The 60,948-nt window shown below is 47.3% G+C and overlaps 2 protein-coding genes across 9 annotated transcripts; one reads left to right on the forward strand and one right to left on the reverse strand.

Moving 5' to 3' along the window:
- Nucleotides 1-27,066: 27,066 nt before the first annotated feature.
- Nucleotides 27,067-46,708, reverse strand: TBCCD1 (TBCC domain containing 1). 8 transcript variants are annotated; one of them, XM_062582626.1, is made up of 7 exons: nt 46,301-46,708; nt 46,068-46,217; nt 43,906-44,272; nt 42,775-42,961; nt 42,132-42,629; nt 37,927-38,090; nt 36,810-37,347 (listed from the first exon to the last, which is right to left on the reverse strand). In XM_062582626.1, exons 1-6 carry the CDS (start codon nt 46,637-46,639, stop codon nt 37,961-37,963), a joined length of 1,671 nt encoding a protein of 556 aa, XP_062438610.1. In that variant the 5' UTR covers nt 46,640-46,708; the 3' UTR covers nt 36,810-37,347; nt 37,927-37,960. The 8 variants fall into 8 exon arrangements, with proteins under 8 accessions (XP_062438615.1, XP_062438616.1, XP_062438618.1 ...); XM_062582629.1 differs by lacking the exons at nt 36,810-37,347; nt 37,927-38,090 and adding an exon at nt 29,127-29,187 and having other exon boundaries at nt 42,100-42,629; XM_062582628.1 differs by lacking the exon at nt 36,810-37,347 and having other exon boundaries at nt 37,998-38,090; nt 42,100-42,629.
- A 408-nt stretch (nt 46,709-47,116) lies between these two features.
- Nucleotides 47,117-59,696, forward strand: DNAJB11 (DnaJ heat shock protein family (Hsp40) member B11). Its single transcript, XM_062582614.1, has 10 exons — nt 47,117-47,255; nt 47,461-47,617; nt 48,927-49,024; nt 50,044-50,176; nt 51,182-51,324; nt 51,887-51,969; nt 52,572-52,629; nt 53,238-53,349; nt 53,760-53,919; nt 58,754-59,696. Exons 1-10 carry the CDS (start codon nt 47,188-47,190, stop codon nt 58,816-58,818), a joined length of 1,077 nt encoding a protein of 358 aa, XP_062438598.1. The 5' UTR covers nt 47,117-47,187; the 3' UTR covers nt 58,819-59,696.
- The last annotated feature ends 1,252 nt before the right edge of the window (nt 59,697-60,948 follow it).

A 60,948-nucleotide genomic window follows, 5' to 3' on the forward strand; every position in this document is an offset into this window, starting at 1 on the left:
TTCAGAACATGCAGGATTATAAAGTATGCCTATTTTTGCCTGCCATCTTTTTTTACATTTCCAAGCATGCTTAATTATATAGCGTTTAAAAGTCAGCCAAGTCTTGAAGTTACATTGTATAGCAAAAATCAGGACTTGAGCGAATGAATGCGCATACTGTCCTTTGGACTCCATTGCAAAGAATTGCTTTGGTTTTAACACTGCTGGTGTCAGCTGAGATCCTGTCATTTGCTACTGTGTCCTTTAGCCACCTATAAAGTAGTTTGTGCAATAAACCCGGGTATTTCGGTGGTAATTAAAACTGAAAAGCAATTAGCCTTTTGTTTATTTTACTTGGGAATCCGACTAAAACCTAAATGGGAGTACCAAAAAAGAAAAAAAAAAAAAAAAAAAAGAAGAAGAAAAGAAAAAAGAAAAGAAAAAAGAAAGAAAAAGAAAAATCTCCAGCTTCAGCCTAGGCCCAGATGTCTGAATGATGTCCTAATTAAGCCATACTACAGCACCACAACATAAGCCGCCCACATATACATGTATATGTGTGTGTGTGCGTGTGTGCACTTTATTATGTGGTGTACAGTCCTGACAGCCTCAGCAGCTCATTTGCAAGATCTGAGCAAGTGGTGGTGAAGGACAGAAGAACTGGTCTGGGGAAAAAAAAAGGAGGGGGAAGTGGGCAAGAAAAAAGCCCAACCTAAAGCATAAAACTTTGCTGCAAGTGAGATGGGAACAAGCGTCTCCATCCATGAGGATCCCAAAGGTCTGGCATCTACATAAACGCAAGGTCCTTACAAGATCACTGCACAGGGGTGTTTAGGGCTGTGGGAACTCCCCTAGGCCATATTCAGATTTTCTTCTTCTACACAATCTAAATTCAAGCCAGCAAGGAATCAGGCCTGATTCCCTACCATCCAGTGCAGTGAGTCTGGCTTTCCACCTTCCCCCTGGAAAGAGGTTAGGTCTCCACTTAAAAGCATCTAACTTAGGCTTTGCACCTATTTTCTCCAGTGGCTGGTCTGGGCACTGGATCGTTTGAATCACTCAGCGCCCTCTCTAGATTAGATGCCTCTGAGTGCATCTCCTTGACTCCATCTCTGCTGCCTTTGGTGGCTGTGACAGCACTTGAGCTGTCACAGATTCAAGTAGCTAAAGCCAACTCTTTCCGCAGTGTGTGTAGAGGAAGAGTGATGGCCACTCTCCTCTGGGGCTGAACATCCTTTCCAGGGCAGCCAGGTGGACATCAAAGCATTGGGACTCCAGTTCCAGCCCCTACGCTACTGGAGCGGAACAGGAACTGTCTCAATAACAAAAAGCAAGAGGTTGGGTGGAGTGTTACACATCCTTCCCAACTACTTACAGACCAAACCTGACTCTGCCGAAGCACCGAGGCAGGCAGGCATGTTTGCTGATGTTTGTCCCTTCTGACCCACACCAAGAAATTCTGAAAACCATTTCGCAAACTTCTCAGTGGCAATCCATCAGCAGAGTCTCCAACTACTGCAGTATTTCTCAGTCCACTCCAACAGAGAATGGTTTCACCTTTCTGGATTCTTTCAAAGTTGTCACAGACCAGGTTCTTGGCAGGAGCTGGAGATAGCTCACATTAGTTTCTCAGCCTGGGTGCAGTGCCCAAACAGGACTGAGACAGGAGAAGACCTGCTTTCCAAGATCAGAACTGCAGCTGTGGAGAAGTACAGGTCTGGGAGCAAAAGAAAGGGAACGGATTTCTCTTTGCCAGACAGCAGGTTCAGAAAACTCTAGAAACGCTATATTGAACTTCAGACACCAACCAAATAATACCCGAATGGCATTAGCAGCCTGACTGTACTATAGGAGCCAGTAAAATCACATGCAATACTCAGAAATATTCTTATGCATAAAAATAACACCTGCACCGAACACCTTCTCGCAGTCTCTTCCTTGTGCATTATTAATACCAACCCCTAGATTTGCATTGCTGCATAGTCTGCGTGTGTTTATCCACAAATTTACCTGCAACGCCTCTAGGAACATTGAAGGATCACTGTTTGCTGTCAGTTATCATGTTGCAAATCTGAGCCAGGAGCATGGAATGAGGAGTAGTGCCTGATTCTAACAGATTAAAAAAAAAAAAGAGAGAGAGGATTCTTAACCCCAACATAAATGCTTTTGTTTTTAAGCCAATCTATATTTAAACAGCATTGTATTGCATTTATTAAATCATGCTTTGCAGTAAAGGGAACACATTCAGTATTATACCAATATTTCAGGACTCCTGCAGATGTTGGATAAGGGACCTCGGTTTATATAAAAGTAAAGGGCTCCCGTTTAGCCTGCAAGCTGTTTGTGGATGCGGATAATGGCACCAGTGACAAACCAGATCTTACATAGGAGAGGTGGAGAGAGCTTCTCCGCATCTCTTGTCCCTGTTATAAGTATTTCAGAGTGACAGGTGAACTGTTAGAGGTGGTTAGCAGGAGAGAGTAGAACACAGCTGATTACTTACAGATTTTTTCCTGATGCATGTTGATGTCCTAACTAGTCAGTAACCAGCTTTGTAAGGCAGCATGAAACCCCGCTAGGGCTTTGCGTGGTTATGTATTACTTACAAGCAAGATCTGCTCGAAAATACGACAGTATAGACCCATGCCCAGTCCCAGGTGGGCAATACCCGTACAGAGCGTTCCCGTCAAACGCTCTGCTCGCACGATGCTTTGCAATATGGACACTGCTAACAAAACCACCTTGTTTCATCAGCTCGGAACCACTGACTTGCATTTCCACCCGCCATGCCTCTCTCTCCTGCTCCAGGTCTCCCTTATCTATCCTATCTGATATTTTGGCACCTTCCTTATTTGTCTCCTCTAAAAGGAAAACAGATTGGAGACTCCATCAAAATGGGATTTTTTTTTTCCTGGCCTCTACAGTTGTTTTTATGGGCTGCCTCTGAACTTTGTATTTCCCATCATCTTCTGCTTGTGGCAAGCATCCAAACTGACAAATCCATTTCAGAGTGAGAGCGCTAATGCAGCTTTTCTAATGGTGATTTAACCTCCTGATGCTATCCAAGAAGTCCTCAGCAGAGCAAGTAAGCGTGGTTTCCTGATTTTTCTAGATGTGTTCCCACCACAGCTCCAACTTCCAGCCATTTCCCCCCCCCTGAGGATCTTGGAGGAATCTGCTAGATTCTCATAACCTGTGTTAAAACAAATCAACTCTTTGTCCCATTTGTTGTTACATTTCTTAAAGTGACTGCTTTCATTCCTTTGTTTCACCGTCTTCTTCTACAGTAGCCCACAAGCACAGAGGCTGAGGAAGCCCTCTCAGCTTTGAGCAAGACATTGGAGTAAAGAACCCCAAAAGCCCATTCTAGCCTGAATTATTTCATGACTTTGTTTCTCAAACGTTGCATTGTATCATCACATGAGGAAAAAAAAAAGAAAAGAAAGTCCCTCAGCAAGTTCAGGTACTCTGCTTTTACTCTGTTTCTTCTAGATCACTATCAATCCCGTCTTCGTAATGCTGAGAGTATTTCAAGGCACCGGGGATGCAACTGGCTATAATGAGAACACACTTGGTGAAGCTTCCCCACTGCAAAGCTGGCTCTGAACCAATACAGCAGCTAAGCCCTACCCAGGGGTTTATGCAGAGCTTTTGTGTTGCATATAGCTTGTATTGAACCTCCAGAAGGATGTCTTCGGAGAGGAAATGCGCTGCAAGATTCACGCTTCAAAGTACTCACAGTCTGGCTTCAGAGATCTCCAGGCCCTTCCTGCAGCCTCTCCATCCAGGTCCTTACCTTTCATGCCCTATAATATGTCAACACACAAATTAACATCAGCTTCCCCTCTCCGCTGAGGAGTTAATCAAGATCGTCAAAATATAGCATGCATGCAATCACAAAAAAAAGCCATTAACGGCCAAACTCCGCAAAGATCCCAGACTCTCTTACTGCGGTTTTGTCCTTTTCTATTTCCTCCATCTTCCTCCAGCTCCAGATTCATTTTGCTCTTCTCTTTGATGGAACAACTAGCTCAAGCAGTGAAAGGGATTAAATAAACCCAAATAAAAAAAATAAAGAAAATAAGAATAAATCCATAACAAACCCCTCTCAAATATTCACCCTCCAAAAGGATAAAATGATTTCAATTTTGCTCTGTCTCGTTCCCTTTCCTCCCCTCCTCCCTCCCTAGGTGTATATACATATCTGTATATTTAGAGAGAGGGGTTTTTTTAGTATTATTATTTAGTTAATATGAATTACAGGCCTCAAGCTGCCTCCCCTCTAAACCCAAAATGAAGCAGCTCTCTTTTCTCTCTTTTTTTTCCCTCTTCTTTCCCCCTCACCAACACGATTTACATTCTCAATGTAATGTATTAAAAAGTTGACAGGGCCGAAAGGATTCACATGATGTCGGCTAAGAAACCCAATTTCCATGATGAATTGCCCGGAGCCCCTGAATCACAAACCATTTTTTCCGCTGCTCAGAAGTTGATTTTTTTTTTTTTAAATCTTCTTAAAGCTTCTCTCCTAATCTTCGGCTAGAAGAGATGGGTGAAAGGATTTTTTTTTCTAAACTAAGGAAAGTATTAGCATCTTGGTTGTTGTGCATCAAATTTGAAAATGCAAGGTTAGTAATATTTCAAATCGGCTACGGTCCAAGCCACTTGATAAGTATGCTTGCTGTCTCTCTCTCTCTCTCTCTCTCTTCCTCTCTCTAAGTTTCTCTTGGCAGGAGTGCAGTACTACTGCAGCGATCGTGCGTGTGCGCACACACACGTGTGTGCACGCTGTGTGCACAGGTAGGGCAGTGGGAAGGGAGTTTCAGACACCCTCAAAATTCACTTTCCCTCCCTTCTTTCAGTGGTGGATGATTTCCAGTACAGGAGACCCGTCACCTCCCATTCGGTGTTTATCTGATTTGGGATCAGGCAAGTGAAGCAACGGCCGAATCCTCACGCAAGTGCCCACCACGTTTCCCTTTCGGAAAAGGCCGTCGAGCTCTTCCCAGGATGCGGGGATAGGAGCCTTGTGCTAAAACAGTGCATCCTGGGGGCAAACTGGCACGTACAAAGGAGACGTCCAGCCATTCCCACCACTAGGATCTTCAGTGAGACTTCCCTCCCCGCTCTCCTCCTTCCGCAGCACGTGAAAAACAAGATGATCAGTGGAGCTGCCTCTGTGCATTAAAGGAAGGACAGCTTCTTCCCCCACCGCTGCTGTTTCTAAACCATGGCACTCCCATCTCTGTCATTTGTAGAGCAACCCTACCGCTTAATCACAAAGGAGAGAGATGTTGGCAGCCAGTGGATGCAGACGTGCTATAACCAGCTGCCCGAGTGCTTGAGGCTTTCAGGAAATGGCTCACGCTGCAAGTGCCAGATGCAAACCGCAGGAGGATGAAGCAGCGCAAGCACTGAGGACTCCCAGCAGCAACTTCTGCATAAAGAGTAGGGTCAGAGGCAAGGTAAGCGTCGCAAGGCTGCTTCCAGGTAGCACGTTGCATTTTATTGCATTTTTCCCCTTCATGCTCCAAGAGAAAAGGTGTTTGCAACTCTGAAACGCTCAGATAATACTAGCGGTACACGCAGTTGGGCCACAGCGTCATACCCAGGGTCAACCATCCCTCTTTATCATTTAAGTCAAACACGAAAGCACTTGAGAAAAGTAGTCCAGCCGTGGCCTCTTAGTGAATAAGGGAGGGAATCTGCAAATACCTGCGGAGAGTCGGTCTCCACTTTCTGGGGGCTGGAAAGCAGTCACCAGATCAGACACAGCAACCATATTTCCCGGTAGCACCGTCAGCACCAGGACCCAATCCAGAATGCCAATCCAGTACGCCCCAGGGATTGTCACTGAACACTAACAGAGCCAGCAGCTTAAAGGTATGCTGTGCAAAGAAACAAATCCTTCTGTCCATCCTGAATCTGTCTCCTTACCAGTGTCATTTGATACCCACCAGGTCTCGTAGTGGGAGGGTCCCCAGATTTCCTTGCATCTGGGAATATAAAGTTCTTGCAAAGCTGCTTTTGCAGTGATGTGACTCACCTTTGCAATCCTCACTTGCCTTCCACGCTTGCCTTCTTTGGTGCTCTCCGTCTCTTTTGCTATTTCTCCAGATGCCTAAAGGCAGGGAGTCAATTGTATCCATCATTTTGCATACAAATACTTCCTACTGAGAAAAACTCTGCTCTGTTGCCAGAAAAGAAGCTGCCTCAAATGCCAGGTTTTTCTTGCTGGAAGTGGTTCTATTATAGGTTATTGCCAGAGAGTTGTTTGAAGCAGTGAGTCTATCTTGACCTTGGCAGAGCTACTCTTTGTGCCTCCGCTGTCTCTGTGTCATCTGTCTCAGCACAGATTCCAGTAGCCTACTTGATTTTTATTCACAAAATCTCTCCCTGGTCATCTACCAGACATGATCAGCTTTGGAAGCAAAAGCAGAGGAAAGAGTTTAGGGGGCCATTATCAGCGCTCAGAGACCTGAGACCATCATCCGTTCACCAACAGCTGTTGGAAACAGGTTTGAATCTAGGAGAGATGGGGGAGACCATGGCGCACTAAATACCTCCCAGACCTGCCTGCAATAGAGCGGGAGAGATTAGAGTCAATGACCCTGGAGTCCTCTGCCTACTGAGCTTGTGACCTACTGGTCAAATGGCTGAAAAACAAATAACCAGCCATCCCTAGTTATAATCCATCCTAACCATGTGGCCTCAGGCCCTCAGGTTTCTCGCCTGCTGTTTTCCTACCTGCCTGGTTGATTTACGCTCCAAGATATCCCTCTCACTTCAAATACAAGCCCTCTTAATTAGAAAAACTATCTCTTTTTTCCCCCCAAATTCAGCTTCTACCTTGTGCCATCTCAGCACCCATTTCCACTCTTACTTCCAAAAAGCCCACTTTTTAGAGGTTATTGCCTTAATCAGCAGTTTTATCAACATGCTCCAGAAATTGTAGCACATTAAGTACAGTTTTCTTCGCTGGAGGCATGTTTGTTAGTCCCACCTCATGCACAGCTGTAGTATCTGGGTCTGACCATTGTCCCAATCTCTTTCCTTGGTGCTAACATTACTTTCTTTGATGGAGGTGATCCTAAGAATTATTGGCCAGTACAGCAGCTGACGTTAATGAACAACTGCACAGGTGTCAGGCAGGTTTTAAACTCAGCCCCTTTTAGATTTAGGAAAAACATGGGACATCAGCAACAGAGCTTAGTAGCTGAGCTCTGTTTCTGCAATCACATCACCAGCCTTTGCTTCCCTGGATTTAGCACCAGGAACCAGTATTCGAAGCAGCAGCAGGAGAGGGCTGACCTAGTAAGAACTGATAGGAGCTAATCCAGTCTACTCAGTCTGATGAAGGCCTCCTCCTGTGTCCTGCGCTCTCAATCTTTATACGGTTCTGCCTTACCCTGGAGGTGCTGAGCAAGACCCCACATCCCATTACCTCCCCTCCTCCTCCTCCTCCTCCTCTGCTGCTCTCAGTCCTAGAGATGCTCAAAATAGTATGCAGCCTCTCTGCCCTGTGAGTGCCTACTAGTCTTAATACCAGCCCTGTTTTTAACCCATCTGCAAGGTGTTTATCATTGATTTACACCCCCTACCTAATGTCTCCAGCCTGGACAGCTGTGTGCCCAGTCCTGGTCTGCTGCCAGCTGCTATCTCAGCCCCACATCCCAACTCTGTTGTCAGTCTTTGACTCTGACCCACAGACTCTGCTGCTCTGACCCAAGCTCACCCCACACCTCCACCATCAGACTTCAGTCCTGACCTGGAGCTCCCTGATGCTTTTCACCAGCTCCCTGTATGCCAACTCTGCTGCTGCTGCTGCTTTTTCCGTTGTCTCTGCAGGCTCCTGCAACACACCTGTGGGCTCACTGCCCCGAGCACTCATTCAGCAACCTTATCTCCATCATGCTGGGCCCAGGCAGGACAATGCGGCACACCTGGAGGAGCTGGTTACAGCCCGGGCCAAGATGATGTAGGGATGCTGAGAGATAGGGGTGTGTGTGTGTGTGTGTGTGTAGGGGGAGGTCTACCTTAAGAGAAGGTGAGAAACACTACCTGTGGCTGCTGAAATCTTGCCAGAATTCAGAGTGAAAAGGCACTTGGGTGCATGAGACAAGCCCTGTGCAACTTCAGAAGTTTTTTGATGCATTCCAAGGGCTTGATCTAACTATAACAGGCAGGAAAAGCCCAGAGGATTGGTTTAAAAGTAGTCACCATAACCCAAGTAATAACAATTCCACAAGTCATCAGGTCAGTTATTTGCACCTTTAGAAGGTACATACTCTTCCCAGGACTCATCCTCTGTAGCTGAAACAATTGCTGACTATTTTTTATATGATATGATTGCCCTGGAATCATCGTGTCTGTGAAAACTGTTAAAAATCAGCACATTGTTCCCTTCTTACCTCACCAGACAACAACAGGGAGCACTAACAACCTGCACGGGGCATGGACTGTTAGTCACAGGACTGACCAAAGGCCTCACCAGACCTTTGGTAACTGTCAGGTTGCTAGAAAAATACCTTATTCTACACTATGTCCTCTACAGACTGGGCAAGTTCAAAGCAGGAGGCCACTGAGATGCCACCAGAAACATCAGCTTTTGGATGATGTACACATAGAAACCAGCAAGACCATGAAAGCATGACTCCATTTCCTTTAGTGCTGGATAATCCATGTTGGATGTTCAACTTGGAATTTGCTTCACACTCTAGATTTAAATCTAGTGGCTTTCAGAGTGAGTCCTATCTAGACTTTGTTGCTCACCCAAAAACTTGAAAATGGGGAACAGTAAACATAGGGAACTGCTCAGGGTTGAAGAGAGTCTGAGGTCTACACATTACCATGTTCCTCAGTAGTGAGCTGCATTCATCTGGGATGCTGCAATTAGGTTGTATTTAGTACTGTATATCAGCAAGCAGAAATAGCAGAGCTCTCTTTGAGGCACAATGAGCCAGGAGCCATGGATGATCCCAGCATAGGCAGTGCCCTCACTAACAAGGCACAGCCCTGCAGCACCCAAACACAGCAGGCAATGCAGGGTGCTGGTAATGGGGCCCAGACAAGGCAAAGAAATGAACAGGTCCAGGATCCATCCAGGGGATCCAGTCCGGAGCAACAAAAGAGGGGGCCAGAGGCAGAGCTGGAGACAAGCTACTACATACAAAGGGAGACCTATCTAGGAGACAAGCTACGCACAATGTAGGTTCAAGGTCCACCAGGAGACAAGTCAGAGACAAGACTGGAGACAAGCATACTTACAACACCTTTCAAACCAGGACTGAAGACCAGGCCTGAGCTTAAATGGAGCTCTTGGGCCCATGGTGTGTTGGTCGGGGTCCCAGGTGAAGCTGCTCAGGGCAATTACAGCCTGTTAGTGCCCCCAGGGCCTGACATTATACAGGGATGCCTATAATAACTTGATTGAGGGTCTTTTTTTTAACAGCTTCTAAATCTAAAGAAATATACAGAGAATACCAAAAAGCATATATTTAACATAAAAAACACCCAGGTAATGATTCATCAAGAAGATCACCCGGCTTTTTCAAACTAGAACACAGACCCCTTTTCCATCCTAGGATCTTCCCCATAGGATTTTGCCTTTGTGTCTGTAAAGGCAAGAAAGATAAGGGAGATACTTCCTGCAGGCTTGTTGCCTATATCCTACCCAAGGAAATTAGCAAGATGGAAGTGGGGAAAAAAAAAATGTGGACCTTAGAAATCATATAGCTGTTAAAAACGAGATCCTTCAGGGCTTCCAGAGCTACATCTGTCTTCTCCACAGGGAGGACTGATGAGTTCAATCACCCCTTTGGGGCAGGCTGGTCATTCAACCCATTACAGGCCTTTGAAAAGGGCAAGAGAAATCGCTTCCCTCTATCAACTCAGGTACCTTCCTGGCAGAGTTTCTAGACAGATCCATCTCTTGCAGAGCCCTGTGTGTGGCTAGGAAAGTGCTGACAAACACCCTTCCTGATGAAGGCTTCTTCCAAACCCTCTTTCCGTGGGATCTTCCCAAGCACCCTCCCTCCTTCCCACCTTTCTGGTAGACTTCAAACTACACCAGCGCTTGTTGTCCCATTGACACTGCAAAAAACATACCTCCAACGTTGGCTCCTTTCTTGCCTCTCTGTCCCATGGAAGGGCCCTCTGCTCCATGCGCTAGAGAAGCTGATTTCTGTGCCTTACTCAGTCAGCAGAGCCAAGGAAGAAGGGAATGAGCTGGTGGATGAGGCCCAGCTAGCCATTCATGGTATCTCATGTCTACAGTGTGCCGGCTGGGCAGAGTTCATGGTGGGCGCACAGGGATTGCAGGCAGCTGCCAGTGACTGCAAAGACAGCAGCAGCCTCCAGTGGCCAGCTGGTAAAAAAACAACAGTGTGGCCTCCTATCCAGTGTCCTAGAGCAAACGTCAGCATGGCCTTGTGTCTGATGTCCCACAGCAAACGCCAGCACGGCCTCGTTTCTGGTATCTTACAGCAAACTCCAGTGTGACCTAGCATCTGGCTTCCCACAGCAAACAACGGCGTGGCTGTGCATCCAGTGTCCTTGCATGACACAACAGCATGTAGAAACTGTGTCACCAAGCCCTACATCAGATCTGAGTCCACTGGGATTTGCAGTTGGCCCAAAGCCAGAGGGGTACAAATGATATATTTTTTTTTACTGAAAAAGCAGGGTTTTTGTCAGCAATAGTGTGCTTGCCTTTGCGTGAGCAGAAACCAGCCATTTCCCTCTCTGTCTCAGCAAAGCTTAGGTTCAGATGCACAGGGGACGTCCTTGTTTCCTGCACGTGACCCGTGACAATTTAACCTGGTAGCAAGGTACCAAGGCATGAGCAAGGGCTGGGTGGGTGCCTGTGCACTGCTCTCACACTGCCTGAGCAGTACTGTGGCCCAGCCTAGAAATCCCTGCCTTTTTCAGATTTTCTGGCTCAGCACCTCACACGGATGATTTGGAGGTTCTCACTCCAAGAATAATGGATAATTTCAGCATCTCAGCTAACAGCTTCAGTTTGCCTGCCTTCCATCCTTCCTTAGGGCACCAGCACTTGCCCGTCCTCAGCCTTACCAGCTCTCCCCTCTTCAGCTCACCAGAAGTGATCCTAATTTCACTGCCCTTCACCTTGGTGCAAACACACAACAGCATTGTCCTTGGGTCCCTCTCCCAGGCCAACTGTGGCCATATGGCTGTGGGACCTGGGGTCTCCTCACCTTCACACAGGACCTCCCACAGCAGGCAGGAACAGAGACTGCCACCGTTGCTGGCTTACCCTGTCCTTCCCTCTCCCCCAAATGGTTGGCCCTTTGGTCTGTGGCATCACCATCCAACCGAAAACCTTCCTCAGCATTGTGCAGTCCTCATGGCAACACCTTACCTACCCTGGGTCCCCAGGTCCTCACACCTTCCTCAGCATTTTGGGCACCTGCACTGGGTGTCCTCCATGAACTGCTCCACGGACAACATCCCACGGAAGAGATGCCCACCCAGATAACTGGAGAAGCTGCAAAAATTGGAGTGGATGAGCTGGTTTTCTTGTCTCATTTTTCTTAGTCCTTTGAAATAATCACAAACATAGCAATTATTGCGAAGATAAAATAGCAAGGATTATGAAATCCTCACAGGCAAAGCTCCCCATCAATTAACTAAATCAATTCTTGCTTTAGAATATAATCCACAGCAGGAGACAATTTAAAAAAAAAAAAAAAAGAGAGAGAGAGAGAGAAATAAATATGTTTGTGGAAGAGAGGGGTGGGGAGGAGAGATGAGAGATTTTATCAGAGAGCAGAATAATTTGGGGTGATTGCATGTGAAGCAGAAGTACCACAAAATATCTCAGCAAGGAACCTACTAAAACATACTGCTATACCTGGTGCTTTGGTAGAGGGGTTTTTCCAGAACCTCTTCACTCTGCAGCTGGAAACTGGTTCCCAATGCTCAGCTTAAATTTCTCCCTAGTCAGTTCAGCCCCATTTCTTCTAGCATCAATACCCTCTTTCAACTTTAATAGCTCCAAACCACTCCAGTGCCTCTGTTTTGGGAATGAAATAAGCAGCCAGATTCTCAGCCATCCCAAGTCTCCCGCAGCACCTGCAGATGAGGTTGAGTGCTTGCTTGATTGATTAATTACTATTTCAATTAAAGTTATGCCTAGTGACTTCAGGCAGGATTCAAAGCTTAATGTCACATGTAGCTATAAGGAAGCCAGTCCTCTGCTCTGAGTCACTCCTGTTCATACTGTCCCAAGCTCTTCTGCTCATACAGAGCTCAGGGCTTGAATTTCAAAGTGCTTACCATGAAACACATGGCACCATACGCTTATATGCAACAGTTGTTGGGTTAAGTCCTTACTTTGTACTGGTTTTGCCTACCTTCTGCCTTCCAGCCCACCCCATTAGATCTCATCTTTGCTGCATCTTGCTCTGTGATCCAAATGGCACCCAAGAACGATGAGTGCAGCCAAGAAAGGAACTTTGCTCTTTCCTCCTCCTCCTCCTGGTGTCTGCCAGTAACTCAAGGAGAGTGCAGGGGCTCCTGGGTGAGATTTCAGAGCAGTCATGCCAGCCAGGTACAGGATGGCAGGACTTGCAAGTGAGGAAGAGGAGAGCAGATGTCCCTCACACTGTAAGCACAGGTGGAGATGGCCTCAGAATAGCACTCATACTATTAACCCACAAAGCTATTTAGGCAGCTGACTGGGACCAATGACTAACCACCTGACTGGATCCTGTTGTCCTCAGGACTCAAGGCTCTGGTGCCCACCTGGCCTTCCTGATGCAGGCAATCCTATCGCCTGGATGCCTTCTCCTGCCTGCCTGCCCCAGCACTCCTCAGACAGCAGCACCTCCTGCCCTGCCCTGCTCTGGCCAGGGCCCACTAGCAGCAAACCCTAGCACAAGCCTTCTTCCTTTTCCCAGCCAGCCGTAATGCAATAAAAACCCATTTCACATGAGAAAGCCAACAAAAGGGAGTGACCGTACTTCCTTCCTAGACCATCTTTCAGGTACTGCTCGCAGCAAGTCGGTACTCGCCAGCCCAGCAGAGTAAAAGCAGGAGAGGAAAGTCTGTGTGCGTCTACATAAATGCAAGTATGAAAGCAGCTGCGTGACCTGCAGGTTGCCAGCACCTCCCATTCAGCCAAGATCAGCCCAGAAAGGGTCAGCGATTTCAACACGGGTTCAGAGACCCCGGTATGGAGGGGAGCCTCCTCCCAGGGCTGTGGTGGGGGTCTAACGACAGGAGCTCCCACGGACGGGGCAAATGCCAACATGAGGTCGATGATGGGATGTGTGTTCTTGTGGGGCACCCTTCCACCAACATGCATGAGAATGACGCGGGGATGGTGGGCAACGATAAGCTCCATACAGACCCCCGCATCCTCCTCTTTGCTGGAGATGTGTCCACCGAAAGCTGTACCTCCACACGACACTCAAACCCTCACGTTGCCTCTCTAAAATGGAAGCAAACCGCAGTTCACATGCTTTAGCCTGGCTGGGTGTGAGGTTGGTGCCTTCACTAAGGATAAATATCCCACGTTCAACCAGGCCAGTCCCTGGCAGATTAGGGTTTATCACTTATACGAGGCTCTTATCTCTCTTCATTCTCCACTTCTCTGTCCTTGCTGGGCGACTCACCGCGCCAAGCAAGGGTGCTCCCTCCCCGCGTGCAGGTGCAGCACCAAGCGCAAAGAAAGACCACGGTCCTGGAAGTGTTGAGATGGCCCTGGGCTAGTTAGGCAGGCAGAGCTGCACTTCAAACCTCTTCTTCTCCCGTGCCTTGTCTCCCTTTTTGAAATTCAGAGCTCTTCCACTGCGGTGCAGAGAAACCGTACGGGGCGATCAGAAAGGTTAAGAAAAAGTTGAAAACATTCTTAAATGACAGCTCAGGCTTGAAATGTGAGTCTGCTGTTTGTTTTTCTTTGTGGCTGCACTTGAATATCCCTGCTAATTTTTTTGAATATTGCTGTAGCGTAAAGAAGAATTGCTGATGACACATTTTCCTAACATGCATTACACAAAAGGAGATTATATTTTAGCCTCTTTTAGAGACTATAAAATCAGATTCATCCTAATGAAACAGCAAATAAAAAGGGTTTTCCCTTTTCTTTTTCAATCTCTTGGCATTTTTCCTCCTGTGGTTTTATTCTTCTCCTCCCCCCCTCCTCTTTCTTACGTTATCTGTGTTTCCTGCTCATTTCAACTTGATGACATGTTGCTGGGACAACTAAGTCTCGTAACCTTCTTAACTTTGCCATTGTTCCTGCCGGGAGTGTATTTAGGAGGAGTGTTTTAATTTCTTTTTGAATGCACAGCTCCTGCCCCATAGAAAGATATTAGAAACGGAGGGGGAGAAATCTTTTCTTCTATAAAAGTATGCTATTCAAATCGTCTCTCTTTTTTTTTTTTTTTATTTCCTTTAAACCCGTCATTTGTATGCTGTAGGTCGCTACTTTAAAACCCGGCTCGCAGTTGCTGAAAGGATTCGCCCGTATAATGATGTCATCCATATTCAGCTGAAATCTCGGCGCTGCTGGAGCCGAGCGCTTCCCTCCCACAAACCCAGCCGCAGGCTCCCAGCCGGTCCGCGCTCACCTAGTTTCCCCTAAACCTTCCCCAACCTGAAGCCGTCCCGGCTGCCTTGCTGCCCCGGCAGAGCCGAGCCCCGCAAACAGGGTTTCGTGGGCATCGTGCGAGAAGACCCCGTGCTCCTAAAGCCCTGGTTGAGTGCCAGCCAGATGCGCCCGCGTCCGTCCCGGTTTGCCTGTATTAAAAATCTAATTGTACACGTGTTGTTCGTGCAATCTCCCGGTCTCTTCAATGTCGGCTTGATGTCTCCCTGCCACACTTATTGTACCTGGATCAATGCTCTTTTAACAGCTAATTGATCTTTTATTAACATATAATAACTTACTTATTAAATCTAAATTAAAGACTTAATTGAGACACTTAATCTAGAGTGGCTCAGTATATCACCCTCATAAGCATAATGTATAATTTAATTAATTGACAGAGCTGATAATAGCATGTCATCTGTCACCATTTCTACTGACCTGGGAGCTGGTTGCAGCCCGAGGATTTTGCCACAGATGCAAACACGGGGCTCTCCCCGGTATTCGGCTTATTCTGCTCCAATACTCCAGGCAGAGGCATCTGATTCCTCCTGCTACCGAAATGCACGTGGGGCAAGGGGCCGACCTCGCAGGGTTTTATTTCCCCAGTGGTCACTATTCCTTCTGTTCCGGCTAAAATTTGGGCCCGTGTACCATTTTTTCCCAGAACCGGGCACATAAGCTGCCCCCTCCTTGCTGCCACCGTCTCAGAGCAATGAAGAATTTCATTTTAAAAACTGAAAGATTTAATTTAAATATATAAAATGGCAAAGGGAGAGCTTTTTAAATAAAAAAAATAAAAAATAAAGGTAAAGGGATGATGGTTGGAATAAAATGTTCCAGAAGAAAGCTGTTCCCTTGGGGTTTCTTTTCTTTAAGCTTTGCATATTACAATTTGAAATTTTTGTAAAGAGATCCCCATTTTATATTCACACTGGTAGCCTGAATTTAAATATCTCTCTCACCTGAGATTAATACAGGCTTCACCCTGAATTACTTCCCAGCTCTGAAGTACAGCTCTGGAGAGCTCAACTCTCTACAAATTCACTTCTCTTTTAGAGGCATAAAAGCTTATGAAATATATGAAATATTAAAATAGCGTGTGTGTTGGGGTAGAGAGCGAGGGAAGGCAACCCAGGGTCAGTGAAGGGGGCCTCCTTTGATATGAAAACATACTTTTCTTTAAAAAAAAACCACAGATCTGTTAGCACAGGACAAGAGACCTTTTAAACTCCAAAGGCAAAGATTTCAGCCTGGCAAATGCCAGTCTTTTTTTCCTAATTGTCAAGTGCTACAAATGGAGCAGAATGCAATCTGTGTTGGGTGTGAATCTTTTTTTCCGGAGGTAATAGAAAATATCAAGTTTCTCCAGAGCAAAACAACATATTCCCAGCAAATGAGGTTATAAACAAAGTTGAAAAACCAGCTCCTTATTACGCTAACTCGCTATTAACCAAATCCACCGGATGGGGGGAAAGTACCTTGTTTCACATGCTGCGGGCCCATTAGCTAATTGCCATAGAAATCCAGCATTTCATATAATTATTTAACCCTCGTGAAGCCATCAGGCTTTTGGAAGAAGTCCCCTGGGGTGGGAGAGGCGCCGTGGCGGCCGCGGCCTTTGCCGGGGCAGAGGCTGGAGGGCGTCTCAGCCCGCTCCGCCGAGGCCGGCCCGTCCTTGTAGGCGTTCGTGAATCCGCCGGCTGCTTTTTCCAGCACTCGTATGTTGACTGGAGCTATTTGGTGCCATGAAAACGGGCCCCTTCTCACCCTGTGCTTGCTTCCACTCTCTGCAGCTGCGAAGAAATCGACCCCACTGGGAAATTTAAGTTGTTGACTTCAACGGGTGATGCTCGAAGACCTGCTGGTCCCTGATAGCTCCCTTGCACTGTCCCCTGCTGCTTCCATATCTCCTCCTCCTCCCATTGCCCTCTCTCCTCTTTTCTCCTGGGTACTTTCCTCCATCCTTGCTCCATCTCTCACCTTGCTCCTGACAGGCAGTGTCACCAGCACCATCCCACGCCAGACCCCGTGGCCATGACACACCACCACCCTCTCCCAGCTCCTCTCCTCCTCCTGCCCACATGGGTGCTCACGTGCATGGCTCCTGCCCACTGTCACCAGCTGGCACAGTCCAAAACTGCATTGATTGCCACCAGCACCTGCTCAGGGAGGAGAGGAAGTGTGCAGCGACACTGGAGCAAGGTATTACGAGATGGGAAGCTCTGGAGAGCCAGGCTGGAGAGGGAAGCGTTACCAGCTAAACAGATTTGCCCAAGTAAGTAATCGGGAGCAGACACATGCTGCAAAATCGCTTTTGCTTGCGAGCTGCAAGTGGAAGATGCTGAGATGGAAATTGTTGGAGTCCAATAAGGAAGGCAGAGATGGCTCAGCAGAGGCAATGGAGCAAAGGTCCTTCGTGCTGCAGGCCCCACCCTGGTTCTTCACCTGCTCGTACTGTGCAGGCTTCCTCCAAGCATCGCTGGTCCATGGCCCACACTTTAACTCATTTCTGCCAGCCCCTCTAGTTCCACACCTTCATTCCTGCTCAGATTTTCCTCCCTACATCCTTGTTTTAGAAAGAAAGTGCATTCAGGTCCTACAGAAGTTTTGAACCAACCACTTCTAGGTGCTACTTCATTACCATAGCTCGGCTTGGAAACACCCTGCAGAGGGCTCTTCCCACCTTGGAGTTTCAGCATGGGGCTCTGCTGTGGGCACCACCTGCATGCAGTGGGCTCAGGGATGCCCCAAAGTGCTGCATATGCTTCAGGGCTGTGGTCGTGACTGTCACAGCAACGTGGAAGACTCATAAACTGCTAGCATAGAAAATCTCTTCAAAGATATTGCTCCAGTAAGAATATTTTTCAAAGGCTCCTCAGCGTAAAAATCCACTCACCTTTTCCTTGCAGTCACCTGCAGTCTCCAGGGCTGTAGGGCCCCCAGTACTGTGAAAGCCCCCAGAGAAACTCCAGTCCAAAGGCACTACCAGGCCACACCCAAAGGGATGTGGTGTTGCAAACATCTGAAAGAGGCAGTGCCAGCACAGAGGAACCTCAATCTCACAAGGTCCTGCAAATTTTCAGCCCAATCTGAGAAGCACAAGTGCGGTCCTGCTCCCGGGTGTCCCAGTGACAAGCGTCACTGCTGACCCTGGAGCATAGCAGTGGCGCTCGGTCTGCAATTCGCCACGTGAGCCCCTGGCCTTGCAAAGCTGCTGGAATTAACTGGATAGTCACATCTTGTACTGTTCACTTAATGATCAGTGCAAGATTTGGTCACAGTGCTTTCTCTTTGGAACCACATTTTTTTATGCATACTATGCATGCATGTGTGTGCGTGTGTGTGTGTGTGTATATGCACGCATACATATGCGTGTGTATATTGTTTTGGTTCAAAAGGCACTCACTGCTGCAACAGGAGTTCTGTGCAGCTGCTCCATTCTGCCAGCTGCAATAAATTTCTTTGCTAGCACTGCTCGTCTGAATCGAATATAGTTTATTTCATTTTAAGAAGTCTTTTTTTTTTTTTTTCATTTCAGGAAAATGAATGTTAGAGCCAGATAAGAAACTATAGTCTGCTTTCAAGAAGGTTACAAGAAAACTGCATCTTGCATTACTAATCCTTTATCTTTCATGTTAACAAAAAGATTACTGACATATTTTTGAATGAAAGAAAATAAAATAGCAAATGCATCTAAAGAGCTGTGTAACTTTCATGCAACACACAAATCGGTTGTTAAACGTGGAAAAAAAGAAGGAGGGGAATGAAGGGAAAATTCATAATACATTTCCCTTTGTAAAGTGAGCAAACCAACTTTCTATAAGAGTAACTACTGGAGGACTAGAAGATGCTCTTTTCATAAAGCAAGAACATTATTTTTAACTGGACGGGATTCTGGTGGCAGAGGAGAAAGTCTCCCTTGCCCAGGTCCTTGCCTGGGATGTCTGGGCAGCTCTTCTGTCTTCCCACACACCCAGGAACTTCTTTTCCCACCTCCTTCCACCAGCTTTGGGACATCTTCACGTTGGTGCCTCACAGCACGGCTGTGGCCAGGTGGCAGATTAGGGAGAAGGTGCCATAGCTCCCAAAGCGAAAGTTGTCCTGAGGACACGGACCACGCCGCACCACCTCGGGAGTTGCCCTCCACAGTCCATCTGCGCCCAAAGCTGTCCAGGACGAGTCTTTTGGGGCTTCCTCTCCAAACGTCCCTGAAAAATCACAGCCCTGCTCCTCAGTTCTGCTTTTCCACGACAGAACAGCCCACTGCCTTGGCACACGGTGGTTCATTAGGAAACCCGTAATTGAATTCCCTGACCATTCAGTTCTAAAACCCCTTTGATCAAGAATTAGTTAATTACGTTGGGCCCAGGATATTCCTTGTCACGAATTTTGCCCGTGTCCCCCAGATACGTGATGGCGGGCGCCGCTCGCGTCGTGTCCTTTGAAATGCTTTCAGGAGCCTTTGAAGCTCTCCCCCCTTAATGACGCATTGTTCGTTAATAAGTCGCCTGCAACATTTCCCCATTAGGAAAGAGCTGTCTGCGACTCACTTTGGCTTGAATGAGTAATAATAATCCAAATGTAATTGATAATGTTAGCGAATAAATGGGAAATGTGTTCTACCTGGGGAATACGCCGGAGAAGGCCTGAGAGGGAGCAAGCGCCTTCCCGCCTTTCTCCCGATGCCCCACACGCCCTCCTTGCCCACCCTCCCGCCGCCGCCCTCAGGCCTGACCGCCGCTCTCACCTGGCGCAGAAAGCCGTTTGACTTTGAGACACGTTGATTTGAAACCCCCCGTTGGCAGATAAGAAGCGGAGAGATCACAGGTAGCGGCTCGAGGCGGAAGCGGGCAGTCGTTGCTGTTTCCCAGAGAGAGAAAGCAGGAGAAACGCACCTGGCTTATGGGGAAGGTGAGAGGAGATAAGAAGCATCTGGAAGCGTTGGCAGGAGAGAAGGCAGATGGGGAGATAACGCTGAGATGGTGGAGATTGCGCGTTGCTTGTGTCAGCAGAGACGGTTTTACCGAGGAGACGACGCCGATCGGTGGGCTCTGCAGAGCACCGGGCTGCAGCTGCAGCGAAGGCAATGTGCAAGACTGCTGCAGGCGACACGGGGGCTGGAGGTGGGCCTTTCCCCACATCTTGCCCACGGTCCAAAGGAGACCTCATTCACGCAGCTCGACATCTCTGCTGCCTCCTTCAAGCAGCTGTCCCCTTGTTACGTGCCCTTGGGGCTGAGCACCCACGTGCACCCTCTCCAGCCAGCACTGTCTCCAGGAAAAGGCCCATCCCAGCCTCTCTGTAAACCCTCCTTTCCCCAAAAACATTTCACCCAGGACATGAGTGGAAGTGACAGGGTGTGTGCAACCGCAGCAGCACCATGGTATGGGCCTCCGCCAAACGACCTCCTCATCTCCATGACCTCGGTGTCCAGCCGCCCTAGACACCCCACACTCTGGCAGGGTGCTGAGTGTCTTCACCTCAGTGCTCACAAACTCCCTGCCACACTGGTTTCGCCCTTCCTTTTGCATTAGTTGTATTTTTCCCCCAAAAAAATACCATATCTCAGCTCTGCACCTAGGTGGGAATATTGTCAGCAAAAGGCTTCCCCCCACTGTCAGTGCAGACATCTCTGCTACGGCCAGGAGGACATCTGTGGCTCGTGGCTCTTGGAACGGGAATCTTCCCTTGCTGAAACATTTCTGTGTGATTTCAAGGAGGATGGGACAAAAAGGCATTGAAAACCGTATGCAGGAAACCTGCGTAGGGGTCATGTGAGATGTGAGTATTTACCAAACCAGCTAGGAGCACGTGGAGAGCAGTAACACAACAGGCCAGGGGCTGCCAGTGCTTTGCAGGGGCAAAGGAGGAGCCCCTGCAGCACCGCTCCAAGGGCGTTTTTCCTTTCCAAAACAACAAGCTGTGGCTTTTCCCTTCGCCCAGGCCAGGCTCTGCCTGTCCAGTGGCATGGTACCCATACCAGCATACCCCTTTGGGCAACACAGAGGCCACAGCTGAAGGTCTGCAGGCACCATGTGCAAATAGAAGAACTTGTTTTCTGAGAAACCAGAGGCTCAGAAGAGCCACGAACTGAGCTCAGGTCAACTATGGTGAATTGGCCAGCCAAAATATCATCAGCACTGGAGACTATCCAAGTGTTTCTTTCTAGAACTATTCAATGGAAGTCTTCTGCTGTGCCTGTCATGGCAGCACTTTTCACCTAAAAACTGATCTAAATTCAAAGCAGAAAATTTAAACGTAGGGGTTAAATAACTCCACTTCTTTCTCTTGCCTCCAGACCCAAAGCAATTAGTTTTGGACCCATGAAACAGTCATTTTGGTTTAACTCCTCCCAAAATATCCTTGAGTTACTCTATTTTGCCCTTCCCTCCTACTGGCACATTGCTTTGCTTGCACATTGCTCCCCGTGCACATCACTCCGCTCGCACATCGCTCCACTTACACAGCAATTTGCTTGCACATCACTGCTTGCATGTTGCTCTGCTCGCGTATTGCGCTACTTGCACCTCACCCCATTTGTACATCAGTTTACTTCTGCTCATCCCTCCTCTTCCACATTACTCCGCTTGCACATCTCTCTGCTCACATATTGCTTCATTGGCACATTACTTCACTTGCACACCACTCCTCCTGCACATTGCTCTTCTCATCCATCACTCCTGCTTGAAAATTGCTCCTCTTGCACATCACTTGCAAAGTCTTGTCTGTTCCATTTGCTTCTATTGCCCTCTGCTGGGGACTTCCAAAGGGAAGGCTGATCCCCTGGCCAGTGCTTTTCCCTCACCATCTCCCTTTGCCACTTCCAGCGAGCCCCAGGATGGACCCAGCCTCCCGGCAGCAGGGAAGTATTTCCCTGGCCACCGCTACAGGTCCCAGAGAGGCAGCGTTGCACCCATGGCGCCACATGCACACACACATGGAAATCTCCAATACAGAATATAGCCAGAACATCTGATGGGGAAAGGGAGAGCCACCTCTATGAACATACCGGAGTGGACATCCAGGACGTACTCGTGAGTACACAGACACATGTGAGACATGAGGCAGTTTGGCTCTGTTGCTATTCTACGTGAATGATTACACACAGCTTGACAGCTGTGTGCTCCCAGAGCAGGGACGTACTTGATCCACAAGCTCAAACCAGGACAGAGAGAGCCAGGCTTTGGCTTTCAGCAAGGAGGCAGTGGAAATGTAGGAACTGAGGTGGCTCCAAGGATCCAGCAAGGTGGAAATGGGAGCTGTGATTTCTCAGGTGGCAGATCTCTGCAGTCCATCCTTTTCCTGCCCACAACATCCACAGTCACTGGAAGAGGAGCTTTAGTACATCTTTGCCTTGTCTCATTTTATGGACCTGTTGTGAATGGATATGTCTAACCTCCTCTTGAACCTGCTGATGGTGTCTGCTGCCACCAGACATGGCACCCTTGGTGCACCTGGAGCAGAGCATGCAACGTTGATAGACTTCTTTGACAAGATCATGGATTTTCCAGACAACTGAGTGCAGGAGACCCAACCATGGCTGCAGGTGGAGGAGACTCAAAGCTGAAGAGCACCAGCAACACAGAGAGAAGAGCCACATAAACCTGAGGACAGGTGTCCCAGGGAAAGGATGAGGCTCCTAAACAGAAAGCTCAGGCCACGCATGCAGCAAGCGGCAGGGGGGATTTCTGCTGCAAGCTAGGAGCATCACTGCTCAAAATCTCAGAAGAGGAGGAAGCATGGGAGCGTGGACTGATCTTACCATGACTGCAAGTCACCCTGAAAAAAGACAAATGCACCGCTTGGCTGCACTGAAGCCAATTTTATTTTCCAATATTTTCAATCAATAGAGGGAAAGCAGCTGTGTGCGAGGCTGAGGTGGGAGCTCTGGCAGAGCTCTCTACACAGCTTATGCCCGAGGAGGAGGAGCAGAAACAAGAGCCAGGTTGGCAAGGGATAGCAAAGACCCAGGGGCACTGTTGGAGAGCAGGGACTGAAGGAAGCAGGGTCCAGCTGAGTGGGAACGTGGGCACTCAGGACTCCCTGTCTTCTGGGGCTGGTGGATCCTCCGCTGCGTGGCCAGGTGAGGGTGACCTGCAGGGCCCCCCAGGCCTCTCTCCACCCGTCGCAGACCAAAACCCCCGCTGTGGCCGCCGTGCTGGCACACTTGCTCCGTTAAGGCCCAGGAGCAATTTGAGACATTTGGGCAAACGCAAGCGCAGATGTCCCACTGGGGCTGTGCAGCAATCACATCGAGCCCAGGCAGAAACCCGAAGGTGTGGTGCTCTGTCGCAGAGATAACTGTGCCCCACACTGGGCTGCCACCAGCCATATCAGAAAAGGAACAAATTGACAGCATTCAGAGGAATAGTCTTCATTTCCAACCGTATCATTTCTGTCCTCTGGCATAATGCACCCCCCCACACACACCATCTAGTTAACAGTTTTTACATTTTATCATAGAATCGTAGAATTATTGGCGAGAAGAGGGAGGGAGGAGGGAAGAAAAGTGGCTGGAGACCAGTTTCCCTTGAGAATGAGGGAGTTCAGTGGCAGAGACGTGCTGCAGGGTCAGAAATACACTCTTGCTCCAGTGCAGGTCTGCACCCAGAGCTGAGGGCTGCCTCAGCCAGGAAGGGACGGGGTGGTCTCAATGACCATGGATCCACTTCTGGTGAGGTGGCAGCCCTTGCCCCTCTGCAGTCATCCCAGCCAACGAAGTGCCTCTCTGGTTCAGCTGGAGAAGAAGACCCGGGGACAAGACCCCACCAAGCTCAAGGGGAGGTCGGAGAGCAAAAAGAAAGGGAGGTCACCAGCATCACGTCCAGCACCATCATCCCTCAGCCCACATGCAGGGTATCCCAGGGGCTCAGTGCTGGGAACAGTCTGGGGATGGCCAGCCTCGAGGGTGATGGTCCTGAGCAGTGTCACCTCCTGCATGACAGCTGCCTGCCATTTCTTCCCATCCGGACCCACTTTACCAAGCAGTGGGAGAAGAAGTTTGGAGAAAAAGCACACAGAAAGCAAGTGGGGAACGAACAGCAGCTGATCTTTAGAGAGGGTTAAATCGGCTGAGGAGGTGGAAATGAGCCTGGCTCTAAGATTTCAGCCCTCAAAGGGTGGCTAGGCCCAGCCAGCAGCTCACACCCCGGAAAGCCATCGGTGCCAGTCAGCTGGCCCAGACAACAGCAGTGTCTCGGCTTTTCCGGAGACTGTTTTGCCCCACTTGCAGGGAGGCGCACAGCCCAGAGCAGGCAGGGACGGGAACACTTCGCCCAGCCCCAGCGACACAACCACTGCGGAGGGAAAACTCCACTTCTCCGTCTTTCCCCCCAACCTGTGGCCAGGGCTGGCCAGCAGACCGAGGAGGAGAGACGGATGCCAACGTCGCGATTTCTGCTTCGAGACCTCCTCATCCGCCCGACGGATTACGGATGATGGAGGAGAGGGGCGCCTTATACCAATTAATTCCCAACCTGTAATTAACATCTGGGGGCAGCTCCGTAGGATCCCCAGCTGCTAACGAAGCATGGCACCGCTTTAATTCCTGCGATGCCCCGCCATCTTCTTATTAAATCCGGGAATGGGTTCCATCACATTTTCCCTTAAAGGGAAAAAGGAGAGAGAAATGGAGCAGGATTCGTCTCAATGCAATAAGATAGATTAGAGTTTGTGGATAAAGAAAGTAGGGGTGGAGGGGGAGGGTGCGAAATGTGAAATTCCATATGCGCGGGTGCGTGCGCGCGGGTTGTCCGTATATTCTCTCTCGCAATGACCTCCTTCTGCCCCATCCATCAGCCTTGGGTTGGCTTATTCTAACTAGCAGATTCTTTTCTTGTGTATAACAGGCCCATCAGACACAATCTGCATGCCAATTACAGGAGCAGACCCCCTGATACTGGGAAATGGAAATTAGCTGTCAAGCACCGGCAGCAGCAGCCTGCGTTGGATTGCCTGCTCCCACTCGGCTGGCTCGCTCCGTGGCTCATATGCATATGCACTCTGTTCCGCGTGCAGCCGCGGCAAGGGAGCCCCCGATGGAAAAAGTAATCTAAAATAATAATAATAATAATAATAAAATAGCATATTTTATTGTTATTCGCATCGGTTGCCGACATTTGGGGCACAACGCAAAATTCGCCAGAGGGCAAGAGCCATTCGGAGAAGGGAAAAGGAAGGAAAAAAAAAAGAAAAGGGAGAGAGTTGTGATAATTGCATTTTAGCGGTGGGTAGATCAAGCGATGTAGTGGAAGGACATGCAAAGGAAACGTTACTGTAAGGGCAAACCAGACAGGCCAGCGGGCGCTTCCTACCTGCGGCGAGCCTCTGACTTTCTCCCATCCTTCATGGACGTGCTAAGCCTCAGTAGAGGCACAAGGTGGGCAAAGGCGCCCAGGCCTGGCAGGGTGGTGGCCGCTGTGTCACCCCTACCTATAAAAAGTCATTCCTTCAAAAAAAGGCAGCTGGCAATGAGCTTCCTTCCAAAAAGACAAAAAAAAAAAACCAACGGCCAGGCCATGCTCAAGTCAGCTCTTGGCCTAAAAACTGGAGATGGTGGTGGGGTAACGAGAAAGGACGCGTGCGAAAACGTCCCCACATTCCCACTGCCTGGGCTTTACTCAGCTGAGTTCTTCTGAGCCACATCTCTAAGTTTGGGAACTTGCTTTACCCTTCTTAATCCACTCCGCGCAACCGCACTGAGCCCCCCGACACCCCACGCCGTCGCTGAATTTAACCACAGAGGAAAGGACCAAGGCGGGGAGGGAGGCAGAGGGAGGCTGGGGAGCACACGGCAGGACGGGGAGACGCGCCGTCCTCCGCGGGGAAGGAGCAGAAAGGGCAGGGAGGTGAGGCCAGGGTGGTGGGTTGAACCACAGGCTTCTGGCAGCCTTTGAGGAGGAAGAGGAGGAGGAAGGCTCCCTCCAGCCCCCAACTCGCCCGTGGTCCCATCTCACCCGCGGCCTCCCTGTGCCCGTCCGTTGCCTGACCGGAGAGCCCGTGGGGCTGGAGCTACCCCTGCCCCGCATCCCGCCGGCAGCTCCAGCGGCGGCGGCGGGTCGTAGCGCTGCGGTTTGACAAGCATCACTTAACCTGCCTCCCCACTCCGTAATAACCTCATACATCAACCGGGAGGAGAGCGCAGAGCGTGGCTGGAAGGGCTCCGTTTCTACATCCAATATCATTATCCCGAGTCCCCTGGCCCCTTTTGCTTGATATGCAAACAGGCCACGGGTCCCCGGGAGGAGAGGGCCCTGCACGGCGGACATTAGTTCTGGCTGCGCGTGGGCGCGCGGCCGAGGCGCGGGCCCAGCCTGACATCTAGCGGCACTGGGCAAAACGGGGCGCTCCAGCTGGCGGCGGACTGGTCCGACTGGGAGCCTCTGGGAGCCTGACGGCCGCCGCGGGAGCGGGGTGCCGTGACCGCAGACGCCTCAACCCTGGCCGCACCGGGAGCCCAGCACAGCCAGGCACACGCATACCTTGGGGTGCTCTCTGCAGATGTCCCCAATTTCCTAGCAAGCCCCCAGCTGGACTGTCACTCCCCTTCACCTGCAGCCATGGCTGGATCTCCTCAGCACCCCCAGAAGCTATCACTCTCGTCTACTCTTCCTACGCCTCCGCTTTCATTCTTTTCTTTTCACTTTCCACTCTTCCCCCTTTTCCCTGCAACTCTCAGCAGCCCACGGACCTCTTCCACCCCTCCCCTTGCTGCTCTTTGAGATATTTTGCTAGCAAGCTCCTGTCTCAGGGCAATCCAAAAAGCCTTGTGATAGTGCTTGGCCTGAGTCCTCCACCCAAGACCTTCCCAGAGGCCTGCCCTGGTAGTTGGGGTGCTCAAAGAAAACCCAGACCCCTCCTCCAGCACCCAACAGGCATGGATTTCATGGATGCTTCTATCCATATCCATCTTCTTTCCTTTTGGCTACCCAGATGGATGCCCCCCTCGCCCTGTCTGGGACTCCTGTCTCCAACCTTTGCTTTCCCCTCCGGTCCCTGCACACCACAGTCCCCATTGCTCTGTGTATCATGAGAGGGACGCATGCTCCTTCAGAAAGACACAACTGCTGTCTGCTGAGGTCTTCACCGCATGTGGCTTGGGTACAAAAATCAGTCTGCATCAGCAACGCAGAAATTCAGGACCCCCAAGGGTCATGATGGCCCCAGCAACCCCTGGCCAGCGCTGAAAACTAGAGTCCTACAGACGCGCAGTCCCCTTGCTCCGCTGGCCGGGCTGGTGGTGGGAGCTCAAGCTCCAGCTTTGGGTCAGCCTCTCCCCAGGGGCCAGCAGCAGGCTGGAGCCGAGGGGAAGGAGCCAACCTGGCAGAGAGGCAACAACAGCAGCAGAGAGGATGGAGGCAGTCAGGGCTGGTAGAGGGTATTTCGCAGGGAGGCAGCTCTGCTCCGTGCCAGTTATGCTGGGGCAAGGAGAGGAAGGATAAGGCCTCGCTCTGACCTGCACTCAGATCCCCGTGCAGGAGTTGGCTGGGAATAAGCAGGACAGGTTGAACCGAGTGATTCAATTGCTTTATTGACTGCCTCCGGTGGCGGAGCGGGGGCCAGCTCGTCCCAGCACCGCTCCTCTCCCCTTCACTCAGCAATGTTGCGGAAAGACTGGACGGCAGCGGTCACGGCGCCCCAGTCAACAGGCTTGCGGTACTCGCCTTTGGGCAGCAGGTACTGCCTGCCCCGGTAGTTAGGATGCTCGTAGAAAACCCAGACGCCCTCCAGCACCCTGCAGGCATGGATTTCACGGATGTGCCACTCCTCCATGACAGAAGGGCAGTCTTCAGTGGCTTCAAACATCTGCCCGCCGAAATCCCCTTTCTCAAATACCTGAATGTGGCCCTGGTTTCCACTTGGCTAGAAACAGAGAAGAGATTCGCAGAGCATTTGACGGAGGCATCAACACGTCCCTGGCTCTGACCATCTCTAGCAGTGAAAGGGCCAGACTGGAGCAGAGCTGGGGCCCAGTTGGTCTTAGATAAGACGTAACCCCCCACCGGGTGTATGCTGAAGCACCCCAGGACAGCGCCGGGCAGCTCACATCAACCCGCCGAGACACACAGCAGAGAGGCAGCCAGGGCGATTCTTGCCCAAGCGCTGCTTCACATGCGGAGAGGGAATAAAAGCATCAAGCCCAAGCACAGCACTTTAAGCTCAAACCTCCCCCTAACACACATTATGCAGCCGAGCCCGCAAACGCTGGGCTCTCCATCCCAGGCAGATGGCCTGCCCCGCTCTTGGCTGTAACCTGCTCAGCAGGAGCATCGGAAGGGGAGAGGCACCTCCTCCGCTCCCTCCTCCTCCGGGCGATGAGGAGTTTAATGAGTTAGTGACCCCAGCTGGGTTGTATTACAGCCAAACACAGCACAGGTATTTTCCACTGTGATTTCAAGCACCGAGTCGCCCGAAGGCACTGCAGCAGTTTTAATCTGCAGCTGCCTGGACATCATCTTCCCCCACCTCCGCCGTCTGCTCGAGCCGGCTCATGACGCCAGCCGCGGCCAAACTCTGCAGGGTCTTTCAGATCCATGTGCTGCTGCTGCAGCTGCTCGGGGCACTTTGACCCGTGCCAGCACCAGGAGGACACTCAGCCTAAGGCCTCCGTGTTTCGTGGGGCTGGAGGAAGCTGTGCTGCCGTTGCACCTCCCACATGCTGCCACTGCATCCCTTCCGGCAGATCAGTGCTCTGAACTGGCTGCAAACTCTCCTTGCTCCATGCCAATAGATTTACACCTAGCTCAGACCTAGAACAGGCTCAGAGCAGCATTAGACCCCCAGACATAAAGGCAGAATAAGGATCACAGCAAAACCACTTCCCAGCTTTTTCACCTGTCAGATCCACTCCCTGTAATAGCAAACCATGGCTGTGCTACACAGCTCAGCAGCACACAGATCTCTGCCAAAAAGAACCCACAGGAAAATAAAAAAGAACACAGCAGCATCAATGCTCAGCATCACAGCCTTCCCTTCATTGATCCCATCTGCTGCTGGTGGAAGAACAGGTCCTACAGAAGGCTGCAGAAGTGCTTCTCCATTCTGGGTTAAGAGGGGGAGCAGCAGAATTCCTTTGTTGCAATGGGAAAGCAGGCACTAACTTGTGCTCTCCTAATTCTGGGAGGCCCCAGTCTGCTCCAAACATACTCAAGGAGGGCTTCAGCCCTCCCTCCCACCCCTGGTCACTCCAGGCCTGCTCCTGGGGCCGTTCTCCTTGTGTTGATGCTGCCTCAGATGCACTTGGTGCTACTCAGATTTGGTCCGTTGGGTCAAAACAGAGTCGTGGCTTGCTAGAGGGAAACAAGGCATTTCTTATTCCTGGGACTAATATCTAAACTAGCCATACTTACTATCTGGATGGTTTTGCATGAGCCAAGACGGTCATTAAGGCCCATCCAGTGGTGGTAGTCAGGATATTCCCCATGTGTCAGAACATACATGTTCCCAGAAAAGTAAGGCCTCTCGTAAGCTACCCAGGTGCCCCCTTCCACACGGATGGAGTTGCAGCGGTTCAGGTAGGTGTGAAAATCAGGGCAGTCACTGTCACATTCATAGCAACGACCTAGGAAATTCTTGTCTTCGTAGAAGGTGACCTGCAACACAAGCACAAGAGGGAAAGCAGGGAGGTTCCTTATCCCACTGTACAGAGAAATGAGCGGGCATCCCACAGAGACAGCCACGAGCCCCATCACCATTGCTACCAGCAGAGTGTTACTCCAAAGCACACGCTCGCAGCCAGTCCATAACTCTACTGCCTCAAACATGAAGAGGAACAGAAAAAAGCCTAACTTAATTTAATCCCCAAATTTATCTTTTCTAGGGATAGGGCAATCTTCCCGAGCACTCAGAAGGACATTTACAGTTCTGCCCAAAGCGCCAGGCTTATTCGCTGATACCTCAGTTCCTTCCAGCCCGCCCAAGAGACTGCAGGACTAGTCCTTGCAGTGAGAGCAGCTGCAGTGGATTCAGATAAATGCTGCAGGACAGGGCCTGCTAGCACCAACACAAGGTTTATACTTGTTTTACACAGGCAGAGTTAGGTTATTCTCCCATTATCTAAACTGAAGTTTAAAAGCCAAATCATAATTAGAGGTATGACAAAATTTCAAATATTAAGGGGCAAGGCCATGTAGCCTTCAAATCCAGCAGATATTAAGTACACGAAGACCACAGGACATTTTGCATGCCATATTGAAGAACATATGCATTTGCCAGTCCAAGGCCTCATTTATCAATGGAAAGATTTCTATCCCTGAAGTCCTCCAAATTTCGTTTTCAGAATCCATATTCTAGCCCCATCATGGCAGAAATACTTGAAAACAGAACCCTCAAGAGACATCAAGAAGTCCTGAAGTCCCACATAGGAGTGAAATCAACTGCATCCAATTAACCCTGGCTGAAGATTCATCAATGCGGCCCCTACACTACACACTGCCACCCCAACTCCTCTCTGTTCCCAGGCAGCTCTTCCAGCACTTTGTTGTCCTAACCCAGAATTCCCTTGGTAAAGCCTCTTCTTTGAAGCAAGCACATAAAGTCTATTTTATTTCTTTTCTATATTCTCTAGATCAATAGCTGCTAAATCACAGCTAAAGGAACCATAAATGATTAACATAAATGGTTAACAGACTGTATTAAACTGTTTCATTTATACTGGCTGATCAAGCATTTGCAGCTAGAAGTCTCTTTTTATGGGTCATGGTTTCTAGCCCTGCAACTGTTGTTCTTGTCTACCACTCTCTTTCTAGTTAGTCTGTGCCTTTCTTTCTCAAAAGGCAATGCCGAAAACTGAACAACACACTCCACCTAAACTGTGGAAGTGCCAAGAAAAGCAAAAGCTGCATTACACGTATCTTACGGATGGCACAGTTCTTTGTACATCCAAGGATGACATCCGCAGTTGGCTTGTTCTGCTTCAGGACTTTGTCGTTGTTGTTGCAAGTTTGTGATACAGCTGACATAAATTGCTGATCCATCATCACACTTCTTTCTGAAAGGGTTGTTTTAAAGCCAGGCACCTGATTTAAAAGTACTTCATTAAGGCCATCTTTTTCTTGCCTGTTTCAAAAGTGACCTTGAGAGCTCGCGAGCAAATATATTCCTGTTGCCTGAAGTATCACCAGCCCAGCCAGGTCTGGAGAGGTGATGTGCATGTTCTTCATTCCATCCTTGAAAGTCCTTCACAACAGTATTGCGAAGTGCCATGCCCAGGCCAGTTGTTTGTACAACTCAATTTTTAGATCCTTCCAAGCAATAATTATTCATCAAGAGCTATTCTTTGGAATAAGGGTTTGACTATATCCCTTGCTTGTCGATCATACTGCGAAGTCAGACAATGGCAAAAGCATTACTAACATGATGTTCTGTCACGCTTGCTGTTTCTTTTCCTCCACACAATTCTTGTGACTCTTTCCTAGAGGAAATTACATGGATTGACATGAAGCAGTCTCAACAGATCCCTCTCAGCTGCAAGCAATCACCAGCCTATCTTCTAGTTTAAGAGGAGGTTGTTTGATTACTTATTCCGACATCTTCAAGACCTTTACATTGACTTAGCTGGCATGCAAGTCCCCAGCTCCTTATTTGAAACACAGACAGTATTTGACCAGTTCCCCAGTATTCTAGTACAGCATCTGACCCATATACTCACCCAGTTTTTTTTAGTAGCATGACTGGGATTGCCTCAGTTAACTCCCCCAGCTGCTCCAGAGAGACTCCTTCTGGTCCTAGTGATTTAAACATCTAACCTGTGGGACTCCGTAATCGATTCTTCCTACGCAGCAGTCTGACTTCTTACCTTCTGTCTCCAAAGGAGACTTAGCAATAACTAAGGCAAAACAGCCATGCCAGGATTCTCAGTATCACCTGCTCATAACTTTACGACCCATTAAAAAAGAACAACCAAATCACTCCCTAGTTTTTTCACAGCTTGTGTATTAAGATATTTGACCACCTTTTGCTTCTAGCTAACTGTACTTCACTTGTGTGCTTTGACTTCTTGCATTGGTCTAACACTGCTGCTGTTAAAAATGCTGTTATCACAGTCTCAGCCTAGCAGCTAGACTCAAATCTAGGACAATCTGCTCACTATTTTTCCATCCATGCAGTTTTTCCAGAGCTAGCTGGGCAAGGTGTCCCCAGCAGCCCAAGCAGATACCTAGGAAGCTGGACTAATCACTCCAGAGGATTTATGTCCTTGGTTTTGTGCTCCTTACTTTCAAGAGGCTGATCTCTCATTATGAAGGAGCGTGAACACACAAAACAGCTTGTCCTCATGCCTCTCCCTCCTGAGCAAGCTATTCTCATGTTCAGTGCAATGCAGAGTTGGTAAGTCACTACCATCCTTCCTGCAAATAAATAGAGGAGGTAAAAGGTGCACACTAAAATCTCCAGCTCCTGTTCCCCCATCCTCTGCCCACTGGGGTACAGTTATCCACACCAGTCAGTTTTTGCCAGCCATGACACTGTTGTTGGTACAGATCCTGGTTCTTGATCTTTTTTCTAGTGCTATCGCCTAAAAAAAATCTTCCAAGTCCAGAGGCAACATTTAGAGCCCTACTCACTATGCACCAGCAGTTATTTGCTGTTAGTAACCCTCTTCTTGATACCAGTGGTCAACGAAGTCACAGCATCCCAGTAACACCCTTTGCAGAGCTGTATGCAACCATGCTCCTCATCATGGGTTCAGTCATTATCCTTCACTGGGACAGCTCATGAGCTGTGACCCTCCTCAGCCTCATCCCCAGAGCTCTGCAGCCCTTGGCGATCTGCAGTTCCGCTTGAATATCTGGTACAACTGAGTAGCTGACAATGAACTCTGCCCAACTTCTCTAAGACCACAGGTCTGGTCTCCCCATAGACAGTACACCACCAGGCACAGGGATGCCTCCTTCCATCTCACAGGAGCATGATTAGTAGTGCAGACTGTTCTCTACCACCTGGTCCTGGCCCCACATGAGTTGCCTTGACTTTGGTGGCTGGTATCTGACAACTATCTCCTCCTGCGATGCCCTATATCACAGCAAGCATGCTTCATCGGTTAAGTTGGCCTTTTATTTTGTAACTGAATAGAAAGGTTCATTTGATGTTCCTTCCCACCCAGTCTAACACAACCGAACTTTGGTCTGACAAAGCCATCTGCTGTTTCTTGGGGGATACTTTCACTATAAAGCCAAATACACAAAGAAATCTGAGAACACGTTAAAGATATGGCCAAAGAACAGTGACCAACTAAAATCGTTCTTTGCTCTTTGTTCTTAGAGCATTTATAGGAAGACTTAAGATGGCTCCTGCCAACCCATTCTCCACCATAGCTCCTTGTACACACACCCTTAATCCATTTCAGGTAGAAGAGATGTTCAGACTCGGCGCTTCTCAGCTTTCCTCCAATAATTCAGGCATAAACAGAGCAGACTGATGTTTTTCACCTGCAGGATAATGACATGTGAATTACAGATTTCAATTCCAGATTCGTCAGTTCGTTTCAGCCAAATCTTGCTCAGATACAAATCGCCTTCCTTCAGTAAAGCCATCAAGCTGCTTTGCTCACAGCACTATCCTGCTAACCGCTCACTGCCCAAACTCTGCTTTGGGGCTTACCTGGTAGATAGCAGATCTGCCAAAGCAGAACTTTCTCATAAGACTGCAAAATTGTTATTGCCTTGGCCACTTCACAACAGTCATCATCTTTCTTCCCAGCATCACTGCTGTTACCAAGAAACTTGTAAGTGGTAACTGCACTGTGTGGTAGTGCCCTCCGCTTTCTAAGAAAACAGCATGGAGGGCAGTGACTTCTCTTTTAGGGCAGATCACTTGCTTAGGTTGTGAGAAATACCACGTCTAATTTTGTCTTTTTCTTCTCTCCCCAAAATGTGCCAAGCAGCAGCATGGCACAGAGGACCAATGTGATCTGCATTCTCACTGACCTAAGGAATCTTGAAGATATTTCTCCATCGCAGCTCAGCATCAACAAGCAGGGTGTAGCCTGCTAAGACATGGGATAGTTTTCAGCAGGAAAGAAGCAATACACAAAGTACCTTCAAACAGACAGAAATGAGCGCGGACCAGTTATATTCCCCAGCACCTTCTTTATGCAATGGCACAGCTCCCCACTTACAGTCTAACATCTACTGGATCAGAATGCAGCCCTACACCATGTTCAGTTTCTAAAGACTGCTCAGAAATAGCCACGTCACCCTGAGCCAAGATCATCTCTCACAATTCCCCCAAATCACAAGGTCATTTCTCATCCCTCTGGGAACGGCATCGTCCTTGGTGTTACAGTAGTAATTCAGAGATCTGCCTGTCACCGAAGCCACAGCGCACCTTTCACTCCATAGTGGAACAGGCTGGGAGCAGCTGCCGTTGTCGTTGGGACTCGGCTCCTCCCAGGAGGGCCTTTCACGAGACTGTATCCTGCAAAGGCAGCTTGTCACGTTCGCTGCTGGCACAGCAGCTTCTGCTTTCAGTTTACAGGGCATCAAGTACTGCAGCATTTTAAAATATCCCCTGTCCTGTCATTGGGTTCAACTCTATCCTCTTGCAATACTACACCTAAAGGAAACAGCCAAGATCTAGGAAAGGACTAGGGAGGGCTCAGGTTCAGCAAAACAACACTCCATATTGATTTCAGACATCTCCTACCGCTAACAGATTGATGAAGGGGGAAGTATTCATCAGAACCAAAGGTCTCCATAACTTTCTCCTGACAAATTCTGTATTCCTAACCTACATCTCCTGCATTTGTAAGCAGGAGCAAACACAGTATTTGTGCTCCTTCGTTAAAAGACTATCATGTACAGGCTGCAAATAAACTTACCTTGGGTCCAGCTCTGGACATTTTCCGTTCGAGCCAAACTCCCCACTGCTGGAGGAATGTCAGAAGCTGTTACAAACAGCCAGGATCCGAGGCACCCTTTTTATAATGGGCTCATTTTAAACCAGACAGCCGCTTTGTCATGAGAATAGGATCCAAAAATTGAGTCAGTGATTCTGAGGCTATAGCTGGTTTCTAGAAAAGCAAACAGGATTATGGAATAAAGGAAGGCTCCGCTGTCCTCTTTGTTACCATTTGCTGAGTCAGAACACCAAAACTCTGCCAAACACACTCAAAACACCCAGCCCACTGCCAAGTCCTGGGGGATAAGGGGGGGGTGGCATTTTGGCTGCTTTCTTCCTTGTAAGCACGTTAAACAAGAAGGCATCTTAGTCAGCTCTAAAAAGGCCCATTCAAGAGACTCAGTATAAATTGAGAATATTCCCATGCAATGAAGGATGCAGCTAGGAAATAGTGAACACATGCTCAGAGCAGATCTCAAGGCTTACAAAGAACAACTTCTGCTTAAAGGCTCTACTTCAAAAGCTCACAACAGAAACATCTGTGCAACAAAGAGGCTGTGCATTTTCTTAGCACATCCTCAGCTGAGCTATACTGCTCCTAAAGGTGGCTGACATACGGGAAAAAAAAGCATTTCTGGTGTTCGCCACACACACTCGCAAGGTGAGTGATTTCAGACATGAAATAATAACGAATGTGCCCAAATTTTGTGCCAGTGTCACAAATTCAACTCAAAACTCTTACACCAATGTCTCTAGCTTAACAGAGAGATTCTTCTTTTACCACATTCTGGCCCACTGGGCAAGGAGGGGGAGAAATACTGGCTTTTGTACATCCACGCCCCCACAAAGCCAGCACATCATGAAAAAACACTTCTGCAGCTATTCACTGCACCAACCCAAAGGCTTAGTGAAACAAAGGCAAATGAATCTGGCACAGCAATGCCTGAATCGCACAGGCCTTATTTAAATCTGTCAGGACAGGCAATCTCGCAACAGCTCTACGTACACTGCTGCAATCCTACTGCCTGCAGCTTCCTACGGCGTTTAGATATGACCAGAGACAGGAAGCAACTCCACAGCCTCTCATTTCCTTCCCTTTCTAGGCGTCTTGAACACCTAGTGCTGTTGCTCAAAGCTCTTACTGCTAGAGGGCTGTGAGACCACTAACATTTATTGAAATGCTGTCTTACTAGGATCACAGAGCCCAGCCAGGATCTAATTTCTATTGAAAGACAACCCAGAAAGTTCAGTAGGACATTTCCAAGCTCTGCTGTGGTCCCTTTGCTTATCACTCCTTTCAAAGTTGGTCAAACATATCCAAGTCAGTCTCTTGCCTAAGGCAGTAGGTCAGCCCAGGAAGAATTTGCCATCTCCTCGAAACGTCTGAGACTCTTTCCAAGCCAAAAGGATGTACTATCAGATGAAACCGGTACAACTGTTATATTCATTAAAAAGTACTAAAACTGAAAGCTACGCATTTCATTAACAAAAAATAGGTGGTTTTGACAGCACTGAAAGCTACAAGTAAAAGCCCAGATCTACGCAAAAAAGTACCATCATCCAATCATCACAAAAAGTATGCAAACATTATCAAGCAGCATCTGCACCCAGAGCAGGCCAACTACTGCACCATGCCATACACAAGCACTCGTGCCAGCACATGGATAAAATGTAAATACTTAAACACAAAATTCACCTAGTCTTGCCTAACACCTTAGGATTAAATCACACAATTTTATACAGTATTAAAAACCCAGGTGAAACTACAACTCACATTGGTCCCAGAGAATGAACAGTACAGTGGAATGAAGTATATATTTTATATATATACATGCACATATTTATGTATCTGTGTGCGTGTATATATATATATATATATATATAAAATGTATTGTGTATGAAGTATGTGTGTGTGATATTATACATATAATATTTGTGAAATATATAATTTTATACAACTTGCATGCTGGAGTACTGAATCCCACTATTTTCCTCCGACTCTCAATTTGGATAGCTCTTCACAAGTTACATGCAGCTGCTGTGTTCAGTCATCCATGCAATGCCATTCCTTTTTTTGCCTTCCTAATTTAGGTGCTCTGCAATGAGCATGTCTCTCCAAGACAGGTATACTAGCACAAAATGAGAAAGGGATTCGCATTCTTTACAATGAATATTAATTATTTAAAGACAGGAAACACTGTTCCTATCAAAGCACTATGCTAGGGCACCTTTCAAAACCTTCAGCTCCACTATTGTTAAAAAATCAGCACTTTTCTCTCAGCTGACACGTTCACACTTCACTAAAGCAATAAAGATGCTGGGACCCTTTAACATCCAGAGTAAAGGTAAAACCCTTTCCCTAGAACAAGCACCAGACTTATCTGAGAACTCTGTTTTATTGACATTTGTCAAAACAAAGCAAACTTATAAGAAAGTTAACGCTGCAAAATCTAAGTGCCATCTTCATATTTAAAAAAAATAATCTATTGAATTTCATTCATATTAAAAAAAAGTTTGTTTTTCACATTTATAAAAACCGTGCAGCTGTCTTGTACCATTGAGCTTCAAGCGACAGCCAGGACCCTACATCCAGCTTTACACCACGCAGAAGTCCTTTGCTGGATATGTGCACACCAAGGACACTGACCACAACTGCCTCCCAATTACAGGATCTGCAATAAGGGACAGGCATGCTTGTTCATCATCCTCTAGTAACATGGACTTTCTCAGTTATCAATAGAATAGTTACAGCACATTCCAGGGAAAGTAGAAATGATTAAAAATCCTAAACCAGACAAACAGTCCAATCCATGCCGAGACTGGGCATCAAATCCACATCACGCGTATTCAGCTAGGATGGCCACGAAGTGTTAACGGGAACTGTTTTCAGGATCTCACCATCTGTTCCCAGAACTCTGTAACAAAGCAGAGGAGTAAGTTTTACTCCCATCGACAAACTGAATAACTAGCTAAGACTGTAATTCAAAGACCGTAATTGAAAGACTACAGACAAAGAGCTTTCTAACAGTTTGGAACATGCAATGGCAGAACAGTACAATAAGGGCTTAGTCCCAGTTCCTAAACTATTTCTTCTTGGGAAGAGAAAGACTACATTTTAAGAATTCTGTGAAGCCTCATTCAATTCTCTTCTTAAGCAAGAAGAGGCAGGTAAGTACAGACATTAATACCCAAGATCTTCAAAAGCACAGCTGATCAATAAGATTTGATGTCAGATTACATACAATATGGTCACAGTCACGTATGTCCCCAACAAATCAAAGCATACTTGCAGAGAACAAAGCTGGAGTACACAGAGAACAGATTTAGTTTAAGAGAAGATTTTGACTCCAAAATACAAACTAAAACCAAATGCAAGGCTCTTGGGAAGATGACCACTAAACAGCTTCAGACTTCCTCTTCCAGACAGCCTGGGCACAGAAATAAAGGACCATTCTAGATATAAAAGCAGTAAGAGAAAGAGGCCCCCTACTCACCCTTCCTTTCTGTTTGTAGTATGGCAACTTGATGCTATCCTGCTGCCTGCTTGGAGCCTATTGCAGGAGGGACGAGGCTATCCAGCTGCTGACGATTCCCTGTTTGCACCAGCCATTCGTAGAACTTGTTTTCCACCAGCACCTGGAACCGTTTCCTCTGATGCCTGAAATCCACAAGAATATCAACAAGAAGCGTGCAAAGGTCACATTTATCAAAGGAGTATTACACTTTTAAACCTCTTTCCTTGACTACAAAACAAGCCTGCGTGTATACAGCCGGGCTTTGTTCATGAACTGCCTGTACCAGGAAGAGAAAGTTTTTACCAAGTGAACACGACTCCAGAGCCCACTGCAGGTAGAAGTCATGCGTATTTCCCCACTCCACTAGCACAGGAGTCCTGCTCCATAGAACTTCCTTTGCTTTGCTCACAGAGCACAAGCTGCAACTCTCAACAAAGGTTTAAAAAAAAAAAAAAAAAAAAAAGACAACTAGTAACTAGTGTTCAAGCACTGAAGACAGAATTCTGTTCTAACAACACAAGTAAGAGAGAGGACAAAGATTAGGAAATGAATAAGCATGTAAGCAACACTCCTCAAATTCTCATTACTGATAATTAATATTTCCTTAGTAAGATCACCAATAACTGGTTAGACCATTTATCTGAGTCTTTCTGACATCGGGCAGACGACCAAACACGAGCAAAGCAAGCTCACGGCAGAGTTTCTCTACAATAGCATCCCAGTCATCACCGGGTTCAGCTCCAGAGTTTCTCAAGCCAAAGGTGGCATAAGTATTTAATAGCTCCTGATGAACTTAGAGTTTATGCCATTGCTTTCTGAACTCATGAAAAAATAAAAGTTTTCACTACCCTGTGGAGATTTTATACGTTGAAGTATCTGTCAGCTTTGTATACATTCCTTATTCGATTCGATACTCCCATTCTGTATTGGAAAAAGCAACACACCATCCCTCTTCATTTTTGTGCCACCCAGATTCAGGGGAGCCCAACATACCTCCGCACTTTTTTCACATTAAAGACTCCAAATCTATTTAAGCAGTGTTTACATGGGAGCTATTCTATGCTTTGATAATCCTTGTCGCTTTCTTGAAATCTGCTTCTAAAATATCCCCGCTGTGCTGGAGAAAGAGGGGTAGAGCCACACAAAACACTCAAGACAGTGCACCAATTTGTGCAGGAGCATTATAGCAGCAACACAAATACTGTTTTTTAATCCTTCGCCTAATCATTCCTAAAATCCAGTTTGCTTTTCTGATCACTGAAATGCTGATGTGTTCATAGAATTATCTGTTACAAGTATAAGATTTCTCCTCCACATGGTAATAGCTAGTTCAGAGGCCACACTTCGCAATAAAATTGTTTCCCTAAATCCCTACATGCATCACTCTGCATTTATCTACCTTGAACTTCATCTGTCATTTTATTGCCTGATCTCAGTACCAGGAGGCCTCCTTAATTCCTCCCAATCAGCTTTCATTTTTAATACCTAAGTAACTTAGCAGTGCTGGTGAACTTCATCATTCCTTTTCATCCACTTTTCAGATCCTTTACAAATACAAAAAACAGCACAGGTCCCAGCACAGATCCCCTTGTCCAGTGGTGATGTTAGAAACTGTAAGAGATTTGGATCTTCCAAAAGCCTTTCAGAAATCCAAAAAGATTATATGTACTACAGGATTGGCCTTCTATAGTTATCTGCTGATTTCAGTGAGGCATGATTTCCCCTCACAAAAGGCAGGTCACCTTTTCCAGAGTATATCACGCATTCATGTGCTCTGTAATTATATTTTGTATTGTCCTTTGACCATTAGCACAGTAAAGACACCAGATGTGCAAGCCTGTATCCATCCCCAGATTCCTCTGTAAAGGCTGGAAACTAAGAAATCCAGTGCCAGCCCTCAAGTACCAATACAATTTAAAGAAGACATTACAAACTACAGTAAAATGGTTATTTTACTCTCACGTTCTCCTGGAATGTTTTGGTAAATAACATTTACTCTTGGTTTATCATATCAATTTGTTCTTGTGTTATTGCTTCTGTTTACGACATTCACTGATGCATCCCCAGAAAGTAGGGGCCTAAGATGGGAACTACCCTAAGTTCTTCTCTAGTGAATGTGAACACAGAGAATCACTTGTTTCTTCTCCAACAGTTTTATCTTCTCCAAGTGCTTATTATATACCTTGATACTACACTGACCCTGAAAGACTTTGTCTGATGGGTTTAGAAAAAGAATAAACAGGATTTTATGCTTTTGCAAGTTATTCCTCAAGCTCCCTTACTGGTCCTGCCTTACAGTGTTTTTTACATTTAGCCTGGCAGGGTTTATGTTCTTTTTCCTTGCTTTCCTCATTCAGATAACCTCAACTTCTTGAAAGATGTCTTCTTATTTCTAACAATCTCTTTCACCTCACTAGTCAAGCATGGCAGTTTTTTTTTCTTTCTCTGAGTCTTCCCACAGCACTTGCTCTCTTTAAACAGGTGGTATTATGTTTGCTCTAAGCTTCCTAGCTTTCTATCTAGTAGCCTGCAGGAGATGCTAAAATTTTTTTTGTCAGCTTCCCAGTTTCTTTTCAGTGAGTTTTATGGAATTTCTCTCCTTTTATGAAATAAACCACTCCAGCACCAAGCTCTTGGCTCCCATCACTGCTGGAGAAGATGTTAAATCTAAGCACATCATCATCATTACCAAACATTAAGTTTTCAACATGGTAAACATCTTGGTAAAGCTCTGAGGTGAGAAGCAGCAGTTCTGGGGTGGAGGACAGTGGCTGAAGAAGCAAGAAGCACCTTAAATGAGGTTGATGGACACACTCTAGTACAAGGGCTGAATTTACAACTTTCCTCTCTGCTGGCCTTCAGGACCCAAGAACTGTGAGGCTTTACACCTCTACCACCATTACTGGATCACTACTGCTCAGCCATCCTCCATCTTTATAAAAATCCTGCCAAGAACTCTTTCTTTCTTATGATTGAGCACTTTTTCAAACAGTGAGCTACACTCTTAGCAAAGAGGCACCTGGGAGTTGTGATAGGAATATGGGAAGTTGAGGGAGCTACTCCAAAACAAAGGAAGACTAAATGGACTAGAACTTCTCAGCTTGACACGATGGGAGTGTTAGCAATTTGACCCAACAGCAGTTTCTGATCATTTGTGTGTCCCACAAGAGAAACTCTTCTGAGACCACTCCTTATCAGCACCCAGTTGCACATCCATTACGAGTAAATAACTGAGCACAGAACAGGAAAAATATACACAAAGCTCAGGTTGTACTTAAGGAACACAAGCTGCTTTCATCTCTCTGGGTCTTTAGAACTGAGTATTTAGGTTTCTATCCCTATTCTGTACTCGTGAAGCAGGCCAGGTACTTCAGAGTGCTGCATCAAAATGGGTAACAAAAGATAAAAGCAGCTAAATCTGAAATGGTCAGTAGCTGGACATTTGTAGGTGAACATTTTCAGAACTCTGCATAGGTGCTGAGAAAGCAAACAGACGCCTATCAGACAGGAGATGAGCTAGGACAGGCCTACACTAGCTACACTGAAAACTGGACAGAAAATCCAATGCAATCTGATGAAGAGGACTTTAAAAGCTACAGACCATAAGGTGATCTGCTGTAACAGTCCACATGCACATTCTAAGCTCAACTGAACAACACGTGGAGTAGTAATTTAAAGCTTCTATCTGAAGATAAAGGCTGGGCTAAGAAAGATCACTGGGCAGCTGCTGGACAATAATTTGTTCAGAGTACAGGCCCAGATCTTATCCCCATCAGCATGCAACACAGCAAGCAGACCGCAGATGGCAAAGAGACAGTACCCAACATGAGATAAGTTGCAAGCTCTTACCACCAGAACAGATGCCTCACCTCTGGCCCCAGCAGTATATGCACTTGTTTTTTCTTGTGTTTTGCAATTCGGAAAATATGTTCATGACAAAACCTTTCCTTCAGAGTTACAGTTCTGAATGTTATTACTCTTGCTAGTATAATACCAAAGATCAAGATATTGGGATTACTAATTCCCAGTATTCTAGAAACGTCACATAAGACATAGCTCACACAAACTAGCCCGTTTCTAAAGCATTTTTGTGGAATTGCATCAAATGAAGCTTCTGTTTGCCCAGCTGAGCTGAGCTTCAACACAACTCACACGTTCTACTCCTGCCAGGATGCAGCACTCACTTGGTCAGGCCTGCCTCCTTCACAGTTTTCTGCCAGATCTGTACCTTCTGCTCTCGCTGACTCAGTGCCTTCTGATACGCGTGGGGCAGTCCTCCCGGCGTTTCCGTTGTGTCTCCTTCCATCTCAAAAGGAATTACAAAGGTGTAGAACTCCGAAGGTGGCAGGAGGCGGAAGACACTTTTGTCACTGCTCTCTTTGCACACCAGCATGGGACTATCCCAATAGTTTGGCAGAGTGGCCAGGCCCACTTGAGCCATGTGGTCTTCAAGCATCGGATAATGGGTGTGGAAGGGAGCAAAGCTGACTGCTTGGTTACCAGAGAGGACAAGAGGCTGGGTAGGTGTGAGAATGTAGTAAGTACCGCTGGTGGTGGAAGAGAGAGACAAACGATGGCAAATAGCAATGACCTTGACATTGTCGCAGCTGTGGACGTGGACAGATGTCTGCACAGGGCCAAGGACAAAAGTGCTATTCCGGCACTTCTCAATGGTCACAGATCTGAAAAGAGCAAGAGAAGACACAGTGAATGAGAAAGACTAAAACTTGGACTCTTCTAACTGGTTAGCACGCCTCATCGCAGCTTAGCAGTTAAACAGACCTGCTAAATGACATTTGACTGTGCCTCAGGAGAACAAAAACTCACCGGAGAGGAGAGAGGAGATAAATGAAAGACTCATTGCAGCGATGAATTCGTACATGAGCCCCCACCAAGGTATCTGAGCTCTTGGCCAATGTCTGTTTGTACACCTGGCTCATTACCACCATGGGGAACACCTCAGGGACGACACGAGTATTGCAGGCAATCTTTGCTCTTCTGGTTGTTCCTTCAACTGCAAAATCAGTTAATCAAGAAACTTAGAAAGAATATGATGGTTCACTGTCCGCACCATTTTGCGACCACACAAGAAAAGAATCAGCCTAAAACTTCAAAGACAGTGCTGTCCAACTGTGTCACTTCTTCATGCACCAGTCACACCACCACTAACACCTCCTGGGCAGGAAGGCAGTCAGGAACTCTAGAAGTCATGGCACATTCAAAGAATCAAAAACTTTTCAAAATTATTCATAGGAAGCCAGAGCCTCCCATGAACTACCAGATGGACAGACCTTGTCCAGACAGCTCAATTTCTGGAGTCTGTTCCTGAACACAAGGATCTTCTTGCCAGAAAAAGCCTTAGCGCAAGTTTTTAGCACTACCTTGAAAGTACAGACCACACATTTTAAGACATACTAAACCAATGAAATGCTCCTTCTACAGCACAATCCTTGAGCAGCTTCACTGTCCCATCTAAAACACTGCCACTCTTACTAGTATACAGTCAGAGCAGACAAAACATTAATCTTTTTTCCTGGCTCTACTGCAATGTCTCTGCAGACATAGGACTATGAGTCCATTCAAAGAGATCTAGATCAGTTCTCAACTATGCCTTGAACATCCAAGCATCCACAAATAATTCACATATTCTATTCTCTCATCCAGTTGTACTAGAAAAATGAGACTAGTAATACTGATCTCCCTCGGAAAGGCAACTAAAAATAAAGTCAAAGATTTTCACTCATAAAAGCAGTCAAAGAACCAGAAAGACACAAACAGACATCATACAGGACCTTCCAGTCCCTCCCAGACTCGCCTCTAAGCTGTCACTTTCCCCACCTCTACTGTCAGCAGGAGGAAAAGGAGGCAAATCTGCGCTCCACTGCCAGATCCCTGCTCAAGGCAAGGAGCTGAGGCTGAGAAGTTATTTCTGGAAGTAAAGCCAAGGCCTGTAGGTACCTTGCTGTGCCCAGGCAAGCTTTTTCCCAGACTTGAGGCATGCAGTCATTCCAAAGGGGTTTGTTGTCAGGCAAGACCGTATCCAACTCTCCAGCTTGGTGAAAGAGAAAGCTTTGGAGATCTTTGAGTAGCCATTTTTCCCATGAAAGGGCTGCCAGAGGGCAAGCTCGTGCAGAGGATGGACAGTCCTAGATTTGTTCACAGTCCCTTCAATAAGAAAGCTGAGGGCACGAACAGCTTCGTAGGAGACCAAACTATCGTGAGCAGAATGGGAAGAGGCAGTGAGCTGGTGTGGCTCCAGCAGCAGTTCCAGCATATCTGAGAGGTGGCTCTGCACGAAGGCTTGGTGGTCCTGATCATTCCAGTTCTTAGTAAGTAGAAAAATAAACAAGAATGAGGTGAGTTCTCAGAAAGCTGACAAGCTTCATAAACATTATACAAGACATCCTTGCTTTTACACTAGAATCACAGGAGTTCTAAAAGAAGTGAAACCTGGTGTTCTCTCCTTCTGCCCACTGCTTCTGCTGATCTGCTCTTCCAAAACATACGAGGAAACTGGACCCCTAAACTGGAGGGGGGGAGGCGGGTCTCCCAACTGAGCAACGCCCCAAACCAGAAAACTGGTTTATTCCAATTCCGGGTACCAAACATTTTACTCTAATGAACCAAAATAGGAAACGGATTTCCCTACAATCCTTCCCACACAATTTCAGCCACACAGTGCTGGCAAGTGAAGGTAGGAAACAAATCAATAACTGACAGTCAAGGTCTTGCAACTGCTCTGTTGGAAGCTCACTGTACCTGTTAACAGACCCTCAGATATGATTAACTACCTTCTTCAGAGGAGCTGCAGGGAAAAAAAAAGGGTCATTTCTTCAGAGGTGAGTGAACCAATAAATAACCTCTGAAAGAATCATTAGTTCAAATTCTAAAAGGTTTCACACCAAAAAAAGAGTGGGAGACTCAAATTATGGCAGACATCAATAAAAGCAACTTTTGCTGGCCTGAAAACTGCAGAACAAGTAACACACAGCTATGACTACACATTCTCCTCACTCACTAATAAAGGCTTCAGTTTAAAAGACAGCAACAAGCGGTGTTGGACAGTGTCGTGTCCATAGGCTGACAAGGGAGCAGCTTATACTGGGTAAACCTCACCAGCTCATTTCAAAAGAGCTGATTTCGTGCAGTGCTCATATCAGTTATCACTGAAACTAGAAGCATCTCTTCGTAGCTCATAAGAAAAAGTAAAGCCAGTAGAGACAGTTTCCAACCCCAGCACGATCAAAACATTTGGGAGGCTACAATGACAGCCAAGATGCAGCTACTTTCTGTTCATGTAACAGCTAAACTTTAACAGCAGTTAAAAGAAAGCACTAACTTTTAAATGTTGTTGGGTGCCACACAGCTCACAGCTTTATATCAGTTATTTTCATCTTTTTCTTTCTTTTTTTTTTTTCCTAAGTCCTTCAGTTCAAAGTTACCCAGTTTCTCCTTTTAATCATATCAGTTTGTCCCAAACTACAGGTCACTGGGTCATACGGTTCCCAATGCCACAGTCAGAACAGAAATCTGCTGAGGTTTGCACCTGGCCTTTATAATGGTGTCGACAATTTGTAATTAACTCTCAAATACAGAGCAGATCATGAGCTGCAGCTCATAAACACAGCTTATTTAGAAATAATTGATACAAAGATCAATCTTCACATGATTGACTTACAGCTGACTAAACAGATCACCTCCCTGAAACACAATTTATTAACCTTCCTAAACAGCACCTTAGAACCCTAATATTTTGACACAGATCATGGGAAAGCAGCCTCCAATATCAGAAAAGCTTCCTGTTCGGCTACACCTCTCTAACAGAGAAAGCTCCCCCCCCCCCAAAAAAAAAATAAATAAAAGTTGCTGCTTAGAAGGAGAATTTGGAAGACCCAGAGAAAATTTGCAGTTATATCACAGGAAATTTCTGTGGGCAAGTTTCACCGTCTCGCCAGTTAAAGCTACAGGGAACGCACCAATTTCATCTCATTTACAGTTTAGCAAAGCAGCTCAAATTTAACTCTAACTTAGGTTTTATAGAAATACTCTCCCGGCAAAAAAACGGATGCTCTTCAGCCCACCTGCACGGGAGGTGGCTGCAGCGTTAGGCCCCCAAATACCTTATTTTGACTGGCAGACTTCCCGGTCAGGTTGGGAGACTTGGTCCTGGGGCTAGGCCACTCTTCGCCGATCAGGGACGTTCTCAGAGACACTTTGTTCAGCTGCTGGATGTACAGGAACAGCAGGAACTGCAGGGTGTCTACCGACAGCTGCCCAAGGAGGGAAAAAAACAACACGTTACGAGGCGCTGCTCCTCACCCGCGACCGCCCGGCCCGCGGAGGGCGCCCCTGCCTTGCTGCGCTCCCGCTCCAGCTCGTCGGCGCTGCCGCAGGCCGCCTCCGCCTCGGCGCGCTCGAGGCGGCGCGGCGGGTCGCGCCGGGCCAGGCTGTCGAAGAGCTCGAAGTAGAGCCAGGCCAGGCCGCGGCCCAGCTGCAGCTTCCCGCAGGCGATGTGGCGCCAGCGCGGCCAGGCCAGGCGCGGGAAGCAGCCCTCGGCGGCCCGCGCCCGCGCGTACGCCGCCATCTTGCGCAGGTAGTGGAGGCCCAGCCTGGCGGGCGGCGGCGCCCGCAGGGCCCCCAGCAGGAACGGCTCCGTCTTCACCCACAGCGACACCCCGCCCGCCGCCTCCATGGCGGCCGCCGCGCCCACCAACGAGACGGGACCCTCCGTCACCGCCCGGAGGACTCCGGGCGGCGCTTCAACCCCGCCCCTTCCCCCGAGGAGCCGCTTGCGATTGGCGAGCCCTGTGGGTATGGAGGAGGGACGAACGTCGCGACTTCTGATTGGTTGCCGTCCGCCGCCGGCCTCACCCTGGGCTCGGCGGCTTCCGCTGCGCCGTCGCTCTCCCCTCCAGAGCCGTGATAGGGCAGGAGCGACGTGACGCTGCGAGCCGCGATTGGACCGAGGGACTCGGCGCTGATCTCGTGGCGGGCGATTGGCCGCCGGCGCCGAGCTGGTGGTGAAGTGTGCGCGCCGGATAGGCTGGCGGCGCGCGGGGTTGGGGCGCTGTGCCGCGCTCCTATTGGCTAGCGGCCGCCGCCGGGTTCTGCTTCATGCCTATGGTGACCGGGGCGGGCGGCTCCGGTGCTGCGAGCCCCGGCCGGAGAGCGCCGCCTCCCCCCGCTCCCAGCGGCTGCGCGCGGCGCGGGCGGGCCCGCCCGGAGCCAGGCCGCGCTGCCATGTCCCCCGCCTCGCTCGGCCGCCTCTGCCTCCTGCTGCTGTGCGTGTGCGGCGAGGCCGCCGCCGGGTGAGTTCGCCGGCGCCGCGCGGGAGGGCCGAGGCCTCCCCTCAGCGCACGGCTCGCGCCCCCCCCCCTTCCCCCCGCCACCCGCCGCGCGGGCCCGTGCACGCGCCCCCCCCCCCGCTCCGTGCGCATGCGCCTCCCCCCCCCACCCCCCCGCGGGGGGGGCTTCCCGGGCGGCGCGGTGCTGACGGCGCCGCCGCCCCCGCAGGAGGGACTTCTACAAGATCCTGGGGGTGGCCCGCGGCGCCTCCGTCAAGGACATCAAGAAGGCCTACCGCAAACTGGCGCTGCAGCTGCATCCCGACAGGAACCCCGACGACCCCCGGGCGCAGGAGAAGTTCCAGGACCTGGGGGCTGCCTACGAGGTGAGCCCGGGCTGCCCTGCCAGGAGGCCCCGCTGCACCCTCCCGAGGCTCGCGCCGAGCTTCATGGCGAAGCAAGCTGCAGGATTCACAGGGGCGAGAAGGAACCCCCTCGAGGTGTTACACCCTCGAGGAGGGCTCCCTGGAAATGCCAGCGCCTTTCTGTAAGGTGCAAGTGCAGTTCCTGCTCCCCTTGTTACAAAATCCTGCCAGACGCTGCACCTAATGAAGAGCAAAGGTAGAGAAACTGCCTGTGAGATTGCAGAACTTTGTTGGAGGAAGACGAAGCTCACTTAACCAGAGGAAAAGAAAGGCAGAAAGTTCAAGCTATTTGTTATTTATTTATAGTTCAGTGTGGGGTGAAAATTGAGGAAGAAATAAGAGCTGCATCAGCTAAAAGCATTGGCATAAGAACAATCTGTATGTATAGGTGGGCTGTGAGTAATTTTGGCTCACATGGGGCGAAAGGTTTTTGGCTCGCCTTTTACTAGGTGTATTAAAGTTGGGAAAATAATTGTTATAGTAAGGAATTTTCTTGTTTCTGTGATATAAAAGTATGCAAATAATACATTAATACCTAAAACTTATAGAATACTACGTTACGTCATCCTTTAGCCAGCAGAGTTGCTTCTTCACCTGTTTCCACTCCTCTAGCCTCCTGGAAGCTGACCTGGCAATCTTATTCTTTTCAAATATAATCAGCAGGTCAGGGAGAGAAGGGAAGGAAGACCAAATCTAATCTAGAAAATTCTGGATATCAGGGGAGCAGAGCAAAGACCAATACTGAAAAATGGTACATATATTGGGCTACTTGGTTCTGCCCTAATGCTGAAGTTGCTTCTTGCTAACTCTTTTTGACATCTAGGGTTACCGTATTTGGCAGGTTCAGCTCGGTGGGCAAACTTACCATCATTGCTAACACTTATAAAATACTCTTTAGGGAAATATGCACTCTGTGTGCGCCTGAAGAGCAAGGATGGTGTTATCTACAGTGTTCTGCTTCATAGAGCTGACTTGAATCATTAGTCCTTTTTGATTCTTTTTCAAGTTACTGTGGTAAACTCTGTGCTGTTTGTATTCTGTGTGTTTTGCTTTTGTTGTTCTAATAAGCTAATCATAGCTTTTACCTACTAAATATTTAGCCTTCCAGTCCACTTCAAGCAACTCCCAGCTGACACTTCTGTAAAGTATGATATTCTGCTGCTTGTCCTTTAGTTAAGAGTACTGGCAAGGTTCATCTCAAAAGGCTTGTTTAAATAACCCAGTTCAGCCATAGATCAGTGTCTTGTCCCTTTGCCTTACCTTTGCTCAGGTGCTGTCGGATGAGGAGAAGAGGAAGCAGTATGATGCTTATGGTGAAGAGGGATTGAAGGATGGACACCAAAGTTCCCATGGAGACATCTTCTCACAGTAAGGAGGCTTTGTCCCTTAAGGCTATTCTATAATCAGAGTTCTAATAGTATGTTAAGGTCTTTGATCTTCTCCTTTTTCCTGTTCAGGAGGGAGATGAAGGCAATGATGTGCCTAGTGACAGCTGGGTTCTTGAAGATACACAAACAAAAACAGTACAGGAGGATGTCCACTGTACATGTGTATCTTGTGGTGGTCCTTTCTCCAAGAGTAGTGCATAGGAGCCAGTGTTCTGTTCCCCCGCATATGGCTGCTACTTTGCAAACACAATTGCTGATGTGAGCAATGTGTAAGGTCTTGCACTAAACATGTAGATCTTTCTTGTGTTCTCTGTTACATTATTGAGGTATAACCTGTTGTCACAGGTCATGAGTGTACTTTGGCGTTCCTTTCTCTTTTACAAAGTAATGCTGTACTGACTTATACAGTAGAGCACCTGTAGAGTTATTGTCATTAGAATCTGAAGGCACCTACATGTTGCTTAGTTTGAGGTCCATTTGTTTCCGCTAGGAGCAAATTTGCTAACACAATTCATTAAGGTGCTTTTTTCATGTAATCCTTCTGGGTGAGAACCACCACTGTCCACTGGTCTGTGTTGACAAAGAGCATTCAGGCTTGCTATGAAGTTGTTTCCTCATCACACTTGTCCTCAAACTCCACAAAGAAAACTGCTAGCATTAGTCTTCAGTGACAGAGGACTTCCTTTGGGCAGTGGCCAGGTTTTGAGATGCTAATATGCAAGCCTCAGTCTAACACTTGTTTCCTTAAAGTAGAGAATTCTCTTGCAAAGTGACTGTTTAGTTTGAAGGTTAGCTTGTGTTCTGGAGGAGCAAGCAGAAGTATCTGGATTTGCCATATTTACATACTATAAGTGCCGTATTTACATACTATACTGTTTTACAGAGGGCTAGGAGCAGTTGCCAGGCAGCCCATTGCTGCTGCCTTGAGTAGCTGCGTTTAGCAAAGCATTGTCTGGTTAGAATTTCTTTCTAAACTAACAGATGTGTTTTAATCTATAGCTTTTTTGGGGACTTTGGATTCATGTTTGGAGGGAATCCTCGCCAACAAGACAGGAACATTCCCCGAGGGAGTGACATTATTGTGGACCTGGAAGTTACACTGGAGGAGGTTTATTCAGGAAACTTTGTGGAAGTAAGTTTGCTTGCTTGTCTGTTAGTCTCCCCAGTGTGTTCTTAAGTTTGAGAGTTGCTAGCCTAGCCACTGATGGGAATGATTTTTTTTCTGCAAAAATTGGAACTAAGAGATGCTTATCGTTTTGAGTACCTGGTAATGAGAGCGGAGGATGTTGTGAGAGTATGTGCTAGTACTTAACTGAAGAAACAATTCTTCTTTGATATCTGAAGTTTGCCTATGTGCCTGTTATCACAAGATGCTTCTTGTGATAATAACTATAACTTATCAGTTGCCAGTGCTTAGTTACTTCCTCTTTGCAGTAGCCTAGTTGGAGGGGGAGGAAACTACTGGTCTGCCTCTTTATTTGATGGTATTTGAGCCCCATTCATAGACTGCAAGCACATAGCTTAATTCTTGCTTTTACAAGAAAGGCTGAAAACACAATGTTGTGGGTTTTAATGTCCTCTTTATATGGTCAAATATTTAAATACAACTTTCTGGATTACATTCCTAGCAAATGGATGGGGTGGTACTCTTTCTTTTTGTAAGCCATACTTGTGTTGCTGGCAATTTCTGTATTCTACTTGTTAGAATTCTTGTTGATTTGAGTTTGTGCAAGTGTCTTGAGCAAATGAGTAGCCCAGAGTGACTTCCTCAGACTGGAATGAGGGAATTTGTGATCAAAAGTGTCAGATGTTTTAGCCTAGGATTACATGTCCTATTTAGAGAAGTGTGCAGGCAAAAGAAGAAAAAGAAAGCACCTATACTGTCAGAGACAGTTTTCCGATATCTTAGTGTTTCAGTGTGTGATTGGCAAGAGGGGTGAGCTGAAAACTCTTATCAGGGATGCCTTGGCACAATCTCATGCAGTTACTGTGAAGGCAGCAGAGAACATGCCAAAAGAAAAATAATGTTCAGGTATCAAATATAATATCGTATTATCTCATTAGAGAAATTCAACCCTTTTTGACTTGGGAATATTGGCCTGTGTGCTTGTGTGATGAAGCTCTTTGTTTCATACAGGTTGTCAGAAACAAGCCAGTGGCAAGACAGGCACCTGGCAAACGGAAATGCAATTGCCGGCAGGAGATGAGGACCACCCAGTTGGGCCCTGGACGTTTCCAGATGACTCAAGAAGTTGTTTGTGATGAATGTCCCAATGTCAAGTGAGTATGAGGTTTTATGCTCCTTAGTGCAGCATAAATGTTTAATCGAAATCGGCCACTAGGTGGGGGAAGTGCCTGCGCTATTGGTAGATCACGAGTAGTTTGAAGAAGCTTCCCACAAGGTTCTTGTTTCCAAGGAGGAAATTCTTGGAATCTTTGCTCTTACAGCAGGAGTGACCAACTCTAATAGGTGAAGTGCTTCTCAGTTTATTCTTTGTTCTTTATTCCCTGAACAATCACATCTTGGCATAAGTTCCACCACTAAATCTGCATAACCAGAAGCAAGGTTGGACAAGCCCACGGTTTCCAATTGCGAAGAACTGGGCAGAGAGTACCGTGTCATAGTCATGTATCCAGATGCTGGTCATTAACTTTGCCTTCTGAGCTAGGTATTAGCATACAAGAAAGGCAGCACTGCTTGCCCGCCAGTCCTGATGTGAGGAAAGGAGAGAATGTGTGTTAACTTGGCGCGATGTTCTTATTACACCAGTAAAATAAGTAGCTGCTACCACCTGCTGCTGCTAACACAGCACAACTGTTTACCTGCTCTTCCCCTTAACAGGCTCGTGAATGAAGAGCGAACACTAGAAGTGGAGATAGAGCCAGGTGTGAGGGATGGTATGGAGTATCCCTTCATTGGTGAAGGTATGTATATGGGCACTGCCACACTGATCAGCTTTAATGATTTGTTCCATTTCTGCCATGTACAGCTGGTCTTCATGACGGTGTCCAAGCTCTGCTCTGGAGAATGATCAGAACTAAATGCTATATCTTGTGTATGCTGCTGAAGTCCAGGAGCACATTCTTTGCTAAGCCTCAGTAGTGCTGTGCTTCAAGATACACTCCTTTCGCCACTACTGCAGGCGTGCACACATGCATCTTGGTGTTTCAAAAAACCTATAGGATTATCTGCTCTAGGCTTCAGTGTGTTTGGGAATTCCCTCTGTTCAAGCAGATGAAATCCTTTAACCTGTAAAAGACAGGCCTCATTAACATGTGAGTAAGTCTTTCTGAAGAGCAGAGAGATACAAATTCATTGAGGCAATACTCTGAAAATCCTAGGTTATTTGTTAGGAAATACATAGCAGCAAGGTTTTAGCCATGTAAGGAGGAACTTGTGTGTGGGTTTTTTTTTTTTTTTTTTGGGGGGGGGGGTGTAACTTTGTGAAGGATGGATCCACATGGTTATTTGTTTCTTCAGCTGTTAGTATCTACCTCCTTCTAGTATAGCTTTTCTTACTTTACAGGTGAACCCCATGTGGATGGAGAGCCAGGTGATTTGCGCTTCCGAATAAAAGTTCTTAAGTAAGTAACCTGCCTAGTTAAACCACTTCAGTTGTTATAAACAAAGCTTACAAGCATTTTTCTGGTTGGTATTGCCTGCTTTGCTAGCATGTAGCTTGCCCCTCTGTGGATTTGATGTGGCTGGTGATCTGCTACTTGGAGCTGTGCAGAATGTTTAACCTCAAATATGCTCGAGCAGCTGAACTCGCCACTGTTAAAATTCTTTGAAGTTATTTCACTTCTTGCTTGGCCTGAATTCTGCAGTAAGTTTTTTTGTTTGTTTGTTTGTTTTAGCTCCTACATGAGTCATGAAATATCTTCTTTTTTTCCTTCCATAAACTTGCTATCTCTCCCCATTGTGTGACTCACAGTTTTCTTAGTAGTACATTTCCTTACAACTTCTTGACAACGCCTTAGCGCCCATTGCACTAGAAATAGAAAGGTTATTAGTACTATGTATTTTAATCAGGAAACTGATGCTGAATTTCATTCATTCATCATTTCCTTTGTGTGATGTGTGTGAATTCTCTGAACTCTTTCCCAAACAGAACGGGGGGGGGGATGAGGGAGAGAAGCCAGAGGACCCCTTTCTCCTAAGAGAAAGAAGTTCCAATTTCTCTTTTTCACAGGCATCCAGTCTTTGAAAGAAGAGGGGATGACTTGTATACAAATGTTACGGTCTCGCTGGTCGAGGCACTTACAGGCTTTGAAATGGATATTGCCCACTTGGATGGGCACAAGGTAAGGCAACAGTTTGCTTTCCTGCTGTCTGCAAACAAACCTTAGCTTCAGGTTTCTTGTAGGCTGGGCTACTCTGTACAGGGCTGTCTGTAGCTGCTGGTTGTATTTGGTATCTCCTCAGCTACAGACTGTAGCCGCTAGAGCAATTCTCAGAGACACAAAATGCCCCCATTACAATGGGGAGCACAATGCAGGTCCAGGCTGTTAAAGCAGCTATTACATGTTCTGGATATTGTGAGGACTGTTATATGTCCTAGCTGCAATACTGCCTGGACCCTTGTGAATATTGCTGACTTTGGCAAGAAATTGGTACCATTTGTGGCTTTTCAGTGGGTTGGAAAATGGCTTTTGGGGTTCTGGGGTATGTGCACAGAATATTATTAATGTTTTGAAAATTCTCTTGTCTCCAGGTTCATGTCGCTCGGGATAAAATTACAAAACCTGGGGCCAAGCTGTGGAAGAAAGGAGAGGGTCTTCCAAATTTTGATAACAATAACATCAAAGGCTCACTAATAATAACATTTGATGTGGAATTTCCCAAAGAGCAACTGACAAATGAACAGCGGGAAGGTGTGTGCTTTAAAACTGTCATGGCCATGGGCTGCACAGATCTCTTGCCAAAGCCGATAAGTGGGCATAACACAACCAGTAGTTTGTAGTGGTCAGGAAGGGCTCTCCTGTCCACGTACCCATCATACAGCATAATGGAGTTGGCCCAGTGCCCTGTGAGTAACTTGCTTTTTTTGAAGCAAGTGAGCAATCTTGGCTGCTGAAGCTGTAGGGAACCAGATTAGGTTGGATGTGTCACTGCTGGGATGTAGTATTTGGCAAGCCTTCAGGTCCTTTGTAGCTGGCCATCTGTTTGAATTGAAGGACTTGGTGGGGGTTATCCCCCACCTGCTTTGCCTTTGCTAGAATGGGATCCTGAGCTCTTTTCCAGCCCAAGCTTCTGCTCTTCTGGAGGCAAGATTTGTGAAAAATGTCTACTATTACAGGTAAACAGAGCAATGCAACATTAGGGAGGAACAGTCCTTCTTCTACATTTCTCTTCAGTAGCACTTTGGGAAGGTGGAGGCGGTGCAGATGTGTAGACTTGTTTGGTAGGGGAGATCTGCTGCCTGGCTCTAGCCCTCAGGTGGAAGCTCGTGCATGAGCCCTGTAAACATCTTAGAACTGGCAGGAGAGTAAATCCTTTACTCTCAGCTTTGTGTCATGGCTGGAAATTCCTCTTTGCTTCAGTAGCCTCTGCAATAGGTTATGCTGAAGTACTCAAGGCATCAGAGTAGGCATCAAGGGAGCCATCCTCTGCTATGGAGTAAAGGACTTCCTGGCACGTACCAGTGTGGCCCTTCTGGAGCCAGACCAGGATTCTCTCCAGAACTTCTTCCTGCTGGCCAAGACCATTGTATTTTCTTGTTGTGAAGGTGCCATTTCCTGGGTTCTGACAGCTGTCCTGGTGGAAGGAAGCAAATGTGCAGCTCTCCTAGACCTCTCAAGTTTGTAGAGGGAAGCCAAGCCCTGAGTGGAGTTGTCTTGGTGCCACAGCATGTTACTGCTGCCTTGGCAACACTCTGCTAACTACCACTTGGAGCTCAGTTCATAAGGGGAACCCTCTCCCTTACCTGAAGCTTCAGGGTTTCCTGATCTTCTGTAGATCTTTGGGCCACAGTTCTGTGGCTGTTCAGGCTGCAAGGTCTGTGCCTCTGAACTATGCTTTGTGTGAGCCTATTTTGTGTTTTGGCCTCAGTGCTTTTCTGCTTGCATTGAGAACTTGCCAAGTGTACTGCTTGCCCAGGGCTCCAGCACAGGTAAGCAGTTCTGCTGCTCTGACACAGTGCTGCTTTGCATTTTCAGAATATGCTGTCATAGCAGTCAAGTGTTGTTAGTCAACTTGTGCACTGTCAGCTGTGCAACACTGAGCATAATACTGATTTGTAAAGATATACAACTCCTCTTGTCCCCCCTTGAGGGAATTTGTCCACCCTATTAGCCACAGTTGGCAGCTATTGTGCTCAGTGAAAACTAATGAGAACAGTGACCACATCGGTGCAGGGTCTCCTGCTACCAGGTTCCGCTGCCATTCTCCAAACTTTAAGGCAGCTTCTCTCAATTCCATATGACATCCATACATCTGTTGCTCTTGGCAGTTTGTGAAGAGACTGTGGGCAAAAAGCAGTGACAGAAGCCTGCATTTTCCCATTAACACTGCTAGCATGTCTCTGCAAATACCCGACAAACAAGGAGGTGATGGTGCTAGCATGAGCCTGTTTAAGAGGGTATGGAACATCTGAATCCTGAAGTGATTCCACCCGTTTTAGGGGAAGGGTGACTGGGTAAGCAGTCAGATATGTTTCTGTATGCTAGCATATTTCCAAACATCCAGGGATTTAAGGAGTTTAAGTGAATAGCTCTAGCCAAGTTGCATGGCAGCAGCTCAGTGTACACATTCAAGAGAAGACTGTAGGCCTCAATTCAAAACATCCTTCTTTCTTATTGTTGGCACAGGTCCCAATTTCTTATCTCATAACCATGTGTACCGTTTCTGGGGCACTCAGGAGATACTGACTCCAAGAGCACCACTCTGGTCAGCCTGTAGTCTGGAGTCAGAGAAACAATGTGTTCTCTTTCCTGTTAGTGTGACATCAGGGAACTTGTTGCCTGCTGATCAGAAGTGACTTTCTTTTCTTTGACTTATGTCTCGTTCTTCTCGATTGCTGTTTGTTTGTTGTACTTGGAGGTTTCAATCCTGTGCTTTAACTCTAGAGTATTCAGAGAGTAACAGCAGGCAGTGAAGTGTGCAGGTTGTGCTGTAACTTGTCATCTGTTGGCAGCATAAAAAGAAATCTCAAAGTTGGCTCCAGTAAACATGTTAGGTGTGGTATCACCAAACCTCAGGATTCCTGGCTGTCAGAACCAAATCCAGAAAGCTGAAGTTGGGGCACCAGAAATGTATCAAAATACCCCGTTAGCTAATGAGGCTATCCTTCAGGCCAGCATGTAGTTACCTAGAACTAGCTAGCAGGAAACAAGAGGCATGGAAATGATTGGAATGTTGCTTGATCCCGTATTCAGGGCTGCTGGAGCACACCTTTCTCCAGCTATGTCCTTCCTTTTAAAAGAACTTGATAGCTGGAAGGCACATCCTCTTACACATTAGCCAGGAAGTGGCTTTGAGTCTCCTCTGGCTGTGGAGGGGAAGTGAACTTACCTTCCGCTTCCCTGGAGAATGACCTTTCCTTAGAGATTAGCACCTTTTCTATAGTGGGTGCACTTTTACCCTCCTGTGGAGGATGTTTGAGGAAGCAGGGAAGAATTCAAGATTCTCTGGGCAAGAACAAGCGAGAGGGAGACATGAATAGTACAGCAGCCTCTCCTTCTCTGGCAGAAAGCAATCTCTGTTCCAATCTTTACTTCCAGGACAGTTTTCCAGTATTTTAACAGGGTTACTGTGGCCTTAACTTAGGCATCAAAATACCAGTCTTTTAAGACAGCAGTGTTTGTAGCCAGAATAGTCGTGAGAGTAGAAAAGCAAGAAAAGGTTTGGAGGGAGGTATATTATCATTTAGTTCGGTCTCCTGAAGAAGGACTTGTATGCCCCAAAGTCTAGCTTTTCTTTATGGGTAATCTTTTTATTTTTAAATGATCCTGCCTCTCTTTGCCTGCATACCTTGCTGGAAGATGACAACCATTGCTGCATTTTTCTTGGCAGTCTAATCTGCATCCAGCCCTCCTTCCCCACATAACTAGCTTCAGTTACACAGTGAAGCAAGTTGATCTGAGGCAGGATGCTGATCCCATCTTCTCTCCAACCTCTCTATGCCTCTATTTTCAGTCACTTGTTTCACCCCTTCCTTTACATCACTGCTACACGTAAGTGAGGCAGCCAGAAATGACCAGCAGAAAAAGATTTGTTTATGTACCCAGATTCTTCAAACAATTCCTGATATGGTTGCACAGGGAGAAGGACAGGAGAATATGGGAGCAAGTGCAGGACTGCTAAGTCTTTCTGTAGTGGTCACAACCTGGAGGACAGGCATGTTCTTCCCCCTAAGTCACGGTGAGGGGCAAGCTAACTGCCGGGATGCTTAGTTCTCACCAAGCCGACGCTTGGGCGAATCCAGTAACAGATTGGAATAGCAATGTGGCTTAACTTTTTAACTTTAAAATTCCCCTTGTGTGGAATTTTGCCATCTCGCAACCTTGGTCGTGCCTGTACAAGGCCCGTCAGTTGCATTTCTGGTGTTGGTCAGAGTAGAGGTATGCTGCCATGCCCAGAGGAGCGCGCGGGCCAGGGCCGTGGGAGTGCTGGCAGCGTGCCTGCAGGCTGACGTTGAGGAGGGAGTCCTCTCTAACTATCTCTGGAAAAGCAGAGTGATGCATACATTCTTGTCAGTCTCCTCCCTTGGTCAGTGTTGTGCAGCCTTGACCCTTAAGTAGCAGTAAAGGTCTGTCGGTCTCTCCCTGCTGACCCCAGTAGGTGGACTGTTATGGTTTCGGGGCTGAATCACTTTTTTGTTCTCTTACGTTATCATGCTCTGATAAGTCAGTGCTGACAGGCATCAGCACACTCAGACCTTTAAAATGTTTTATGGCTGGGTTTTCTGTGTTCCGAGGGGTGATATCTGTAAAGGCTGGATCCAGCCTGGTGATGTAATCTCCTACAGTTGCTTTAGAACTGTAGCCTTGTGTAGCCTACTGAAGTCCACTAATGTTTGCTTCTCTTTCGTGCCTTCAGGGTCTACTTAAAACAGACAACAGCATCCGCAGGCACCAAATAGAGCAGTGTGAAAACTTCTGCTCTGTGATCATTCGCATTGATTCCTTCTGAATTTGCACTCTAGAGAAACCCATCGTAGCCCTTCCAAACTTAGTGCTAGCAGATCGCTCCTGACTGTAGAGGGAGTGTGAGGAGACAATCTTCACAAGACTAGAAGTAATCTCTGGAAATAACCAAAAGCTATTTCCTCTTGGTTTTACTCTGAGTGACAAAATTGCTCTCAGCTTCAGTAGTGAAGTGGCTCTGGGCAGCAGTTTTATCTGTCACCTAGCTGTGAAGATCTTGAGGTGGTGCACTGAGTTTCAAGCTTGTAACAAAACGTTTTTCTGCCTGGATCCATTGGTTCTCTGTGGTCCTGACTATATGAAAGCATTGTTGCAGTGTTACTAGCCTTGATGCTATTTGTCCTTTTAGGAATGTTGAATGAGCCGGAGTAAAGGTGCTGCACCTCTACCTTTTTAATAAAGCTCTTAGTTTGTCAGAGCTTTATAGGGCTTTGCTCAGCTGCGATGAACCTTGTAGGCACCGTGATACTAGCATTTCAAGTCAGATGTGTAGGTGTAGATGGAACAGGGAATACAGAGTCCTATTTGTGCAGTGCTATAACTCTTTTCTTTTCTTTTGCAGGTCTCAAACAGCTATTGAAGCAAGGATCAGTGCAGAAGGTGTACAACGGATTGCAGGGATATTAGTTTGGAAAAACTGGACTTAATTGAAAATGAAAAGTCAGATGTGTCAGAAGTCTATTCTCCTGCCCATTTTAGAATGAAAAAGAGGGAGGGTGGGGTAATTGTTGAGGTATATATTATTTTTTTTTCTAAATGGTGAAAGTGCTCAGATGAGTTGCAGAAGATTCTACCGTTTTCAGGACATAACTGGTGCTGCCTATAGTGTTCAATGTCCTGGAACGATGAAAAGACTCATTGAGCAGGAAAAAGTGGGGAAAGGAGTTTTAAGTTCCATGCAGATTGGAATTTCTGGTTTTTAAATATACTTTGATGTGACTTTTCTTGGCCATCTCAACATATTTTTCATAGCTTCTCCTGCTTTTTGTTCTTTGTGTCACTCTCTTCTAGGGCTTTTTTTTTTCTTTCTTTTTTTTTTCTTCTAATCCAAGCCCTTCCTTTCCTCTCCAAGTCCAGAGTGATATTGTTTGAGTGCGTTTCTGGGGCCAGAGTACAGGTGCTGTTGAGAGTGGACTGCAGGAAGAGCTTTGTGTGCTATGTTAGGGCTCCACACGTGGTTGAGATAGCAGTAGTGAAGAGAAGTCTCTTAAGCCTTCTTTGGACCGTTAGCTGCCAAGACGTCCTCTCGTCCTGAAAGTTAACACTTGATTTTTGAAGTCACAACTTCTTTCTGGGTTAGCAAAGACACCTCAGACCTCCTTCATACCGTGGGATTTTGGAAAATAACAGAAATGACTCCTTGTGGACTTGGTTCTTTCTACTGGCCCCCAACTGTAACTGACAGCTTGGCTGGAAAAGTTCACTTACCTCCTGCACTCTGTCCTCTATGAGGACAGGTGAAGCTAACAGCACAGAAATAAAGATATTTGAGTTGGAATGGCAAACTATCTGGTTATGTATTTAAGCAGAACTGATGCTGGTATAGCTGTGAGTCACTGGACTAATGTAGAAGGGTTCCTGCTGTGATATAAGCAGTAGCATTAAGTGGTGAAACTAGAGCTGCTAGTACCAGCTAAAGCTCTGTAGCTACTTTATTTGAACTGAAGGCCTGGTATATGAGCCAGGAAATACCTGTGGTGCAATGGTATGCATCATGAAGGCCCTGCTCTCTTAGGCATTCCTGTCAGAAATGTTTACCTCTGCTTGTTCTTTGCTAGTACTTTGGGAACAGTAGCTTAAAAAAAAAAAAAAAAAAAAAAAGACCTCAAAGCAAGTCAGCCTTCTGGCTCATTGCAACGTGGATGTAAGCAGCAAAATTGTTCGTGTGATGCAGCAGTCTGCACCTTCTGCACTATCGTGGGATTCTTGCAGCAGCTGCTTTGATATTTCATCGCCTGCCTCACTCGCCTGGGAAATGGATGCTAGGGACATACGTTTCCACGCCAAAATGTTTATTGGGAAGCAGCAGCAGGTGAGCCCAGGTTTTCTTGTTTTAACTTAATGTAAAAATAACACTGAATACAGAGAGCTCTGGACCACGCCGTCTGCCGCGTGCCAGCGGTCTAGCAGTGTCCTACCAAAGCCTCGAATTCTCGCAGAGCAGCAGGAGCTGACGCATCGGAAAAACAGTGCAGGGAAGGCTTCCTGTTGGATCCCTTACACGTTTGCCTTGGCAGAGCAAAGTGGGGGCTTCGGGAATAGCTGAGAAAGACGGGCCAGACAAACCCTGGCTGCCGGACACCTAGTTTCAATGCCGCTCTTCCTCAAAATCCTCGCCTGGCTGAGGTTGCTACCTTGAGTGTCAGCCTTCTTGATGACCAGCTTCTTCCAGGCCCATAGCCAGTTGCCTCTCCCTGGCCTAGCTTTGATTTCAAAGAAATGCACCTTCTCATATCCCTGTGCGTGGGGCTGGTTCCAGTTACATCAGCCCTGTGAGAGTCCACTTACTGATGGCTCCTCTCAACTGGCCTTGCTTGTCTTCCTGTTCAAGTGTGGGTCCATGTTGTCAAAATTAGCTCTTAAATTGCTCACACTGCCTCCGAGGCAGCCTGGATTCTGCAGAAGCTGGTGAGAATTGTTTGCCTGAAGCGATGAGAGTCTCGCCCTGGTTTTGCCTGGGATTTGTCCCTCTCCTTTGCTTTATAGTGCAGCCCAGACAAAGCGACAGCTCAGTTTGCACCTGAGTCTTTCCTCTGG

Source organism: Rhea pennata, chromosome 9 (assembly GCF_028389875.1).
Source record: "Rhea pennata isolate bPtePen1 chromosome 9, bPtePen1.pri, whole genome shotgun sequence".
Classification (NCBI taxonomy): domain Eukaryota; kingdom Metazoa; phylum Chordata; class Aves; order Rheiformes; family Rheidae; genus Rhea; species Rhea pennata.

Bases quoted from the DNA above. Each gene is read 5' to 3' on its own strand.
- DNAJB11 (XM_062582614.1), top strand. From the start codon at position 47,188: ATGTCCCCCGCCTCGCTCGGCCGCCTCTGCCTCCTGCTGCTGTGCGTG. The intron at 47,618-48,926 runs GTGAGCCCGGGC...ACCTTTGCTCAG, and splicing joins ACCTGGGGGCTGCCTACGAG to GTGCTGTCGGATGAGGAGAA. The intron at 51,325-51,886 runs GTGAGTATGAGG...TCCCCTTAACAG, and splicing joins GATGAATGTCCCAATGTCAA to GCTCGTGAATGAAGAGCGAA.
- TBCCD1 (XM_062582626.1), bottom strand. From the start codon at position 46,639: ATGGAGGCGGCGGGCGGGGTGTCGCTGTGGGTGAAGACGGAGCCGTTC. The intron at 46,218-46,300 runs GCAGGGGCGCCC...CTCCTTGGGCAG, and splicing joins TGGAGCGGGAGCGCAGCAAG to CTGTCGGTAGACACCCTGCA. The intron at 42,630-42,774 runs GTGAGTTTTTGT...TGCTCTTTTCAG, and splicing joins TATCTCCTCTCTCCTCTCCG to ATCTGTGACCATTGAGAAGT.